At 42.1% G+C, this 72,089-nt stretch overlaps 1 protein-coding gene across 1 annotated transcript; it reads right to left on the minus strand.

Moving 5' to 3' along the window:
• Window positions 1-22,822: 22,822 nt before the first annotated feature.
• Window positions 22,823-50,014, minus strand: LOC117524929 (programmed cell death 1 ligand 1-like). Its single transcript, XM_034186743.1, has 6 exons — window positions 49,928-50,014; window positions 42,453-42,493; window positions 37,324-37,689; window positions 28,960-29,232; window positions 23,601-23,723; window positions 22,823-23,501 (listed from the first exon to the last, which is right to left on the minus strand). The coding sequence occupies exons 2-6, from the start codon at window positions 42,487-42,489 to the stop codon at window positions 23,431-23,433; spliced, it is 870 nt and encodes a 289-aa protein (XP_034042634.1). The 5' UTR covers window positions 42,490-42,493; window positions 49,928-50,014; the 3' UTR covers window positions 22,823-23,430.
• Between the last annotated feature and the right edge of the window lie 22,075 nt (window positions 50,015-72,089).

Raw genomic sequence — 72,089 nt, forward strand, 5'->3', positions numbered from 1 at the left:
GCATGTCTCATTGCTACATTCACCTCTGTATGTTTATATTGGTGTTGCAGAATAAATCAATCAATCATAAACATATTATATATTTTATTTATTTTCTATATTTTTTATATATATATTTTATTTATTTTATTTATGTGCATGTGCACATACATGTGATTTTGACAAGAATGGAAGTTAGCTTTGACTGCATGTGATGCACATGCACACTGACATCTGCGAGATGTCTTGTATATCATTCCAGAGGTGTTATCACGTTACAAAAACAGTGTTTTTCAGTACATATATGCCTACATGCAAATTTTTATGACATTATCGTGTATCATTGTTCTTTGCTGTTCTGTGCTGCTGGGGCTCTGCAGACTGGTCTTGCCAACAGTTTTGATCAAAGCAGATCAGGGCCTAAGAGATGTCGAGACCTGCATTCAGCATCTCCATTCTGTTTGAGATTATCTCACCTGTGGTTCAGGGATTAATCCCAGTACAGACATGAGAACTGGAAACAAAGGGTCTTCAAAGGTCCAGTGTGGACAGGGAGGAGGGGATCCCTGACCAACTATGTGCATGAGCTACACCTCTTTAAGAGTCTTAGTGCTTAAATGTGTGTCAACCAAAAGGTTGGACAGGTGCGAGGGGATGGCTGGGTGACTGGAGTCACCCAATGTCTCTGAAGAGTTTGTTTTCTATCGCAGTTCTTCATTTATTTTTTTATTTTTTTCCTAAGCACTTTTTTTGTCTGTAGATTTCTACAGGCAAAAGATATTCTATATTCTACCTTTATATATTAAGAATAAGAATAAAAATAAGAAAGAACTTTATTAATCCCGAATTCAGGATTAAAGTTCTTTCTTATTAAACCGCTGGTCTCTCATATGCTGCCGGTGAAATACCACTACTCTTATCATTTTTTTCACTTACCTCGTGAGGCGGGGAGGCGAGGCCACCAGGTGTGGCCTGCTCCGGGGACAGTGGCAGGTGGCGAGTACATACAGACAGTATGGTAAATTTGTGTGGAGGTGGCATTTTGGGGTGACTGTGCAAGAAGGTGCATCTAAAAAAATTGAATATTATGAAAAACTTAAATTATTATTATTTGGTCAGGTAATTCAGAAAGTGAATGTTTTATATATTATAGACTCTTTACGTATAAACAAAAATGTTTCTAGCATTTTTTTTTTTATTATTTTGAATATTATGGCCTGCAGCCCCAAAAATTGCAAATGTGTATCTTAAAATATAAGAACATTTCTCAAGATCAGTGAAAAATGTTATTTATAATACAGAAACGTCATATTTCTGAAATGTATGTTCTTTTATGCACTAAGTAGTTGCTTGTAGCTCCTTTTTCACAAATTCTTGCATCAATGTAGCGTGACATTGAGCCTGTCAGTGTGTGGCACTGCTGAGGTGTTATGGAAGCACAGGTTGCTTTGACAGCAGCCTTCACCTGTTCTGTATTGTTGGTCGTGGGGTACTACACCTTCTTGACTATTGTCAAGAGGAAGGTTGAGTAATTCCATGATTAGCAAAACAGGTACTAATGAAAGGAAAATCAGCATATCCATAAAGCTTTTCAGTAGATGGAACCACGGAGCATAAATCTTATCTGGTAGACACCCTTGTGGACTGTGGACTTGATAAAATACAGTGGACCAACACCAGCCAATGACATGACACCCCAAATCATCACTGATGAAACTTCACTCTGGACTTCAACTCTGGAACTTGGATTCTGTGCCTCTCCACTCTTCCTCCAGACTCTGGGACCTTGATTTCCAAATCCATCCATATTTTCTATTAAGTAGCTCAGTGGGATAGTTTACAGCTTCTATAATAAAAAGCATAAATCTGAGCTGAACTCATCAATTTTAGCTCTATAATAGCACTGTAATAGTTATTAAGTTGTCAATGAAAGTTTTACATTAAGTGTTATGTTTAACAGAAATAAAATGTGTGGTTCGTCCTGGTTGAAGAACAACAAAGGTTTGCACAGGAACCTGCAACTTTATTACAACAGAACAGCCTAAAGGTTTTTCACTCTGTGCCGTCTCTCTCATCTCCTCTCTCTCTGTCTCACTGCTCTCAGGCAGACATCCTTTCATATACACCTGGCGCCCGAGCGCCCTCTCTAGGTGTGGATGCTTCATCACACCTACAGACTAGGTAAGTCCCTTCAGCTGCTCCCTTGTTTACACTCGTGGTCGCCACAGCAAATCCAAGGTGAATCTGCATGACTATCAAACAATAAGTCTGTTTCCATACACCACATTAAGTTAAAGTGACCAAGTAAATCTGAAAAATTGAGCTCCGGCCAGCTTTTGTAGCAGGCACCAAATGATGTGGTTGATGGCATCATTTTTTGGCACCAGAATGACTTGCTCAACAGCCAGGTGGTATCATCCTTGCCCTATTCATTTAAAGGTGTCATATTGTGCAAAAATAATTTCATATATAGTTTCATATTTAATATTCAACATCGCCAAAGTCCCACAATTCTATGAGTGATTTAGAGATATTGTCCTGATTTGTCCTCTGAAACATATGTAACAGAAATAACCCAGACCCGCTAATTTTACCTCAGATTTTTAAATACTCCACACACACACACATACACACACACACACACACACACACACACACTGTTTCTATAGCACAAGATTACAGCTGTATCCCAAAATCACACACACACATGTACACACACAAGCCGCTCACGGTGTAGAACAGCTCTAAACTGTTCAGATGGTTCTTTAGAGTGTGTTATTATGACTCTGTTAGAGGCACATGTCTAATCTGTTTGAACCAATGAAATGTTTTAAAACTCACCAATTGTTGAAGTTGTTTTGAATTTATCTTTCCACACACCTTAGATTCAAAGCTTCAGGTCAAAGCTTTAAATATTCCAGAGTGCTTCGGCTGCAGACCTTTGCTTTGAATTATGACAACTCCTGACTTTATCTAATGTCATCAATTGATAAACTCAGTATCGTAGCTTAGTAAGTACAAAGTCGGCTTCTTGTTTTGAATTCAGCCAGCAAAACCTTTTGATTCAAAGCTTCAAAGTGCTCTTTAAGATTCCAAAGAGTGCTCCACGCTGATTTGCTTTGAATTTTGTGATGTCATGTAACGACTGCAAAAGCACCTATAATAAGACAAAAATAGCTGGAAGTTGAACCTGGTCGGAAGACAAAATCTGTGGTGGTCGCAGGCGTACCAATAAGAGTGACGCCGGCTGAATAACAGTGTTGCTAGATACAGGTGATGATTTCCATCCCAAAAGCTGTTAAAAACCCACCAAAATACACAAGAACAGACTAAAATGTCAGATTGATATTTAAATTCTCGATTGCTTAAAATAGTGTATTGTTAAAAAGCAATGCAAGTAAAGCAGACACACACCTCTGATGTGCTTGATTTGATCACTGTGGTGGACTTGACCTCACCTTGTGTTTTTGTGGTCTGTGCATGTTTTTGTTAAGTCTTTCAAATGTGCTCGTACAGTAGTGTTCAGAATAATAGTAGTGCTATGTGACTAAAAAGATTAATCCAGGTTTTGAGTATATTTCTTATTGTTACATGGGAAACAAGGTACCAGTAGATTCAGTAGATTCTCACAAATCCAACAAGAACAAGCATTCATGATATGCACACTCTTAAGGCTATGAAATTGGGCTATTAGTAAAAAAAAAAGGTAGAAAAGGGGGTGTTCACAATAATAGTAGTGTGGCATTCAGTCAGTGAGTTCGTCAATTTGTGGAACAAACAGGTGTGAATCAGGTGTCCCCTATTTAAGGATGAAGCCAACACCTGTTGAACATGCGTTTCTCTTTGAAAGCCTGAGGCAAATGGGACATTCAAGACATTGTTCAGAAGAACAGCGTAGTTTGATTAAAAAGTTGATTGGAGAGGGGAAAACTTATACGCAGGTACAAAAAGTATAGGCTGTTCACCTACAATGATCTCCAATGCTTTAAAATGGACAAAAAGAAAACAAAAAACAATAGGCTGTTCACCTACAATGATCTCCAATGCTTTAAAATGGAAAAAAAAAAAAAAAAAAACAGACGTGTGGAAGAAAACGGAAAACAACCATCAAAATGGATAGAAGAATAACCAGAATGGCAAAGGCTCACCCATTGATCAGCTCCAGGATGATCAAAGACAGTCTGGAGTTACCTGTAAGTGCTGTGACAGTTAGAAGACACTTGCAAAGTCCCTCTGTTAAATAAAAGACATGTGCAGAAGAGGTTACAATTTGCCAAAGAACAAATCAACTGGCCTAAAGAGAAATGGAGGAATATTTTGTGGACTGATGAGAGTAAAATTGTTCTTTTTGGGTCCAAGGGCCACAGAAAGTTTGTGAGATGACCCCCAAACTCTGAATTCAAGCCACAGTTTACAGTGAAGACAGTGAAGCATGATGGTACAAGCATCATGATATGGGCATGTTTATCCTACTATGGTGTTGGGCCTATATATCGCATACCAGGTATCATGGATCAGTTTGGATATGTTAAAATACTCGAAGAGCTCATGTTGCCTTATGCTGAAGAGGACATGCCCTTGAAATGGGTGTTTCAACAAGACAATGACCCCAAGCACACTAGTAAACGAGCAGAATCTTGGCTCCAAACCAACAAAATTAATGCCTCGCAGATGTGAAGAAATCATGAAAAACTGTGGTTATACAACAAAATACTAGTTTAGTGAGTCACAGGATTGCTAAAAAAGCAGTTTGAACATAATAGTTTTGAGTTTGTAGCGTCAACAGCAGATGATACTATTATTGTGAACACCCCCTTTTCTACTTTTTTACTAATAGCCCAATTTCATAGCCTTAAGAGTGTGCATATCATGAATGCTTGGTCTTGTTGGATTTGTGAGAATCTACTGAATCTACTGGTACCTTGTTTCCCATGTAACAATAAGAAATATACTCAAAACCTGGATTAATCTTTTTAGTCACATAGCACTACTATTATTCTGAACACTACTGTATATCAGTACTACAAAATTTGCAATGCGCATTGGAGTCGTCTGCTGATGGTATTATCCATGGTTTGAATTCACTGTCAATCTTCCACTCCTTTCTATAAGTTCTTTTTTTCTTTAACCCAATTTGTCATCTTACCAAGCTGCTCAGTGGACTTGGTCCTACAGAAGAAAATGTGAAAAAAGACCACATGCAGGTTGGGGAAGATGCTTCAGCTGAGACTGAGTGAGACATTTTTCTGTCTGGGTTGAAAGAAGTTTATGCACGCTTAGATTTTGTTTAAAATTAGCAATAAAGTGTATTAAAACCCTCCACCAAACACATTCCAAACCAAACCAAATTTTGTTCTCCCATCCAATTCTATTTTACCTGCAAAATAAAACTCAAAAACCACCCAAATGGGTGGGAAACCCCCCCCAGTCTGGCAACACTGGGTGTCAGTGATTCATCCACACAGAGCTGTCACATGATGAGTTTCCGACCTTCCCAAACGAAAAGAAAACGTTGTAATGAAGTGTGTAAGTACATACGGACACTGACAGATATTTGCATCCTCTGACTATGACTTCTTATTAATTATGTTTTAGTATAACTAAATTGGCAATAGGTTTAAGGGACACAAATGTAAGTTAATTTTTAGGTGTCAGCCCATCTTATTTTTGCCAGTCGTCACTTGTACAATGAATTAAAAGTCAACACATTTCTGCACATTTGAGCAACTTTTGTTGCCATCTTGTGGGCAATGGGAGTTTTAAGAGCTTCTGTACAGATCCAACTTGAAAACCAAAATTCAGGAAAAGAAGGCATTCATAAATTCTAGAAATGCATGATTTTTATGGCAGGCAGATCTTTGACTTCCCAGGGTTAATGTTTAAAATTTTAGAACACAGAAGGTTTTGCTATACAGCTGGATGGAAGGACAGCAAATTCTCTTGACAAGCATAACTTACTTGCGAATATCTTCGTTTCTCAATATTTTGAATGGGAGGCACCATAGTACCCTCTAGTGACCAGTCACCTCTGCTAAGACATACCCGTGAACAACAAAGTTCATCAAAATACAACTATTTTTAAATATATATTGTTTAAATAACTTTAAACTATTAACTTGACATGTTAGGTCATTAAAAAAAGAATAACAAAAAACTTCCAAAAGTATACAAGAGGATTTTCTTTCACCAAAACATTAAATCTAGGCTTACATCTCAGATGTCCCTTCTGGTAAATTGCAGCTGAACGTTCAGGTCTTCTTTTTAAGGACATCCTCCTCTGCTCCACTTCATCATGAAGCTGTATAACCGGTGATACAAAATGTAAAACATGCACTATGCACAATTTCTCCAATCACAGCCACAGAAGCCTATAACTTTTTTCTGGGTTGTCTAGGTGTCTTGGTGGCTTTCCTCACTGTTCTCCTTCTTGCACAGTCACTCGGTTTTTGAGAACTGACTACTCCACACAGATTTACCATAGAGTGTCATACTGTTTGTATTTCTTCATAATTCATGTAAATAAGGGTCCAAGACATATTCTGTGACTTGGAAGAAAACTGACAAAAAAAAAAAACGATTATTTACAGGTATTATACCAAAGTGTTGCATTACTTATGCAAACCATCATCTCGGCTTTTATATTTTTAATTAATTTATATTTAAGTTTAAGTTGTAGAGATTTGGTTTTAGTTTGAATTTCAGGAAGATCATTTTAGAATTTTTTTATTTATGTATTTTGTTCTTGTATTTGTTTTGTTTTTTGTTTGTTTGTTTTTTGTATTTGAAATGGCATAAACAAATTAAAATCTGTGATATACCAAGTGTTCCTATACTTTTGGAGGGCACTGTATTTCACCATGGTTATTATGTTAATGTAACAGAGGCCAGCGGATGGCGTCATTGTGCACCAGTAGTCGGTAAACCTCACTCTCCAACAGCTAAATAGGACTCTGACAACCCAGGATTTTGCTTTCTAGTTAGAGCACTGTTGCCTGTTGCCTCACAGCAAGAAGGTCATGGGATTGATTTCCACCTGTGGCCTTTCTGTGTGGAGTTTGCATGTTCTCCCCTTGTTTGCATGGGTTCCCCCCAGGTGCTCCAGCTTCCTCCCACATTTAAAGACATGCAGGTTAGGTGAACTTGAAACTTTAGTATTCTCCACGTCTTCCTCGCAAAAGAGGTCTCGATCTCAATGGGACTAACCTGGTTAAATAAAGATTAAGTTAAATAGAGTGTCTGCCTCTCAAACTGGAGATTGTGAGTTCGCCTCCCGAGGAAAGCAAGTGGTATGAGTCACAACGCAGATGAGAATGGACAGCTACTACATCAACAAAGAAATAAAAGGAAAAACTATAAAGGGGATCTGGACCATCAACAAAATTTACTCATATCTTCTCAGCCCGAATAACCCCTGTCCTCCAAATTTCATTAAAAATAAAAGACCGGCCCTTTTTGTTCTGGGATAACTTGTCTTCTAACAGACAGATAAACTGATGGTTGCTATTTCAACCTCAAACAAAACCATGAAGATAAACCAGATCTGTCCATGGTGCTGAAACTGTTTGCTTTCACAGAACAGTGGAGACAGAATCACTTTCCTCAGTCATCACACTGGACCCGGTGAATTGGGTGGAAAAAAAAACTGATTTATTTATATAGTGTTGTGGTCTTTGCTTTTTTCTCTACATTTATTGCCTCTGGAAACTATTTTCAGTTTTTATTCTACTGCTATGCACATGATTGCCAAATGTATTTGCCTGTAGTGGGATGGTCAGTTGTTGAAATGGCTCCTGGCATGCTTAGAGGATATTAAAGCCTGACTTGCATTGAATTTCCTAAATTTTAATGAAAAGAAAAGAGAGGTGGCAGCTGTTCGACCTAGTAGTCTTTGTGAGTCCTCCTCTGTCGATTTGGGACCCCTGGAAGCATATTTTATACCTGTTATTCTTAATCTTAAAATGGACAGTCAAATTGTAGCAGTGGTGAAATCTGGTTTTTATCATTTGAGGCATTTGGCAAACCTTTTCTTTCCAGGCAAATTTTGACATTGTTATTCATGCTTTTGTGTCATCTCATCTGGATTACTGCAATTTGCTCTATGAGGGAGTAACTCAGTCACTTCTCTCCCATCTGCAGTTGGTCCAGAATATTGCGGCACAGCTTTTGACAGGGCTTGGAGGAGGGAGTATATAACTTTTGTCCTGGCTGCGCTTCACTGGTTGCTGGTTCATTTTAGGGTTCATTGTAAAATTTGTATGTTTGTTTTTATGTCACTCCATGGTTTAGCTCCATCGTACCTCTCTGGGTATCTTCAGCTTTATGCACCTAGTCGGTCTCTCGAGTCGGCTGGCCAGCTGCTCCTCCAAGTGCCTAGGTCGAAAAGAAAGCTCGGGGGGGCAGGGCTTTTTCCATTGTTGCTCCCAAACTGTGTGCCTCTCTGGGTGTTAGGGTCATGTTTATAGTTCGTTTAAAAATGTATCTTTTTCCTTGGCTTTTTACACCAATTAGGCTTAGTTTCATCATTTTAATTGTATTTTAGTGTTTTTTTATGTTATTGTGTTTTAATTTGTATTATGTTTGTAGTGTACAGCACCTTGTGTCAACGCTGGCTGTTTTAAGGTGCTTTATAAATAAGATTGGTATGGTATGGTATGGCTTTGCTATTAGACACCAAGATGTTTATTGTCACTTGGATTTCTCTCAGTTCTGAAGTGTTCTTGTTGTGTCTACAGCACAGTTCCACATGAGAACTGCTGCCTGACAACAACATCAGGTCCAGATCTCAGAGACACACACACTGAACAACAAGTGTGACCACCAAAGACTCACACAACAGCATTACAAGATAAATATTTATTTATTTATTGCCTTTATTTTGGATTATCATCCTGAGACAAGCAAACAAAACAAGGCTGAAAAGGTGGTTTTCACCATTTTCACCTAAAAATAAACCAACATTTTTAAAAAGCATGACTTCAGACAAACTATCTGAATCCATTTTACTGGGAACAAAGTGATGTGAAAATGAAAACTGTAAATGTCAGAGGTGGGACAAAGTCACTGTCAAGTCATTCTCAAGTCATAAATCTGCAAGTCTCAAACCAAGTCTCAAGTCAGCTTGCAAACAATTGGTGGTCATTATGACTTGAGACTTGACTTGGGACTTGACTTGAGACTTGTAGATTATGACTTGACAGTGACTTGACAGTGACTTTGTCCCACGTCTGGTAAATGTTTGCTGTAAATGAAACATTCTTATTGACAGACAGAAGCAGCTGCAGGAACTAAACTTTGCAGATGAAAAATTCTCTTTAGTACTGGAACGGTGCTGATTTATCCAGAGGGAAGAACATTTGAAATTAAAGTATTATCACCCTGATGCAACTCAGATACATAATGCTTAATGAGTGATACATTTCCCAGCAGCTATGATTGCAGCCATAGATCAGGAAACTGACCAGCAGGTTGTGTGACCTCAACTTTTAAACATTTTTCCTCAAACTCAAAACACGTTGTCCCTTTCTGACCATCAATCATTACACCAAGTTGGGTCGAAATCTTTTTTTGTTGTTCTTGTTGTTGTTTGTTTGTTTTTTTGTGGGGTTGCAGTCAGGTGACTGATCCTTAAGCCCCGCCTTACAGAGCCTGTGATTGTTTTGAGTCATGCCATCTTCTTCTTTCAGCTGCTCCTGGTTAGGGGTCACCACAGCAGATCATTGGTCTCCATCTCATCCTGTCCTCTGTATCTTCCTCAGTCAAACCGCCCGCCTGCATTTCCTCTCTCAGCACATCTGTAAACCTCTTCTGTGGCCTCCCTCTTCTCCTTTTCCTGCCTGTTGGCTTCGTTCTCAGCATTCTTCTCCCTGTTTAACTCAGGTCCTTCCTCCACACACGTCCAAACCATCTCAACTTTACTTCTCCGACTTTGTCTCCAAATCATCCTACCTGTGCTGTCCCTCTAATATGTTCAGTCCTAATCTTGTCCATCCTCGTCACGTCCAGTGAAAGTCACAGCATCTTGACCAAAAACATGCCGAAGTCCAGTGGAGTGAGGACTTTTCACAGTCCACATGCCTCACAAATAATTTATTTTCATGAAAATTCAGTAATGTATGTCTTCTATAATATATTCCAGTTCTAAGGTCGAATTATACTAGTGTATACTAAGGTATATCTAAATATCTAAAAAAAAAGAAAAGTAGAATAGAGTATAATAGAGTAAAGTAGAGCCACTTAGGTGCCTGGTCTTGAAAACCAGGGATGGTAGGTTGAAAAGCTTTTTTATCCCATGGGAACTCTCCCTACCCACCCAAGCAGCTCAAGAAAATGGACATATAATAATATATCATAAGACATATCATAAGAAAATAGACATCATGTATCTAAGTGATATTTAAATAATAAGGGTAATAAACAACATATACAAGAAATATGGTTACTATATAGTATTATAGGAGTAAGCTTCTAAAACCTAAATATTCATACAGGAGAAGCTTGTAGTATATGTATATTAGTATGTAGACTAGTAGTAAAATTAAATTATAGCTAGTAGGCTCAGCTATAAATATGGTTATTTTATTATAGAAACAGAAGCTATGATGTAATGTGTATCTATCTAAAGTAACCTGCTAGCTTACTATAGGAAGATAAAATACATAATTTATATGCTAGCAAATGGAAACCTAAAAACTAGGTACTATATGTTGATATCTATTAAAGAACCCATTAACTGAAGAATCACTAAAAAGCTACACCATGTAAAATAAAATTGTAAATAATGAAAATAAGCTAACTATAGTTAGAAGTGCTACCGTTAATTTAGCCGTTAATAAGCCAACCGTACCTACAGTGAGGAAAATAAGTATTTGAACACCCTGCAATTTTGCGACTTCTCCACTTAGAAATCATGGAGGGGTCTGAAATTTTCATCTTAGGTGCACATCCACTGTGAGGGACATAATCTAAAAAAAAATCCGGAAATCACAATGTATGATTTTTTAATAATTTATTTGTATGTTACTGCTGCAATAAGTATTTGAACACCTGTGAAAATCAATGTTAATATTTGGTACAGTAGCCTTTGTTTGCAGTTACAGAGGTCAAGTGTTTCCTGTAGTTTTTCACCAGGTTTGCACACACTGCAGCAGGGATTTTGGTCCACTCCTCCATACAGATATTCTCTAGATCTTTCAGGTTTGGAGTTTCAGCTCCCTCCAAAGATTTTCTATTGAGTTCAGGTCTGGAGACTGGCCAGACCACTCCAGGACCTTGAAATGCTTCTTACGGAGCCCCTCCTTAGTTGCCCTGGCTGTGTCTTTGGGGTCATTGTCATGCTGGAAGACCAGCCATGACCCATCTTCAATGCTCTTACTGAGGGAAGGAGGTTGTTTGCCAAAATCTCGCAATACATGACCCTATCCATCCTCCCTTCAATACGGTGCAGTCGTTCAGTCCCCTTTGCAGAAGAGCACCCCCAGAGTATGATGTTTCCACCCCCATGCTTCACGGTTGGGATGGTTTTCTTGGGGTTGTTCTCATCCTCTAAACATGGTAAGTGGAGTTGATTCCAAAAAGCTCTATTCTGGTCTCATCTGACCACATAACCTTCTCCTATGACTCCTCTGGATCATCCAGATGGTCACTGGTGAACTTCAAACAGGCCGGGACATGTGCTGACTTGAGCAGGGGGACCTTGCTGCCCTGCAGGATTTTAAACCATGACAACATCATGTGTTACTAATGTAATCTTTGTGACTGTGGTCCCAGCTCTCTTCAGGTCATTGACCAGGACCTCCTGTGTAGTTCTGAGCTTTCTCAGAATCATCCTTACCCCACAAAGTGAGATCTTGCATGGAATCCCAGACCGAGGGAGATTGACAGTTATCTTGTTTCTTCTACTTTCTAATAAATAATCATAACAGTTGTTGTCTTCTACCAAGCTGCTTGCATGTTGTCCTGTAGTCCATCCCAGCCTTGTGCAGGTCTACAGTTTTGTCCCTGGTGTCCTCAGACAGCTCTTTGGTCTTGGCTATTGTGGACAGGTTGGAGTGTGATTGATTGAGTGTGTGACCAGGTGTCTTTTATACAGGTAACAAGTTCAAACAGGTGCAATTAATACAGGTAAAGAGTGCAGAATAAGAGGGCTTCTTAAAGAAAAATTAGCAGGTCTGTGTGAGCCAGAATTGTTGCTGGTTATTAGGTGTTCAAATACTTATTTACTTACTTACTTTACTTACTTACTTTACTTATTTGCAGCAGTAACATACAAATAAATTATTTTTAAAAATCATACATTGTGATTTCCGTTTTTTTTTTTGTTGTTGTTGTTGTTGTTGTTTTGTTTTGTTTTGCTTTTTTGGATTATGTCTCTCACAGTGGACATGCACCTAAGATGAAAATTTCAGACCCCTCCATGATTTCTAATTCAATTCAATTTATTAATTCAATTTATTAATTTATATAGCGCCAAATTAAAAGCAAGAAAAGCACAATAAAAAGGTAAAACACAGTAGAATAAAAATAAATTACAAACCAAACACAAACAGATTAAATTAGTGATAAGACAATCTAAAAAAGTGGGTCTTCAGTCTTGATTTAAAAGTCTCCACTGTGTCAGACTGCCGAATAACAGCAGGTAGATTGTTCCAAAGAGCTGGACCATGGTAGGAGAAGGCTCTATACCCCACAGACATTTTGTTCATCCTCAGAACACACAGAAGCCCTGCACCCTGTGAACGCAAGGGCCTCGCAGGTACGTAGGGCTTAACCAAGTCCGCCAGGTAGGAAGGTACCAGTCCATGAACAATTTAATAAACCAACAATAAAACTTTAAAATCCGATCTGGCAGAAACCGGTAGCCAGTGAAGGGATGCCAGAATGGGAGTAATGTGGTCAAACCTTCTACTTTGTGTCAAAAGTCTGGCAGCAGCATTCTGTACCAACTGAAGTCCTCGAATGCTAGACTGCGGCAGGCCAGAAAATAAAGCATTACAATAATCCAGTCTGGGAGAAATAAACGCATGTATCAAAGTCTCAGCATCAGCCATAGACAGGATGGGACGAATCCTCGCCACATTTCGCAGATGAAAGAAGGCAGTCCTCGTAATGTCTTTAATGTGGGAGAACTTTAATGTTCTAAGTTGGAGAACTTACAAAACCGCAGGGTGTTCAAATACTTATTTTCCCCACTGTAGCAAGCTAACAAGATAAACAAAACCGGTAACTAGTGTATAAAGTATAATAGCATAGTTAAACCCTACAGTAACAGTATTAACAAATGGTTAGTTTGGTATAACTGACAAATGGTATTAACATATCATCAAAATAATAACAAAATGGTATTAACATATCATGCATATGATAGATGGTTTTATTGTAATTGTCTTCCAGGACAAATTCAGACAATTTCTATTTTTGGCAGATTACAAGATGGATTGTTTCCAGTCACGAGAGGCTGCTTGTCTGAGACAGATTTGCATGAAAATCATATTTTTCAGACCGGCTCTTTTTCTCATATTTGTTGTGAGCTGATTAGAGAACTCCTGTGTTTGGACAGAACCAAGAAAGTCCTCAGTCTCTTTCCAAGCCTAAGAACTAAATAAATGATCTGTCAGCTCTTAGAAAGTCACAAAACAATGAATATATTCAAATATTTTATTTTAGAAATATTAACTAATGCGGAATCCAAGATTTTTACATATTTACAGGGTAAAAAACAAAACATTCTGTGGTTTGGTGCAGGAATGTTCAGCACTGCTCAAACACCCTCAGGACCTTTTTCTCTGTGGAAAAAGAAAATAAAAAACATTCAGATTTCAGGTGCTAAAATCAAAGGTCACGTGTGAGGGATGTGAACATACAACATGCTGATCTGACTATTTCCTCACCTTTTTGTTGAAGCGATTTGAAAGCACTTATGGTCAGTGCCAACTGACCAAAAATTTAAATTTCCATGCACTTCTATACCTGCTTAGTAAAGTTAAGGGTCCTGGGGGTCTGGAGCCTATCCCAGCAGTAGTTTTATTTTTAAAACCATTAAATCCAACAGCTTTAAAAAATGTTTTTGCGAAATTAACATTCTGTTTTTACACCTTTTCTGTGAAATTTTATATAAAGATTACAGTGTTTGTGATTAATTAGTCTAAATTAATCATGTTTAATTGCATGTATAATAATAATAATAATAATAATAATAATAACAATAATCAGAATTTTTTTTTTAAATATCACACCTCAAATCGTGAAATCCATACACAGGCTCTCAGAAAGTTTAAAAATGTTTGATTCATGATGTTCAGTGGGCAGATTTAAAAAAGAAAGGGTCTTGGATCCAATAAGATAGTTATAGTTATTAATATACACTAGTGAAAAAGTGGCTAATTTTAAGCTTTTTCCCAAGACAGATGAATGCACTGTCTGAGTGCTGCAGTTTATTTATAGTATGAATTGACCACATTGATGTGCTGATTTCAACAGTGTTGAAAATTGTTCAAATTTTTTCAATGTCCTGTAGTTCCAAAGTTCTGTGTTTTTCCTTGATGGGGATATGCACTCTGTGAGTGCTGCAATTTGTTTAAAGCCTAAAACCACAGTGTTGATGCAATGGAGTGCATATTCTTTTTCTATGCCTAGTAGACCCCAACCAACCAACAGACACTTACCTTTTACAGATTTAGATTAAGTCAAGGTTGATCATCTGGAGACATGAACCCAATACTATTTTCACCAAGTCTGGTGAAACTCCATATTTTTTCTCCTCATATAAACACATTAAAGCTGAAAACTAATCACGAGACAGACACATCTTGTGCATGAATGAAAAAGTAATATTTAACTTCCGGAATATCTAGACTATCAGATATGGTGAATTGACAAGCTCATGTTGTTCACCTTTTGAATGCCCCTGTCATTTCAGGATCTAGTGCAGATCCGCAATGGGATTTGGCACGTTTTGCACCAAGATGTCCTTCCAAACACAACTCCAGTTCTACCTGGAAGAAACAGGTACAACCCCTGGTCTTCCTAACAGGACTATTCCACAGAGCAACATTCCTTCCCGTTTAATTCCGAATATTGAATCGGGGCATCTTTAGAAGCATCATAGTAACTTCTTTATCCATCTTTGGTAATCTTGAACAAACTTGGTTCAAACTGGTTTTGTACTTTTTTGGACCGTGGGCTGAGGACGGCGCCCAGTGGAACAGGGTTGTACGTGGTCTCTCCCCCCCTCAAAGCTAAGAGACATTTGGGTGATATGTGAACTATAAATACTGCTGACGTACATCAATAACATCACAGTTTTATGTTGTGTTACTTTGTGTATCATAAGTTATTGATCCAATGTAAACATGGTCACCTGATGAATAGTCTACTTTGGCATTTGGTGAAGACTGAGCATGGAATGTGACCCCAGCAGGCTGTGATCTTCCATCATTGCACCAACCATGCAGAAAATCCTCCTGTTGTTTGTATTGGTTGTTGGAACGGTGTTAACCCCACATTTGTTCACTCAGAGCCTGTTTGTCAAACAGCTTGTCTCCTTTAAAAAAAGATCTCTTCAAAGCTCAGTTTTAATCCCGAAGCAATCCAAGTGACCCTCATTACACCCAGACGTGATCACAAGAACACATGAAACAGGACAAATAGCACATGTGCATCAGCATGGTGCTCTCGCTTTGTTTCTTTAACACTGGCTTAACCCTGCCCTCCTCATCCATCGTTAATACAATCGGACACATTGCAGTGTTTCATGATCTCTCTGTTTGATCTCTCCATTTGTCTCAATGAAAGCAAAATGTTTTCCTGTTTGACAATCCATTAGAACAATCAGTTCCACCCGCCACGCCAACAGGGCTGTTCCACAGGGTGCCGTTCTTCTACGATCACTCACGATACAAAAAAGTACAAAAACGGGATGAACATCTTAATCCATCTTAACTCCTAACAGGTTGTCTTATAAAGCGCAGACCTGGCAACCTGCCCGAAAATGAAAGAAAGGAGCTGCGCCCTCGGCCAGACATAATCGAGCTGTTCAACTTTGAAGAAAAACCGCAACAAACACTGCTTCAGCTTCAAATTTTTAAACCGATGGAGCACAACCAAACAAATTTCAAGTCGTAGTCACTACAAATGTCCCGTTTAAAGAATTTCTAACATGACGGAGGTTGTTAAGACTACGAATACCTGCAAGTCACCATGAACTATCAACGATTTGGAGAATCAGGATGAAATTTTTCAACAGTTCAAAAATTGGATCCCAATGTCAAATCTTGCAGATGATGACTGTAACTACTACGTATACGAAATTTGTTCAAGACTGACAAAGACTGAGCAAGAGTTTATTTTGATGCTTCAAAATGTGACCTGATCTGTTATTCAAGTTAAACGGTAAGATATCTGCAATGTGGAATAGCCCCATCAATCCCCCAAAAATAAATAAGTGAGGTCTGAGGTACACGGTTTTAGTGAGAATTTGTGCTTAATCTACCATCAACCACACTACTTCCCACTGGTAACAGCATCACCTCTGTGCTCCAGAAACCAACAGAAAATCTGGTATATAATAACAGCTACAATATTAAATTCAGATAAAGATTAAAATACTGCATTGTTGCACGTTTTGTTATGTCTGTACTGAAATTATGGCATTTTTAGGTTCATACTGACCAGCAGTCCAAACGCACGTTACATTTTAACTGTTCAGAAAAGGATAATACGTGTTGTTGCTAATGATTAATACTACAGTGATTTGTCCTCCACACATATGAAATCATATCTGTTTTTCCTGTGACACTGCTGTCAATCCTCTTTAGCTCCCAGCGTCTCTTCTCCGGTGGTCTGTCAGATCCCAACCATTAAGTACAGTGTTCCTCTGTGGGCTTGTTGTCAACAACGTGAAAAGAGCGCATGTATAATGTTTTAGGTGGTCTTTTCAAGTTTTTTTCAGCCACATCCTTCTTGGTTCCTCATCCCTCGGTCAGCAGTGGAAACCCTTTCAGTCTGGCTGCATGTTCAAAATGTTGCTGTTGTAGTTGCAGATTTAACTTCATCTGGTTGTTAGTACAACCACAAACAGTGCAAAGTGTTCCTGAGACACCCAAGGGCATTTGTAAATGCTATGGGAGCTGATCATCGTTTAGAAAAGAAAACAATAAACTTCCAAATAAACTGTTACGGGAAGGGAGGGGCCTGTCAGCTGATCGCAGCACACTGACAGCTGGATGACGGCTCAGAGCACACGATGTGTAACAGTACAAACAGAGACCAAAGCCAGGACAGGTATATAAATAATTACAACAATACTTACATATGCAATTACATAACAAATAACGAAAATGAATGACCACATAACAGAGTGACACGTTGGTCTGTGCGCTGAACGGACAGGGGGGCGTGTGTGCTCACAGCAGCTGCTGTTGTGATCTCTGCTCTTGGACATCCCAGCTGGAGAACACGTACCATGTTTTGAAGGACATGAATTTACAACATTCCTCCATGAGGCATGTGTCTCTGCCTGCTGTCCTCACATGGAAATGCATCTTTATCCTTTGTGCCGGGCTGCAGTAGCCACACACAGTGCACCTCAGCAGGCCCAGTAGATGTTTACATGATAAGAGCATATTGCTTCATGTCATTTCATGACTGTATGTCTGTGACCATGGGTCATGTACAGAGGAACAGACGGTTCATACTTGTATTGTCCACTTGATAAGAGGGATTCAACAAAATGTGGTGTTGTTTTTATGGTGTGTGTTTTTATTTTTTAAAATACGTCCATGTCCTTGTTGATTTCTGGCATTTTTCCCCACCATTTACAGGACAGTGATGGTAGCATAGTGGTAAAGTTTCTGGCTGGCAATCAGAGCTTTTGTAAATTGCAGGTTCGAATCCCATGGGTGGCATGTATTTTTCTTTTTTTTCACAGCAGCTGCGCTATGTGGTTACACATACTCCAGCTCCTCACACAGTGTCCCCGCTGCCATGGTTGTGCACAAGCATGCACAACACCGTCGCGTGCACGAAACTATCACAGCAAGATTGTTCACACCTGCCCATCAGTTCTATGTTTTCGTGGTTCGCACATACGAGCTGTTCTGCCATGATTCACTCTGATTTGTACTTATTTGTACTATATGTGAAGGGGCCCTTTGGAAGGGCATCCAGTGTAAAAATATCAATGTGGATCTGGTTGTATCTGCTGTAGCGAAAACGGGAGCACCCAGGGATTAATAAAGTTATCTATCTATCTATCTATCTATCTATCTATCTATCTATCTATCTATCTATCTATCTATCTATCTATCTATCTATCTATCTATCTATCTATCTATCTATCTATCTATCTATCTATCTGTCTGTCTGTCTGTCTGTCTGTCTGTCTGTCTGTATGGAGCACTGAACCAGGTGGTGCACGCAATGATCATGCACAGCTAGTAGAAAATCCTAAAGCTCCTGAAAATAATGTTTTTGCAATTTTTTCCAACCCTCACAGGCCCACTGATCTGAATGAATCAGTATCATCACTTTCTTATAAATGATCAGTAGTTTCATGATCTGATGTTGCAATATCCATTTCACTCTGTCAGTTTGCCACTGTGCTGTTTCTGTGTTCACTCTGTCTGTCTGCCACCAACAAATGCCAAATTAAATTAGTTCTGGAAATGCACCTGCTTATAGACAGATTACAATCCTGTGGGCTCCTGGACCCAGACCTTGGATAGAGGCCCCACCCCTCTCCCCTCTATCGCCACACCTGGACCCCTAGCACACCCATCCCGCACTCTCCCCTGCGCTCGTGATGTGCACAAATTGGATGTGGGCGGTACAGAGGTTGTGCATCAAACTGACTTTTATTATTTCATCATTCAAAGCACATGTCATGAATTCCAGCACTATTAAAGCCTAGTCTTATAAGACATCAGTAATGCCAAAAACATCATACAAACACATAATTACAGGTTACAGCTACAGTTACACCATCATCATAGGCTATAGCCTGTAGAAATATAGACTAAAACAATCCAACATCATAGTAAAGTAAAATATAACATGGAATCAGAAAGTCGTGTTCTCCCATGTTAGCACTAAAGCCCTCAGAATGCTACACATAAAAAGGCATTGGCTTCATAACAATTTATACCCAGACCTTCGATAGAGGCCCACCCCTCTCCCCTCTCTCACCACACCTGGACCCCTAGCACACCCATCCCACACTCTCCCCTGCGCTCGTGATGTACACAAATTTTATGTGAGTGGTACAGTGGTTGTGCATCAAACTGACTTTTATTATTTCGTCATTCAAAGCACATGTCATGACATCAGTAACGCCAAAAACATCATACAAACACATAATTACAGGTTACAGCTACAGTTACACCATCATCATAGACTACAGCCTGTAGATATATAGACTAAAACAATCCAACATCATAGGCTATAGCCTGTAGAAATATAGACTAAAACAATCCAATATCATAGGCTATAGCCTGTAGAAATATAGACTAAAACAATCCAACATCATAGGCTATAACCTGTAGAAATATAGACTAAAACAATCCAACATCATAGGCTATAGCCTGTAGAAATATAGACTAAAACAATCCAATATCATAGGCTATAACCTGTAGAAATATAAACTAAAACAATCCAATATCATAGGCTATAGCCTGTAGAAATATAGACTAAAACAATCCAACATCATAGGCTATAACCTGTAGAAATATAGACTAAAACAATCCAACATCATAGGCTATAGCCTGTAGAAATATAGACTAAAACAATCCAATATCATAGGCTATAGCCTGTAGAAATATAGACTAAAACAATCCAACATCATAGGCTATAACCTGTAGAAATATAGACTAAAACAATCCAACATCATAGGCTATAGCCTGTAGAAATATAGACTAAAACAATCCAACATCATAGACTATAGCCTGTAGAAATATAGAATTAAGCAATCCAACATCATAGACTATAGCCTGTAGAAATATAGACTTAAGCAATCCAACATCATAGACTATAGCCTGTAGAAATAAAGACTTAAGCAATCCAACATCATAGACTATAGCTTGTAGAAATATAGACTATAGACCTGGTAGGCCTGTTCATTAATCTAGCCTTCCACCTGCTGAATCGCAGAGTGAGAGGTTTAATTCGCAATAAAGTACGTCAGCGACCACTAATCACCACGTGCACAGACAGACTTGCTACCATGAATACTTTGAAGCCATGCTGTTGAACAGCATGTTAAGTAGCATGCAACACGCCTGTTAAAAACAGCCCCATGCCTGCATGGGATGTTTCTATGGTGACAGATGGAGCCGCTACGGTGAATCTTGGAGATCTGCTGAATAAGATGAACATTTGTGGTGGTTATACTTATGACTCAGCAAGATACTGTCACTGAATCAACAAGAAATGAGGTACACACATCAACACAGTGTGATGACATGAAGCAACACATCAAAGACAGTGGAAAATGTTTTCAATATCCCCCCCCCCAAAAAAATAAAAATTCTCATGATGATTTGACAATGTGATGCGTCGTCAGAGGGACTCGCCACGTCTCACCATTCAATGCACATTATCATGAAGGTTTCAGAAGCCTGTTTTATACTGAAAAAATATCACCTGGGTTGTGTGCTTTTGGTGTCTGAGTCACGCGAGTTTGTGTATTCACAGCAGGCAGCAGTTCACCTGCATTTCTGATGTTAATCTTTCCACATCATTTGTCTTTGATAATGTTTTTCCCCACACGCTGCGTGTTCTGTGTGTGTTTGTTATCAGTGGGTTTTCAAGAGTGATAATCTGCTGTTTTTTTGTGTTTGGACTTCTTTTTTTTTAACCTTCACATGCAGCTAAATTCACCAACAGCATTCACCAGCCGTCAGCTGTTGGCATCTCTGAAGTGTTACGAATGACGTGTACACTTAAAATATAGATTCTGATTTCTATTTACATTTTTTATCTTTGTGACTTTGTCAGCCATAGAAATTCCTTTAAAGATGTTAATTATTTAATGTTGCCAGTATGGTGTCAGAATGATTATCCAGGGTTTTCACGTATCCCATAATCCCTTACGCACCAGAGTCGCTGCAGTCAAATCAACATAGAGAATCCACATGGTGATTTGTAAATCAATTGTAAATGAATATTATACTACGAAAATGTATTTTTTATGCTTTTCGTCACATTAATAAGAGACTGCTGCATGATACCCTGAAAACTCGCTAAAACAATTATAACAAATAATCTGTGTCTGCTACGTTTAACTGCGTGGAATTTAATAAACGCAAACCAAATTTCAGACATATTATATATATTAGTCTGCAACAAAGAGGACAAACAGTGTTGTAAAGAACAATAATCAAGACGTTAAAGAGCAAACTTCACTTTCCCCCAGAACAACATGATCAAGAAGCGAGCGGAGCTCAGAGCAGCTCCCACTGAAAATAATGGAGAGACAGCCTGTGATTCTCACATGTTTACATAAAATAAATGCAACAACAATGTCTATAAACCCAGAGAATATATTCATGAGAGTTTTAGGCACAATATAAAATAGTTTTATGTTGCGATGTTAATGCTGTTGTCCGTGTGCAGCGGTTAAAGTGCAGCGTGATCAGAGCGTCTCAATGCAGTTCTCAATGTTACTGAGATCTCGCAGCGTGGCGACCTCTCCAAGGTTTTGCAGGATTTGAAACATGAAAAGGGCAGATGTCTGTTTTAAACCCTGGGTATAATGTGGGTTAGCCCAGTTTACACCCCGGGGTCTAGTTTGGGGTAGCCTAGTTTAAACCTCACCAGGCCAGATTATACAACTAAAGCTAATCAAAAAGTTAGCTTTGATAACAGTTAATCTGCTAGCTGAAAAGTTATCTCTTACAAAGCTAAACCAATAAACCCCTAAAACATTTAGCAGAAGTTACAGATAAGATAAACCGATAACTTTGAGTGCACTAGGAGCTACTGACACGACAATAAGCCAGTGCTTCTGGGTCAGATTAGCTTTCTCCCAGCAAAAGCAACCTAGTAATTGAAATAGAGAAGGAAAAATAAAGACAATTTCTCTTTACACCATAAAGACTCACCAGCATATCATGCAAGTCATCAACAGGCATACAGTTTTAACTTATGGTTAAAATTTTAACCAAACTAATTCTAGACAAGTTATTTAAATTAACGTCACATCTGGGTTTTATAAAGTGAAAATATCACTATATGTTTTACAGTGGGGAAAGAAAGTACTTGATACACCAGCGATTTGGCAAGTTCACCCACTTACAAGTTTTGGAGGAGGCTGACATTTTCAGCATATGTGCAGTTCTACTGTGAGACAGAATCTAAAAAAAATCCAGGAAATCACACTGTATGTTTTAAATAATGTATTTGCATTTCATTGCATGAAAAAGGTATTTAAGATGTGAGATGTATTTAAATGTGAGACCCTGAAAACTTGCTAATACAAATATTCCAAATAATCTGTGTCTGCTAATTTAATAAACAAATTTATTAAATATATATTACTCTGGAACAAAGAGCACAAACAGTGTTGTAAAGGACAATAAGCAGGATGTTAAAGAACAAACTTCACTTTCCCCCAGAATGACATGAACAGGAAGCGATCGCAGCTCACACAACCTGAGCTTCTGACATAAAACAAACACAATAACAACGTCTATAAACCCAGAGAATATAGTCACAAGTTTTGGGCACAATATACAAAGAGTTTAATGCTGCTGTCCGTGTGCAGCCTCATCAATGCATTTGTCCTGTCGTAAAATGTTACCCATAATGCACTGCGGCATGTGTGGTCCAAACACTAAAACCTTCAAAATTAGTCCATTACTTTAAAATGAAAACATATAGCTATTTTCACTTTATAAAACCCAGACGTTACGTTAAATAACTTGTCTGGATTTAGTTTGGTTAAAATTTTAACTATAAGTTGAAACTGTATGCCTGATGATGACTTGCATGATATGCCAACAAGTTATTACAGTGTTAATATAAATGATTTTTTTTTTCCTCTCTTGTTTCCATTCTCTTCTGTAACCAGGTCTTCTCTGTCTGCAGAAAATAGAGGTGTCTGTTTGCTAGGAAACATTTAACAGGTAGGTGCTAAAATATTTGATTTCAAGCTTCACAAATGTTTTTAACTGTTAAGGTTTATTTGCTATGCCTGCAAAAATATGTTAGAGGTTTAAACAATATTGGACCTAAATTTATCGGAAGCTAATTGGTCCGCTGATGGTTTTGAAAGTTATGTAAGATAATCCAAAAATGAAAACATTAGCTTTGATAATTAGCAGATTAGCGGAACTGTGCCCACCACTGCTCTGGACCCAACATCCTGCACACCATCTCAGTCAGGTGTGTGTTCAGCTAATGAAGTGTTTTGAATGATTAACAGGAAACACAACTCCAGAGACTCTGGTTTCCTCCCAAACATTAGGTTCTTTCTTGTTGTGCAGGTTGGTAGGCTTCATTGGCATTGGGATTCTGAAAAAAGCAGCCCAGCCCTGAAATAAATAAATAATCATATTTGTATGATTTCATTTTAAATGATCATTTTTTCCTCAATTATTGACAAGAGACACAAAGTTTGAAAATATAAATACCTGGACACCATGAAAACCACTGAGGTCTTTTTCTGACAGTCAGACAGAGGACACATAGTATTCCAACTACTAAAATAATTACAATAATGGCTATAGCCCCAGGATGTAATGGGGAGGATCCACCTGCAGATGACAGGAAAATTATTCAAACCAAGAAAGAAAGAAGTTAAAAGAACAGTGTGCTTCCACTTAATTCTATCACAGAACCACTTATTGTGGTTCTGGCAAAATGATCCAAAATAGGGCTCTATATTGTTTCTCAAAAATCAATACAACACACTGGATGCCCGATATTCATCAAGTATCATGATATTGGCACATTTATGTGCTTACATTGCATATATCAATTTCATTTAAGTGCATTCATAAGTTATAGTGTATGGTGTGAGATTGTAACCCAGTTGCTTTAATACTTTAGTTATACTGCTTAATGTGTGTCGTATTAATATTTTATTTTACACATTTTCACCTTTTCTTTGTCTTTACCCTATCTCAAATTGACATCACCACTTTCGTGTTTGTACACGTTTGATAAGATTACTACAAGCGCCTTAATCATTTTCATATTTATGGCTTCCCTCACAATAACTGATCTGATGTTAACCTCAAACACACCCAGTAATGCCCAAGCTGCTTAATAAAAAAACACTTAAGTTATGCAGATGAAGTTAAATTTTGTAAACATATTTTTATGGTTCATTAGTTAAAGTGTAGGTGACCCCAAAAAATGTGCACAAATAATCACTAAAAATGAAATAAGAAGACCAGGACCTCTTCCAAACAACCTTCAACTCACACCTCCGAAGAAGAATCTCTCGCAAGGGAGGCTGAAGACATGGCAGCAAAATGGTCCATGTTCAAGGTCTCCACTGCTGACAGGGCTGATTTGAGCTGTGACCATTTGTTGACGCTTGTTGTGGCATCAACCCAAGAACCTGCTGGTGGACACCAGCAGGAAGGGAAGCCACCAAGCTGAAGAAGGAGACCTTTTGTGTCTGGTTGGCACAGATGTCTCCGGAATTAGTGGACAGGTATCGGCAGGCCAGGAGGACTGCAGCCTCAGTGATGGATGAGGAAAAAAACTCTGTGTGGGAGGAGTTTGGAGATGCCATGGAGAATAACTTTCCCTCAGCCTCAAAGCAGTTGTAGCAAACTATCGGGGTACTCAGAAAAGGGAGGCACTTTTTAGCCCAGTCTGTGTTCACCAAGGGAAGAGCACTGCTACACTTTACAGAGGATATGTCAGGCGGTGGAAAGAACACTTTGAGTATCTCATCCACCCAGTGGTAGTCAATAAACTCCTCAGTGGTCACTGGCCAAGGGCATACAAGATTCATCCTCACATGCTGAAGTCTCTAGACATTGTTGGGATGTCATGGCTGACATGCTTATATAGTGTTGCATGGAAGTTTGGGACAGTACCTTTGGATTGGCAAACTGGGGTGGTGGTCCATAAAAGGGACCTCAGCCTCCCAAGGACAGCTCATGCCAGAGAACTAGAAGAGACTTAGACTGTTAATCAAACCTCATATTCAGAAGAGCAATGCGGGTTCCATCCTGTTCGTTGAATGATGGATCAGCTCTTTACCCTCAAAAAGGCTATTAGAAGGGTCTTGGGGGTATGACCATCCAATCTACATATGTTTTGTGGACTTGGGAAAAGGTGTACGACCAGGTCCCTCAAGGTGCTCTGTGGGGGTATTGCAAGAGCATGGGGTACAGGAACCACTGTAACATGTGAACCGGCCTCTATATGAGCAAAGCAGGAGCTGTGTTAGCATTCTCTGCATTACTTCAGACCTGCTCCAGGTGGCAAGGGCTGCCCCTTGTCATCAATCCTGTTCATGATGTTCTTGGACGGGACTTTGAGGTGCAGTCAGGATGGGACGGTGTCTAGTTTGGTGACCTCAGAGTTGCAGCTCTACTTTTTTCAGTTGATGTGGTTCTCTTGGTTTCATCAGGCAGTGACCTATGATGTGCACTGAGCAGGTTTGAAGATGAGTGTGAAGTGACTGGTATGAGAATCAGCACCTCCAAATACACTCAACAAAAATATAAACGCAACACTTTTGGTTTTGCTCCCATTTTGTATGAGATGAACTCAAAGATCTAAAACTTTTTCCACATACACAATATCACCATTTCCCTCAAATATTGTTCACAAACCAGTCTAAATCTGTGATAGTGAGCACTTCTCCTTTTGCTGAGATAATCCATCCCACCTCACAGGTGTGCCATATCAAGATGCTGATTAGACACCATGATTAGTGCACAGGTGTGCCTTAGACTGCCCACAATAAAAGGCCACTCTGAAAGGTGCAGTTTTATCACACAGCACGATGCCACAGATGTTGCAAGATTTGAGGGAGCGTGCAATTGGCATGCTGACAGCACGAATGTCAACCAGAGCTGTTGCTCGTGTATTGAATGTTCATTTCTCTACCATAAGCCGTCTCCAAAGGCGTTTCAGAGAATTTGGCAGTACATCCAACCAGCCTCACAACCGCAGACCATGTGTAACCACACCAGCCCAGGACCTCCACATCCAGCATGTTCACCTCCAAGATCGTCTGAGACCAGCCACTCGGACAGCTGCTGAAACAATCGGTTTGCATAATCAAAGAATTTCTGCACAAACTGTCAGAAACCGTCTCAGGGAAGCTCATCTGCATGCTCATCGTCCTCATCAGGGTCTCGACCTGACTCCAGTTCGTCCTCGTAACCGACTTGAGTGGGCAAATGCTCACATTCGCTGGCGTTTGGCACGTTGGAGAGGTGTTCTCTTCACGGATGAATCCCGGTTCACACTGTCCAGGGCAGATGGCAGACAGCGTGTGTGGCGTCGTGTGGGTGAGCAGTTTTCTGATGTCAATGTTGTGGATCGAGTGGCCCATGGTGGCGGTGGGGTTATGGTATGGGCAGGCATCTGTTATGGATGAAGAACACAGGTGCATTTTATTGATGGCATTTTGAATGCACAGAGATACCGTGACGAGATCCTGACGCCCATTGTTGTGCCATACATCCAAGAACATCACCTCATGTTGCAGCAGGATAATGCACGGCCCCATGTTGCAAGGATCTGTACACAATTCTTGGAAGCTGAAAATGTCCCAGTTCTTGCATGGCCGGCACCATTGAGCATGTTTGGGATGCTCTGGACCGGCATATACGACAGCGTGTACCAGTTCCTGCCAATATCCAGCAACTTCGCACAGCCATTGAAGAGGAGTGGACCAACATTCCACAGGCCACAATTGACAACCTGATCAACTCTATGCGAAGGAGATGTGTTGCACTGCATGAGGCAAATGGTGGTCACACCAGATACTGACTGGTATCCCCCCCCCAATAAAACAAAACTGCACCTTTCAGAGTGGCCTTTTATTGTGGGCAGTCTAAGGCACACCTGTGCACTAATCATGGTGTCTAATCAGCATCTTGATGTGGCACACCTGTGAGGTGGGATGGATTATCTCAGCAAAGGAGTAGACTGGTTTGTGAACAATATTTGAGGGAAATGGTGATATTGTGTATGTGGAAAAAGTTTTAGATCTTTGAGTTCATCTCATACAAAATGGGAGCAAAACCAAAAGTGTTGCATTTATATTTTTGTTGAGTGTATGAGACCATGGTCTTCTGCTAGAAAAGAGTGGATTTTCTCCTCTGGGTCAGGGGAGAGTTACTGCCCCAGGTGGAGTTTGGGTATCTGGGGTCATAAATTTTGGGAAGTGGCCGAAATTCTAAAGTCACGGATACAAGCACCAGAAATGAGATTCCTCCGTTGGGAATCTGGGCTTACATTCCTGGACAGGGTGAGAAGCTCGAATATCTGTGAGGGACTCAGAGTAGAACTGCTGCTTCTTCACATCGAAATGAGCCAGGCATCTGGAGGTGAAGTCCTCTGACAAATGTTTGACTTGTTGTTATTCATTATGTTAATGACACATTGGCTCTGGTGTTAAACAGAAGTTAATTAGGAGTTTTTTAAAAGTGGAAATGGTGAGAAAATGTTTCATAAAAGTAGTACAGTGCATCCGGAAAGTATTCACAGCGCTTCACTTTTTCCACATTTTGTTATGTTACAGCCTTATTCCAAAATAGAATAAATTCATTTTTTACTCAAAATGCTACTCACAATTCCCCATAATGACAATGTGAAAAAGTTTTTTTTATTTTTTTTGCAAATTTATTAAAAAACTAAGAAATCACATACATAAGTATGTATACTTACATACATAAGTACATAAGTATGTATACTTACATACATAAGTACATAAGTATTCACAGCCTTTGCCATGAAGCTTAAAGCTCAGGTGCATCCTGTTTCCACTGATCATCCTTGAGATGTTTCTCCTGCAGTAAATTCAGCTGATTAGACATGATTTGGAAAGACACACACCTGTCTACATATAACGTCCCACAGTTGACAGAACATATCAGAGGAATTGTCTGTATAACTCTGAGACAGGACTGTCTCAAGGCACAAATATGGGGAAGGGTACAAAAACATTTCTGCTGCTTTGAACTCAATTTCAGTTTAATTCAATTTGTTTAGTTAGGAGGCATTGATGTGTAAAGCGCTTTGAGCATCTGATGCAGATGGGAAAGCGTGATATACATAAATGCAGTCCATTTACTATTTACCATTTATGTGATTATTGACACACGTTTCTTGTAAGATACTCATAACTTGAAATACGTCCATTAATGCTCTACATTAATTGGATGAACAACAACAAAAAAAAAACACTTCTTTCATGTTGTCATTATGGGGTGTTGTGAGGAGCATTTTGAGGGAAAAAATGAATTTCATCCATTTTGGAATAAGGTTGTAACATAACAAAATGTGGAAAAAGTGAAGCGCTGTGAATACTTTCTGGATGAACTATTATTATTATTATTATTATTATTATTATTATTATTATTATTATTATTATTATTATTATTATTATTATTATTTACCTGTCAAAATTGTTGGAGGAGATATCAGATTCTGACGCCAAACACATTATATTGAAAGTGCTGACTGTGCTGAAGCAGACCACAGCGGGAGCGTTTTAACATCGTGCTGCTATCAAGTGACTACCCATAACAATTAAACATAATAATAATAATAATAATAATAATAATAATAATAATAATAATAATAAAATGAGACAATTACTGCGCTGTTATATCACTAATACAAAAAATAAAATTTACTCTACATAATACTGTTTGTGTGAGAGAATACTAAAATCAAAATTGTCTTGTTCACAAAATCTTTCTGCCCTGGCAGGGGTTCTGAGTGTAATAGTGTAGAGAAACACTGTGGTTGTGTTGAGCAATTTGAAATGAAGTTGTTGTTGCCTCTCACTTATAATTTTTGTTGCTGTGCGAGTCTCCTTGGAAGTTGGGTTGAAAACGTCGCAGGTCACAGACTGAATCCCATTGATGCTGACTGTGCTGCTGATGTCGAGTGTGCCATTTTCTGCTGGGACAGAACTGATGCCTTGTTCTGGCAGTGAAAAAGAATGCTTGCTGTCAGTGGTGGTCCATGTGATTTGTGGTTTTGGGTAACCTCCCTTTGTGCTGCAGGTTGCCATTTTCTCTGATTCGTTTATTTGGATGTTTGGTTCCTCGAAACGTGCTGTAAATGTTTCAAAATTACAGTGTGTTTAGAAGCTTTTTACACAAACGTATGCACAAAGAAAAATACACATTTTGGACAATACTGCACAAGCAAAGTTTAGTTATTTTAGTTATCTTTTGCTGGATATTATTGGATACCTGAATTCTACCCTACAGTCTCAAAACATGCCTTTGCGTTGAAATCTCATGCATAGATTAAAAAAATGCTTGTTTTTGGCCTTTTTTCACTTGTTTTCTATTTTATGGCTTGAGGCAGCCAAGTGCTTAGTGCGCTTGGTTTCAGTGCAGAAGGTTCTGGTTCAAACCCCACCCCATGTAATGTGGAGTTGCATCAGTAAGGGCATCTGGCATAAAACCTGTGCCAATTCAACATGCAGATCCACTTTTGATTTACTGTGGTGACCCTCAGTGCAAACAAGGGAGCAGCCAAAGGGACTTACTTTTACTTGTAAAGTACATGCTGCACATTATTTAACGTCCATGTTAGCAACACAACATCAAGGTATTCATGATGTCTGTCCGCTCACATGTAGTAATAATTAGTGGCCGCTGATGTATTTTATTGTTAGCTGTCCCGCTTGCTCGGCAAGGCAGCAGGTGCATTTCTGGAAAACGTCTTACTTGGAATTTCTCCCCGTTTCTCACCGTGTGACGTATAGACAGAGTGAAGCAAATGCTGCTACACCCGATAATGAAGCTTCTGAGCGTTCGTTTCAAAGTGATGGCTCGGATTTACAGAGGATGTACAGAGAGGAAATGACACACTTCACCCCGAAACTCTTAATTTTTTTGAGAGTCTGTCAGATTTTGGATCTTAACGAGTGCTGACTCTGCTGTCTGTGTCACAGGATGTTATTTTACTGCCACCGTGAAAGGGCACGTGGAGCATCTCTACGACGCTATCGTTACAGGCTGCCTAAACATACAGATGTATTTCTTAAATTCGAAAAAGTTGGAATACGTTATTTTCATGAGATAATGGACTAACGTGCCAGAATCATGAGAGAACTTTGTGAGGAGCTGCCGTGGGAGTACAACAAAATAAGAGAGCTGATCGAAGGAGAGAGCCACTTTTGGAAGTGGCCAGCAGATTGAAGCAGCAGTGGCTCATGTGGAGTGAGATGGACAGCTGGGATTATCCTTCTTCTTATTATTATTATTTTTCTTCTTCTTCTTCTTCTTCTTCTAAATCAGGACCACAATGGGAAAACAACTCATGCTGGCGGGCATGGTCATCCCCCATGCACAGAGGTGGCTAAATCACAGCGGAACCGTGAAGGACATCTGACCACTGGAGGATGGTGTGGACCTGGACATGGTTCTCTAGCTGGCGATCATGCACCAGCCATGCACGGCGGTACCAGTCAGGACCTCTTTGATGGAGTGGACCTGGATGTTGTGGTCCAGCTGGTGATAGCTCGCCATCCATGCGTGATGGTGCCATTTGGGACCTCTTGGATGGAGTGGACTTAAACATTATTCTTCATCTGGTGTGATCCATGAGTGATGACTTCTTTGATGGTGCAAACTTTACATATTTATTCTGGGAAATCATTCTACAAGTGGGTAAGTGCCCTGTTCAGTTTTTTTTTCCTTTTGTATTGTTTTCTCCTCAGTGGACCTGGTAGGCTTTGTTATTTTGACAGAGATTGTCAGATTTTAGATCTCGATGTATGCGGAGTCTGTTTTCTGTATCGGAGCAGCACGCTGTTTTAATCCCATTATAGCTACAGCCATGAACTCTCCATTGTTTTCAGGCTGTATGATTACACACATGTACTGTATTTCTTAGATTTTTCACAGTTCTGTTGATGACAACACTTATGAGCATGCACAAAGCTGAGCCTCTAGCAGAGACTGTTACTTAACTGGCTGCATTTGACTAATGGACGTGCACATGCACTAAGTCTTCTCACAGGAGAGTGGCTGCTGCTTTTACCGTGACTGCATCAAAATTAACAGTTATCACTTAAAACAAGTCATCATAACACGGCATCACACTTCTGTAAACTTTGAAACTAATCTACTTCTCCGTTCATAACGTTAGCAGCTACATTACATTCAAGCATGCGCACTGGGTTGTTTCCTTAAGGCTATGTAAACACTTGTGGACACACTCAGAAAAACAAGTACTCACAAGTACTTTATTTTTGGCAGTCTCTGTAGCTGTTTGTTGTGAATGCCGTATACTTTGAGTCCAAGTCTCTACATCCAAAACGATTAAAGGGAATAATGTGATTATTAACTATCAGACGACAAAGTAAAACCTCTTAAATCATTCTAAAGTCAGTTTTAAGCAGAAACGAGGCAACAATCGGTTAGTTGCTTGAAATGACGGAGGCGCAGTGAACGCAGCAGCCAGCTGCTCATCCGCCTGCAGGTCTCTGATCACTTTCTCTGTCTTTTATGATGAAATAATGCTGAATTTATGTCGAAATAATTGTTGTACAAAAGCTTCAGATGTCTGTCGCTGAGATAGATGATGACTGGAGTGCAGTTTGAAACAGAAATGAGGTGATAATCGGTGAACCGCGTCTGACGCATAAAAATGACGCTTGTACAGTGAAGGCAGGGCGGAATGATTTTTAGGGGTGACTGTTCAGTCGAAGAAACCAGTTCATCATCGGATGGTCACTAACAACCTAAATCTAAGCTGTTATGATTTCTGTGCAACATGTCATTTAGCATTTAACATCATATTTAAATTTCTGTTTTGGTCTGAATTAAATCGTTTCTGGGCAGCACAGTGGCTTAGTGATTAGCACTGTTGCCTCACAGCGAGAAGGTCATGGCTTCAATTCCCACCTGTGGCCTTTCTGTGTGGAGTTTGCATGTTCTCCCCGTGTTTGCGTGGGCTTCCTCCGGGTGCTCCGGTTTCCTCCCACATCCAAAGACATGCGGGTTAAGTGGATTGGAAGCTTTAAATTGTCCGTAGGTGTGCGTGTGGGTGTGACTGGGTTTGTTTGTCTGTTTGTGGCCCTGCGACAGACTGGCATCCTGTCCTGGGTGTACCCCGCCTCACGTTCTATGACTGCTGGGATAGGCTCCAGCCCCCCGCGACCCTTAATTGGACTAAGTGGTTGAAGATGTGTGTGTGTAAATCGTTTCTCCATTTGAAACAGTTTTGCACACAAATGTTCGAGTCACAGAAATCCATATTCAATTTCCCATTGAAGAAAGATTTGAATATGTAGATTGTTTAATTTATATTACAGCATCGTAAATACTGTTGCAGTAAAGAGCCTCATCATGATTTAAAGCCACTGTAGATGTCAGGGCTGTTGACAGGGTCAATGTCCAAATATTTATGGAAACAAAAAGTCAAAAAGAACATAGAGCACTCGTAGACTGCAAACTTCCGCCAAGTCTAGTTTCCAATTCTGCAAATTTTTACCTTGGAAAACATTTTCAAGCTCAAAGTCCTGTTAGAAGGTGTTTTTCATAAGCTAAAATAAAAGAAAAAATATAGATCAAAATAGTGGAACAGATAACTGTAACAACTGTTCATTTCTGGAAACAAGCACAAAAATTGTCACACATACTCCTTAGACATTACTCTTTTGAAAAAAAATGATAGGCCACTTGAAATTTCAATAGGCAGGTAGAGATCAATTGAAGAATTACAATCTATGCCTTCTCCAAGTCAACAAAACACATGTAGACTGGATGGGCATGCACGTGCATTGGAGTGAGGAACATTTTGTGGGTGATTAAGCATGTGTCCTGCTTAGTTATCATAGTACAAGGGAGCAAATGTCACATGTCATAGAATACAGTGGCATTGTTTGACCTTTACTTTGCAAACCAAGCACCATCAAAACTATTCCATTTATTAATTCAATTAGTTCAACCAATAATTTGCACCACTTTTTTTTTTAACAAAATTGGAGCAACTTTAACTTTTGACCCCTGTACAACCTGAAATTGACCTTTGTCCCCATTCTTGCTGTTAGCTATAGCCAAGCTTGCTAGTTTGCTATAGCATTCTGTCATAGTCCAAATTATACCTTTTTGGAATATTTATTCAGACAAATAATGTGGTATACAGTGAGGAAAATAAGTATTTGATACACTGTCGATTCTGCAAGTTTTCCCCACCTACAACAAATGGAGAGGTCTGTAATTTTTATCGCAGATACATTTCATCTGTGAGAGATGGAATAAAAAAAATCCAGGAAATCACATCATAATTTTTAAAACATTAATTTACATTTTATTGCATGAAATAAGTATTTGATCACCTACCGACCAGCAAGAATTCTGGCTCTCACAGACCTGTTATTTTTCTTTAAGAAGCCCTCTTATTCTGCACTCTTTACCTGTATTAATTGCACCTGTTTGAACTTGTTACCTGTATAAAAGACACCTGTTCACACACTCAATCAGTCACACTCCAACCTGTCCACCATAGCCAAGACAAAAGAGCTGTCTAAGGACACCAGGGACAAAACTGTAGACCTGCACAAGGCTGGGATGGACTACAGGACAACAGGCAAGCAGCTTGGTAGAAGACGTTATGATTATTTATTAGAAAGTGGAAGAAACACAAGATGACTGTCAATCTCCCTCGGTCTGGGATTCCATGCAAGATCTCACTTTGTGGGGTAAGGATGATTGTGAGAAAGCTCAGAACTACACAGGAGGACCTGGTCACTGACCTGAAGAGAGCTGGGACTGCAGTCACAAAGATTACATTAGTAACACATGATGCTGTCATGGTTTAAAATCCTGCAGGGCAGCAAGGTCCCCCTGCTCAAGTCAGCACATGTCCAGGCCCGTTTGACGTTCACCAGTGACCATCTGGATGATCCAGAGGAGGCATGGGAGAAGGACATGTGGTCAGATGAGACCAAAATAGAGCTTTTTGGAATCAACTCCACTTACCATGTTTAGAGGATGAGAACAACCCCAAGAAAACCATCCCAACCGTGAAGCACGGGGGTGGAAACATACTCATCATACTTTTTTTTGCCTCCTTACTCTCGGCCGAGACGGTCACATTTTTCTCTTCTCCCTCCCTCCTTATCTTTCCTGCTTCTGTGGCGTGTTGTCTGTGAGGCTGCCAGCTTTGCTCTTCTGGAAACAGCAAAAATGGATCTGTTAAAGTGGTCTCTGATGGACAGTTGGCTGCACTTCAAGGCCGCTGTGATAAAAACCTCCTGGAAGAAGAACAACGCTCATGCCTCACTCCCTCGTCTCCCCTCGCCCTCAGCTTCTCCAGCTCTGACGTTGACTGTGGACAGTGGACTGTTCAGGGCTGGGCCCCTCCTCCCTCCAGAATGGACGAACAAGGCCGTTGATGACGCCTAAAGGCGGCCTCCGGAGTGTTCTGTCTGATAACTGGACTCTTACAAATCTCGGTCGTCGTCTCTCGTCCTGTTGTTGTGTGTGATCATTGTTCATTGTGCTGATGGGTTTTTTCCCTGCATTGCTGTTACATGATTCAATGCAGCAACAATGAAGGTTTTTCTTTCCCAAGTTTTACCTTGTGTGTGCTTTTTATATGTGTTCATGTACCGGGCCGACTTATGTGTGTTGTGTGTTATGTGTGTGTCGTCTGTCGTCATGAGGCCGGTCATGGTTTGCTCAGTCCTGCTGTTGACCTAAGGCAGGATATACATCTGGAGCTGGTCCCTTGGCGCCTAAAGGTGACTTCTGCTCCTAACTGGCAATTAGGATGGGTTAAATGCAGTAAACACATTTCATTGTGCAGGGAACATGTTCCTTTGTGCATATGACAATAAAATTATTTTGAATCCTTGAATACTCTTGGGGTGCTCTTCTGCAAAGGGGACAGGATGACTGCACCGTACTGAAGGGAGGATGGATGGGGTCATGTACTGTGAGATTTTGGCAAACAACCTCCTTCCCTCAGTAAGAGCATTGAAGATGGGTTATGGCTGGGTCTTCCAGCATGACAATGACCCCAAACACACAGCCAGGGCAACTAAGGAGGGGCTCCGTAAGAAGCATTTCAAGGTCCTGGAGTGTCCGAGCCAGTATCCAGACCTGAACTCAACAGAAAATGTTTGGAGGGAGCTGAAACTCAAAACCTGAAAGATTTGGAGAAGATCTGTATGGAGGAGTGGACCAAAATCACTGCTGCAGTGTGTGCAAACCTGATCAAGAACTACAGGAAATGTTTGACCTCTGTAATTGCAAACAAAGGTTTCTGTAACAAATGTTCTGTTTTTGTTTTGTATCAAATACTTATTTGATACAATAAAATGTAAAGTAATTATTTAAAAACCATATAATGTGATTTTCTGGATTTGTTTTTAATTCTGTCTCTCACAGTTGAAGTGTACCTACGATAAACATTACAGACCTCTCCATTCTTTGTAGGTCAGAAAACTTGCAAAATCAGCAGTGTATCAAATACTTATTTTCCCCACTGTTCTCAATATGATTGGCGCATCTTTTAGTTTTGACAGCCGTGTAATTCTTCAGTTGACCCCTACCTGGCTGCCTATTAAAAATTCAACTGGCCAATCTTTTTTAAAGAGTAATGTCTAAGGAGTAAGCACATGCTGAATTTGGTGCTTGTTTCACCATTTGAATGATTCCTCTGTCAATATTCTGTTATCTGCTACGGCTTTTCAATGTTAAAATCAAATGTCCACTAAATCCACAATATGGCTCAGATGCAGATCAAACTTAGTCTATTCATTGAGAGTGTAAGTTTACACCTCACTGTCACAAATAAGATTGAAGCAGTTTTGATTGAGATATAATGCAAAATGTATACCGAATGGGCTTTTCGATATTAAATTCAAATGTCCACAAAATCCACAAACTGGATCAGATCCGGATCAAACTTAATCAGTGATAAAGGATACCATCCTACATAATACCCTCAGATATGAAAGACACTTGATCTTTTTTGACAAAAGTATGAATTTTTGAAAATTCATTCATTGTTAATGATATGGATTTTTCTAATTTTCCAAGGTTTTTCTTGACTTTGACATTTTCCCTATGATTTTGAAAATTGAATCAATTCTTGCCTATCACGATATGAATCTTCAGTAAAAATTTCATAAAGATATATGAAAAATTGTGGGCTCCAGGCTGTTCACAAACAAACAGACAAATGAAAATTGTCACCCTGAGGGTGATGGGTATCTTACCAAAAGGTGAACAAGGGAGACTATCATGAGGAATGACCACCATGAAGAGAGACTGACGGGCGAGGCCATTCACTGTATTCATGCCAAACACAATTTGCGACCAGCAAGGATTTTTGTGTGTGTGTGTGTGTGTGTGTGTGTGTGTGTGTGTGTGTGTGTGTGTGTGTGTGTGTGTGTGTGTGTGTGTGTGTGTGTGTGTGTGTGTGTGTGTGAAATTTCAGCATTTGACTTATCTGTGACCTTGACCTTTGACCCGTTTGTGTGCTGAAAGATATCTCCATCGGAGTTCTATATGTGTGCGTACAAGAGTCTCCAATGACAATTTACATGCTTTTTCACACCGTTAAAAAAAATCTAATTTTTTCAAGGTTTTTTCATGACATCATCAAATAACAATTTAAAACTTTTGATATATTCTAGATCCTCACATCAAGCCCTTTAATTTGGTGTATTACAAGATATGTTTGACTCAAATCTGAAATTTGACCTAATTTAGGTCACATTTGACTTCAAGGTCAGCACTGAAGGTCAAGGTTGATCGCTTATCGCAGGTAATGGCTTATGGTCAAGGCCAATCACTATGTTCATGCCAAAGTTGGAGTCAAAATTTCAAAAATTGCGACGAGGAAAGTTATTTTATTGAAGTTAGTGTTTGACCTTCCTGTGACCGTGAACTTTGACCTTGATCCTTTTGTCTGCTGAAAGGTATCTTGCTAGGACTGCTATATGTGAAGCTGCAAGAGTCTGCTATGTAAACTGTGTGTCGCAGAGCGAGTTAAAGGTGAAAAATTACAAAAGCAAAATGTTCATACTGACAAACATATCTAACAAAAACTTAATTTTTGGCAAGATACTAAAAACAAAAACAAACATATACTGAGTAACATATCTTGCAAAACTTTGTTTGGGCAAGATAACACAATATGTTATGTTTAAGATAACACAATAATGCATCTTACCTGCTACATACACAGTCACCTGGCACATTCCTATTTTTGGTTGGAGATTTGCTTTAAAAATAACTTCAAGTGATGTGTTGTCGTCATCGAGTTTCAGTGGATTAATGCGAAGGGAAAAGTTTCCATGCTTTAACTGTTCAGGAAATATTTCAACCCGTTCCTTAAATTTGTCTTTGTCTTTCGTAATTACTCCGTTATTGTAGAATACCAAAACAGAGGATTGTCCTTGCCAGTATATCTTCGTATGGTTAGGCTTAAATTCTTCTGTGAGGTCATAATGACATCTCCAGAGCAGGTCCTTGTCTCTGGTTCCGTTGCAAGCTGTGGTTCCAGATGATCTTGGCAGTTGCAGAACCAGAAGACAAACTACAGAGAACAACAAGCATAAGATCACAATGAAGGACAGAAAAACAAGCCATCTTTGTCTAAGGAGGTCAGTCAATAACTGACTGGGACAATTTTAATCAACTTATGTCATGAGTGGTCACATTTTACACCTTAAAGCGAGTTAATATACTGTACCATAAGTATTTGGACAGCCACCGTTTTGTTGTTTCCTCTGTGTACCATCTCATTGGAGATTAAATGATTTTATCAATATGTGCTTATAGGTTGGACTTTTCACTTCCATAAAGCATTTAGGAAATACAGTGTTTTAAATACACAAATCCTGTATTATTAACAATTATTGTCAATATAAATCAACACTTTGACTGCCAGTTTTGTTGAGAAAAGTCAGGAGATGGATACATGAACATGTCCATGTCACTGAATATGCCTTGTGGATTTCATTTTCATCGTCACATGTAGAAATGAGGCCACATCAGGGCAAATGGGGAAAAAAGGCAAAACTCTGAGGCACAGTCGGGAGGGACAAACATTGGGACAGCCATGTATGAATGCCCAGATTGTGTGCCACAGCCGCCTCGAATGATTCACTCACATTTGGGGTGCAGTAGCTCCCGACTCCAGGTCGACTGCGGCTCGAACACAGTATGAATACCCAGAGTACAGGTCGAATGCAGCCAGAACACAGCACGGCACCCCACAATGCTGGCAGAATGCAGTAGGAATATGCAGAATGCACCTGTATGTGTGTGGTCTGATCGCCACCGAGGTCTGGGTGGAAGGCAAGCAAGGGGAGGGGCATGGCAGAGCGAGCACTGTGGTCCACTCAGTAGTGAGACCTGCCGTGTCTCACTGACATCCAACCCATGGACTGGTTACATGTCAACCAGGGTCCCCTGACTATTGCATCACTGTAGTGCGTGTTATGCATGTGATCAGATTATTACAAAGATTATTACAGACATCAGATCACTGGCGTGCACAACCACAGCCATTACAACTGGTAATAGCCACCAGTCCACGGTGCATTGCAGTACACTCATGATCAGGGGACCTTGCATTACATGGAAACCAGAGGAGCAGTAAGGCCGGTCTAGACATTAATGCATCAGGGCCCACACTCACCCCCCTGCACGCGCCCCCCTCTCTCTCTCTGTCTCTCTCTCTCGCTCTCTCTTACCAACCAGGAAATCAGCTGTTTAGCAGACAGCAAGATGTGCTGTCCAGATGGACTCATGCATGCACATACAGCTAAGTGATTATTTGATCCAGCCTCACACACGTGCAGCAGAGCGATCAGCTGTTATGAGCACACACACAAACACACACACACATGCAGCTGAGCGATCATTTGATCCAGTCTCACGCACACACAGCATTTCAATCAGATGAGAGGTCCTTACGCAGGATCCGTGGAGTGATCAGGTGATCAGTGCTCACGCACGCGCAGCGGTTCAATCAGATGAGAGACCCCCATGCATTTCCTCTCTCTCAAAGTAGCCTATATTAACATTTTTATTGAATATGGCTGCATGCAGTATCTGACACTTTCACACTGCAGTTCATAAAAATAAATTGGTCAGTCGAACAACCTGTCTCTCTCCCTCTCACACAGTCACTCAGTCACACACACACACACACACAGACAGTCATGCACATACAGACACACATGCATGCATAGACACAGACACACACACACACACACATTAATTAATATTGTTTAACTTTGTGTGGAAAAAAATGCCAAGAACGTTAGGTAGTAAAAATAAATAATGAATTGAAAAAAATCACAGTTTGATCATAAAATTAAAAAAAAAAAGAAAGCTGTGTTGAGTGTGACAACTCTTGTTCATGCATACTTAATAGTTCATATAATTTCCTGCTACACGGAATATCAATTCTAAGGCTGTTCTGTTATTCATTCATACACTTAAGAATATTCATGTTCTGAGTTTATATTAAAAAAACTTGTTCTGTGAAATAGTTCCTTTACTATTGTGATCAAAAACATTGACTTTCAATTCTGAGGCTGTTCTGTAAATATTCATTCATACACTTAGGAATATTCATGTTCTGAGTTCATAAAAAAAAAACTTGTTCTGCAAATAGTTCTCTTACTGTTGTGATCAAAAACATTGATTTGAATCTCAATTTTGAGGCTGTTCTGTAAATAGTTTTCAAATAAACATTAAATATAGCAATTTCTGATCAATCCATATCAATTTCAGACTTAAAAAAATGGACTGATTTAATCCCCAGCCATTTCAGGTTAAACCACGCCCACCCTCAAACGCGATTAGACTGCTTTGAATGCTGTTTTGATGCCATCAGAACATTTCGAATCCAGTAAGACTTTGATCAGACTGCACTTTGACCGCCATTCAAGCTTTCCCCACTTTGAATGCACCTTGACAGTGAAGAGCATGTGCTCTACATTCCAGCTGGCCGCGCAAATGTGTCTGACTGTTTGGAATGCAATCACATAGCTGCTGGAGGATTTTCGAGTGCACCCCGACTCAAATACCCATTCGGGTGGCATTTGGCTAGTGTGATGGGGATAGGATGGTGCAAGAAAGTTAGTGAGGAAAGCCAGCAAAACACCCCATTTTCAAGGCTTGTTAAAGTGTGATAGAGAGAGGAAGTGACTGACAAATGCAATTTGTCACTCCATCTTGTATCTGTATAGGCTCTCAGTTGTCCAGGTGGTTTCCATAGTAGAGAAGCTTGAATCTTCGACTGGACTGGGTTGCTTGACGCGAGGACGTTTCGCTTCAAATCGCAGAAGCTTCCTCAGCTGAAATTCTTGCTCTGGTGGTCTGACTTCTGTCTTGACTCTTGTAGAGAAGAATAATCAAGAAGTCACAAAAGCTGGAGTTTTAAACCTAAACAGACCCCTCCTACCGAGAGGCAGACTGCTGTAGGCTGGTGACTAAACAATAGCTCTAATTAGCACCTATTGTGCTCTAGTTAACACCCTCCTAATGACAGTGCAGCTGTCCCTCTCCTGATGGCTCCCTTGACGACTCTGCTGATGACGTGAATGACTCATTACCATGAACAAAAGACTGAAACTGCTTTGACCTGAGTAACCCATTGTAAACAGGGGATAAAGCGTGTCTCAGACCCCCTCCCCGGTTAAGGCTGGGTTTCAAACGTTTCACAAAGAATGCCTCCTTGACCCCTCTCTCAAACCATTTCTTCTCTCTGGCTAATATTTTAACTTCCTTGTCCTCAACCACACGTTTGAGGACAGGAGTCCTCAACCACACGTTTGAGAACAAGGAAGTTAAAATATTAGTCCAGTCGAAGATTCAAGCTTCTCTACTACTACTAAGTCCATCTTGTAGCTATTTCGCAGTGGAGGAGCAGGGAGATTTGGAAAACATGTGGGGCAGTTGGGGGCAGTACGGTGGCTTAGTGGTTCAATGGTCATCGGTTCAATTCCCACCTGTGGCCTTTCTGTGTGGAGTTTGCATGTTCTCCCCGTGTTTGCGTGGGTTTCCTCTGGGTGCTCCAGTTTCCTCCCACATCCAAAGGCATGCAGGTTAGGTGAATTGGAATCTTTAAATTGTCCGTAGGTGTGCGAGTGGGTGTGTATGTGTTTGTTTGTCTGTTTGTGGCCCTGTGACAGACTGGTGTCCTGTCCTGGTTGTATCCCGCCTCACACTCTATGACTGCTGGGATAGACTCCAGCCCCCTGTGACCCTTGATTGGACTAAGTGGTTGAAGATGAGTGTGTGTGTGTCGTGCAGCTGACTTCCAGGAGAAAGGTTGATGACTCCTGGTTTTGATCATGTTTCTCTTAAACACCTTGAGATTACTTACATTATGATGTAGCACTGTATACATAAAATGAAGTTAGGGTTTCTCAGTCTATGACAACATCCAAATACAGCCTTCAATGAGGATCATGTTAAAAGGTTAGCTAAAGTCATGTTTGTTTGATTTTTTTTTTTTTTTGCATTGTGTCAAAACACACCATTCATCTGATGAGAGCGACAGCAGGCCAGATCTGGGAAAATGTGCTGGTGCCACACATTGCTGCATCCACCAAACTGTGGAAGCACATGACTGACATCCAGCCCATTACCACCTCCACTGGTGCATTATACCAAATGCATCAGTGCTGTTTATAAAAGTCTGCTGTTGCAAAATAAATATTTTAACAGTGTTCTTGGGTATGTGGATATCCATATGGCTGGTTCCTACATTGTGGAATGTTTGAATGGACTGGGTGTTGGGTAGGGTTGTGGAAAACAATGACGGGTCCTGTTGTTGGCAAGGAAAGGTTTATTGACCTTGACTTCTTTGATGTCTTTCTCTCTGAACCAACACAGTCAAGTCAGCCAGAGGAGAAACTGACTAGTTTCACTCATAGGTTTCACTCAGCTCACACCATTCAGTATCCTTGCACCGCCGTCGGGGTCCCTGATGTGTTGCAAGGGTGCTGGCACAGAGGGCAACCCCCACAGAATAAACATGCCAAATCAAAGCAAATTTTCTTTTTTTTTCAAAATTTGTACACCTGTGAGTTCTGTCATATTCCATGAAGCAGATTTACTTGTTGAGATGTGAATGTGCAGTTTTTCGTGACTTCCTCCTTGCGTCACTGCGTGTCTACACACCACAAACTTTGTGTGTGTGTGTAAATCAGATGATGCTAAGACAAACAATGGAAATGACATTAGTCATATCTCACATTCACAGCTATGTGATGTTACTGCAACTCGGACAGGTTAAACAACAATTCAGTCAAAGGTGTGTGTAAAGACACCTCTTACCATAGAAAAGTAAAAGCCATCCAAGAAGAGGCTTCATAATTCTAGAAAACAGAGACAAAAGAATATTAGTGATCTTTGATACATTTCTGGTAAAAGCTGTTTTTGTGCATTAAAGGAAAGAAGAATCATCTTGTGGCACATCTTGTGCACATTTGCAAAAATTTACATAAATGGGAGAAACAAAAATCCACACAATGTGCCTCCTATAACAGCTTTGCTTATTCATATTTGGTGAACCCAGGTCACACTAACTCCAAAAAGACTATTTTGAAAAACATGTCAAGATCTTGAGGTTATACTAAATTTGATTTCCCTCTGTGTTCTTAATTTTGGACACTAATTCCGTCACATTTTCCAGCTGGAGTAATATTTTTGAATCATATCATGAAGGTGACTAATTAAAATGATAAAGTCACACTTACATTTCAATTTCAATTTATTTTCATTTATATAGCGCCAAATCACAACAGAGTTGCCTCAAGGCGCTTCACACAAGTAAGGTCTAACCTTACTAACGTCCAGAGCAGCAGTGGTAAGGAAAAACTCCCTCTGAGGAAGAAACCTCAAGCAGACCAAACTCAAAGGGGTGACCCTCTGCTTGGCCCATGGTACAGGCACAAATTACAGAACAATTCACAAAACAAATATACAAGAAATGCAGTTGGTGCACAGGACAGGAGGGTCTCCAGCACAAATACCACACCCATCTCTGGATGGAGCTGCACCTTAAACAGAGAGAAAAACAGAATCAGGCATCAGAAAGACAAGAAATACAGTATAATTTGCCAGCATTAAACAAAAAGAAAAACAGGATACAAAGTTGATAGCCTGCCACTAGCCCTAAACTTCACTAAAAGACCCAGAATTTAGGTAAAGTTGAGGCTGTGGCACGCTCCGTTTCCTAATAAAATGAATTAAAAGAGTAAAAAGCGCAGAACTATACTATGCCAGTATGCTAGCCATTCGAAAGGGAAAATAAGTGTGTCTTAAATCTGCATTTGAAAGTCTCCACATAATCTGACTGTTTTATTGATGCGGAGAGATCACTCCACAGAACAGGGGCACGATAAGAGAACGCGCTATAACCCGCAGACTTCTTATTCACCCTAGTGACACAAAGTAATCCTGCACCCTGAGAAAGCAAAGCCTGGGCCGGTACGTAAGGTTTAATTAGGTCAGCTAGGTAGGGAGGTGCCAGTCCACGAACAATTTTATAGACTAGTAGCAGAACCTTAAAATCTGATCTCACTGGGACAGGAAGCCAGTGAAGAGAAGCCAAAATGGGTGTAATGTGGTCAAACTTTCTGCTTCGTGTCAAAGGTCTGGCTGCAGCATTTTGAACCAATTGGAAAGCCCTAATGCTGAACTGCGGTAAACCAGAAAATAGAACATTCCAGTAGTCCAATCTAGAAGAGATAAACACATGAATCAGAGTCTCAGCATCAGCTATAGACAGAATGGGATGAATCTTCGCTATATTTCGCAGGTGGAAAAAGCAGTCCTTGTAATATTTCTAATATGGAGGTCAAAGGACAATGTAGGAAAAAAAATTACCCCAATGTTCCTCACTTTGTCAGTGTGATGTATGACACACGAGCCTAGGGTAAGTGTTAACTGGTCAAATTGATGCCGATGTCTCACTGGACCAGTTCAGTCATAGTTGAGGAGTTGATGCATCACTGTAGTGATATATAAGGTTGTTGTTCCACTAAATATGGCAGCAAAACTGTAAACTTAATAAGTGAGTGATCAGGGTATTTCCACTAATGTGCGTCGAGTCCCGAATACATTGCCAAAATCCTAATGCATCCACAATTTCCATAAATGATTTGCAGAGGGGATCAGAAGGCTTATTATATGAACGTGAAAGTCACCAATGATCAGAATGTTATCTGCACTACTTGACAGGTTAGAGATGAACACACTGAATTCAGAATATGGGCCAGGAGGTCTATATACAGTGACAAAGTAATAGGGATTATTTTTATTCTTCTGTCCTTGGCAATGCATAATATCCTGAGCAGAGTGGAGAATCAGATGCTCAAACGAGTTATATTTGTGACCCCCAACAGCTAATAAGCTAAACCTAGATTTATAAATAAGAGCAACACCCACGCGTCTTGCTTCGCATGATGAGGGATGTGACTAAATGTGTATGCTGGTGGGCAGGCCTCATTTAAGGGGAGGACAGCTGTAGGTTTAAGGCAGGCTTCACATAACTCAATCATAGCTAGTAAGATAGTAGATAGTAATCTTATGTTAATGAGACCCAGACTAAGGACCTCAGTGGGGTTGACAGTTAAACTGTTTAGGTTTAGGAGTGGTTCCAGAGTAGCATATATAAGATGCCTAGAAGTAGGTTTAGGTTTGAGACATTGCACATGCGTTGTAGGTAGCAGACACAAAATCTTTAATATTGCTGGAACAACCATTGGGCCATCCTCAATTTCAACATCATCCAATGTAGTAATGGGTATTAAGTTTGCAAAGCCCTCTATGATTTTTATGGACACGTCTACGGAAGCAGGCCACAGCCTTAACTTTTTGAATTTCCCTCCCTGGTAGATAAACTGCACTATCACCATAGTGGATGTTCTACACTAATTTCCCCACTAAACTAATGTATTCCACATCCACATTTGTCATAGGCCTTGCAGGGTCTCTAATCACCTGCTCCGTGGCCTGCTGTAAATTCCTAATGTTACCCTCCCTGTAGAGCTCTATCTATGTTCGCAGAAAAGATAGCAGTGCCTTCCCCAGTAGGGTGGAGGCCGTCCAGCATCAGCAAGCCATGGTGGCCCCAGAACGAAGGCCAATTATCAATAAAGGTAAAGCCTTGCTGTGTGCAAAATTGTGCCAGCCACCTATTTAACGATGTCAGCCTGCTAAACAACTCATCAGTACCCTGGGAGGGGACCAGAGACTATTATTCGATGCAGACACATCTTTCTAGCAAGGTCACAAGTCCTCTCTATGTCCATTTTTATGACCTCTGAGTGCTTCATCCTGACATCATTGGTGCGACGTGAATAACTATACTCAACAAAAATATAAACGCAACACTTTTGGTTTTGCTCCCATTTTGTATGAGATGAACTCAAAGATCTAAAACTTTTTCCACATACACAATATCACCATTTCCCTCAAATATTGTTCACAAACCAGTCGAAATCTGTGATAGTGAGCACTTCTCCTTTGCTGAGATAATCCATCCCACCTCACAGGTGTGCCATACCAAGATGCTGATTAGACACCATGATTAGTGCACAGGTGTGCCTTAGACTGCCCACAATAAAAGGCCACTCTGAAAGGTGCAGTTTTGTTTTATTGGGGGGGGGATACCAGTCAGTATCTGGTGTGACCACCATATGCCTCATGCAGTGCAACCCATCTCCTTCGCATCATCCGTGAAGAGAACACCTCACCAACGTGCCAAACGGCAGCGAATGTGAGCATTTGCCCACTCAAATCGGTTATGACGACGAACTGGAGTCAGGTCGAGACCCCGATGAGGACGGCGAGCATGCAGATGAGCTTCCCTGAGACGGTTTCTGACAGTTTGTGCAGAAATTCTTTGGTTATGCAAACCGATTGTTCCAGCAGCTGTCCGAGTGGCTGGTCTCAGACGATCTTGGAGGTGAACATGCTGGATGTGGAGGTCCTGGGCTGGTGTGGTTACACATGGTCTGCGGTTGTGAGGCTGGTTGGATGTAGTGCCAAATTCTCTGAAACGCCTTTGGAGACGGCTTATGGTAGAGAAATGAACATTCAATACACGAGCAACAGCTCTGGTTGACATTCCTGCTGTCAGCATGCCAATTGCACGCTCCCTCAAATCTTGAGACATCTGTGGCATTGTGCTGTGTGATAAAACTGCATCTTTCAGAGTGGCCTTTTATTGTGGACAGTCTAAGGCGCACTTGTGCACTAATCATGGTGTCTAATCAGCATCTTGATATGGCACACCTGTGAGGTGGGATGGATTATCTCAGCAAAGGAGAAGTGCTCACTATCACAGATTTAGACTGGTTTGTGAACAATATTTGAGAGAAATGGTGATATTGTATATGTGGAAAAAGTTTTAGATCTTTGAGTTCATCGCATACAAAATGGGAGCAAAACCAAAAGTGTTGCGTTTATATTTTTGTTGAGTGTATGTGACTATATCTCATGTCGTGTTCCGTAGTCTGTCTTTCCTCCTGCAGCATCAGTACCTTAAGGTGGGATGCAATGTCAGGAGCTCTGGCCCCAGGAATACATTCAACATCAGCCGACGTCTGTAACCTGACTTTGCAGGTGATGGAATCCCCTATCACTGAGGTCCAGCATTTCGGCCTGGAGACAGGAGTGGACATCACTCGTGGGCTCAGAGAATTCACATCAAGCAAATCCAAGGGGGAGAACCGAATTACAGTTCACAGTGGCGAGTTTGATCAGGGTACCACAACCGGGCACCAAGCCCTACGGGGCTTCCTCTGCCTAGCCACAGTCAGAAAGCTGTCCTCAACAGCCAGCGTTTCTAGGCTGATGCTAATGCACATGCTAGCCGGCCCAATACTAACCTCATCTGGAGTGCCTGTAACAAGCGGATCTAATTTACAGACACGGCTCTCTAAGAGAGCCACCCTATCTTCCAACATCACGCAGGATTTACGGAGGGTGTAAAGTAGGTAGTGTACTTTGTGCACTAAGAAATTCAAGAGTATAGCCAAACAAGCATGAGCTAACCAATAATGAATAAGCTAACCACTCCTAAGGCTCACACAGGATTCACACAGATGTAAACTAGAAGCACTTGGAGAGTGCAAACCTCCGCCAAGGCCATGGAGTCACTGATGCCATAACATCAACATGCCGTGGAATCATTGAACCTAAAAAGTCTAACAATGATGTTTGCTCATATAGTAAAAAAAGTTTAATCTGCTGTGACTGGATAGCATGTATCCTTAGCGCTTGGCATCACAGTTTATTGCAACTTGCACCTTTCCCAGAAGCTACTGTCATCTGAGCACTGATATTGATATTGCATGTGCTTATAGACAAAAACAAATAAGAGACAAAATTCAATTTATTATTCAACTAAACTGCAAATATATGAATTTTTTAACATTTATGAAACACTTCTCTAAATAAATAACAGTAAATTCTGAAATAGAACTATTTTTTAAGTGTTGCATGTGCTACACAAGGCCATAGGGTCATTGGGCCTCATGTATCAACGTGAGTACGGTGATATTTGAGCGTATATGGGGTGTACGCCAAAATGGCTGCGCTACATAAAAATGAAACTGATCAACATGATAAACAGTGCCATTATACAAATCAATGCATATGTTACATAAATAACACTTTCCTGATTATACTACATAATAATCAATACAAATCCCGCTTTTGCGGGATTGCTGGTCTATCGAGCACGATCCGTGACCACAGCGCTGACCGCAAAGAAAGCGCTGCTCGCCTTTTTCTCCAGACTTCGAGCCTGGAGCCAGAGCAGCGCTGAGCTTAACTTTATGTGGTGTGATTGTTTTAGACAATGAAACTGATAATTACAACTGTAGTGTTGTCATTCCCTTCGCTTGTGCTGCAACCAGGTTTTGTTTTCTCCATTCGTTTGTCACAATAAAATAAATAAAGAAATACATTTTAAGAATAAAGAAATCTGAAAAATTAGGCGTGTCTTATTAATTGAGCGAGCAAATATCCACATGACAAGAATTATTGACATGTGAAAAGAGAATACAGTGGTCCCTCGCTATAACACGGTTCACCTTTCGCGGCCTCGCCGTTTCGCAGAGTTTTTAGTCCAATTTTGCATGCCTTTTTTTTTACAGTGTTCTGTGTTCTGCGTGTCTGTTTATAAGAATCTTCTCGCCCAGAAGAAAAAAGAGCACCAACAACTACTCATAACTGTGTTTGTCACACGGAAACAGACACCTGCGGCGAGGTGTGAGTGGAAAAAGGCGCGGCGTCAGGACGCAGAGGCGCGATCTGTGAAATACTGGTCAGTCACTATTAATAATTTCTTATGTGTCCGACCTCATACGTTGATCGTTAAAATTAAATTTGTTAGTTCTAAAAGCCATCATAATTATTTATAGGAAAACGTTCTATTTTTATTTCTCAAACAAATGTTTGGGCCTGAAAACAGTTTGGGTCTTATTTTTCTACTAAGGTTTGAACTTTGAGAGTGTTTACACACGAGAGAAAAGTGAGAAATTGTTCATGCCTGATTGAGAAAGTGTATAAAGTGGTTTTACAGGGGTTTTACAGCTTTGAAACGTCTATAATAATTGTAAAAAATAACGCTGACTACGTCGCGGTTTCGCGTATTACGGGCTATTTTTAGAACGTAACTCCCGTGATAAACGAGGGACCACTATAACACTTTTTTGATTATACTACAAAACAATTGATACGACAGCCGCTTTTGACGCTCTATTGGCACGCGTCGTGATTGGTGGAGTTCTTTTTCTTTGCCGTCTTCCTGGCTTCCATGTCGTAAAATGAGGGTGTGTCTGAAGCGGAGTCTGAATATTTATGGGCGTGTTTATTATAATTACGATTGTTTTCACCCGCCGCATTTATCAAGGTCACGTCAGGCGTATGCCGGAACTGGACAGGTGCGCACTGCTTGATACATGTCACGGCAACTTTGGTGTACTTCAAATTTACACCGTAAATTTACGCCACAAGTGCGCAACTTTGATACATGAGGCCCATTGACCCTAAAGAGATTCTGTCCTTGGCACAGTGATCTATTCAACAATTCAGTGTTACAACCAAAACTATGATACATACACTTTTTCTTTCCTTTACATTTGACATCCTTGACCATGAAAACATACCACTAGAACTTGGAATCACTTTTATGTCTTTATTAGTTCAAAGGTTATTGTATAAAAACGATTTTTCGGTAATGGCGGTTTTCTTCTGGATCTAGCTCCATAACATTTGAAGCTACATCAAATCTGATGACACCTTACTGAATCAGTACAGATTCAGCTACAATTTGGTGTTAGTTGTGCATCTCTAGCTTCATTTGTCACCTCACACTGATACATTTTCCCTATATTTTTGCATATTCTGGATCATCAGATCCGGAATCCGGATCCGATCATCACCAAATTTTGTTGTTTGATAGAACATTTGACTATGTTACAACCGGTGATCCGGATCGTGATCCGGATCACCACTAAAATTGAATCACTTGTTCCTCTTGTCATTTCCAACCACTCCACAAAATTCTATCAAAATCAGTTCAAAGCTTTTTGAGTTATGCTGAAAAACAACAAACAAACATAACCTCCTTGGCGGAGGTAATAAATGAATTAAAATTCACAGCAGTTACACTGAAAAAGTAGCAGAAGTATTAGACTTGAGGAACAGTAAAAAAAATAAAAAGTTACATAGTTACTTACATGGTTGAACCATTCTACTTACATAGTTGAATCATTAAGTCTTGACAGTCTTACCTGTGTTGAGACAGTGGACTGTCTTCCTGCTCGATGTCAACACCTTTGAATAAAGTCCTGCAATGAAGCCTGTCAGCAGAAAAAGGAGCAGCTCCGACTTTTATGGCTGTTGCTCACTGACGGTGAGTTTGTGCAATTGTTGGAGGCGTGCTGAAGAGTAGGATTTTTTTTTTTATTTATTATTTTTAGTGAAGGTATGAAAATATCCCTGTCACAGCTAAGACAGGTCATTTAATTTTATTATACTGAACTGATGAATGCTAAAGTATATTCATTTTAGAACATATGGGTGATTTATGTCACACAGTTTTACAGACTTTAACCCTCAGACCATAAAGTAGAATAGAAAGGTGCCTCATTGCAAACACATCCATTCCATAAAAAGGCAACTCACACATTTCATATTAAGCACACATACCCTCATAAATATAACATTTCATTCACTGCACCCAATTGGACATCACTCCTGCAAACACATGCACACCGACAACCAAAAAAACAAAACGCGCACAATCTCACTGCAGCAGGAAAAAAATAAATAGTGTAAAATAATGTAGATAATGTTTTGTGTATCAGGATAATCTGCTTCATCAGAAAATTTAGCTTCATTTAATACTGGAATTGCTTTTGTAAAGAAGCTGTTCCTGAACCTACTAGTCAGTCGTTCTCGCTAAGCACCCCTTCACACATAGTACGAATAAGTACAAATCAGGGCGAATTACGGTGGAACAGCTTGTATGAGCGAACCATGAAAACATCGAGCTGACGGGCAGGTGTGCACGATCCTGCTGCAACAGTATCGTTCAGCAACGGTGTCATGCGAACAGGAACACAGTGCAAGCAACTGGGACATGGTGTACCACATCACGCCAATGATGTGGAGAAAAATAAAATAAAAAGCAGCTGTATAGTTAGTGAATATCACTGGATTGATACAAATAATACATAAAAGGGGAGGCAATACAGAACCCTGTGCTTAAATAACCCTGGTTAAATAAAAAATAAATGCCACTCACAGGATTCAAATCTGTAAGCTGTGATTACCAGACAGAAACTTTACCACTGAGCTACCATCGCTGTCCTGTAAAAGGTGTGGGAAAATGCTTGAAATCAAGAAGGACTTTGACGTATTAAAAAAACACACACCATATAAAAACACTATGTTTTACTGAATTCCACTTATCAAGCAGACAATACAAGTATGAGCCATCTGTTCCTCTGTAGATGACCCATGGTCACAGACTTGTAGTCAGTCAGGTGATATGACTTTCATATCACCCGCTGCATGTTATGCTTTGACGGTCCGTTTCACCTGGGGCAGCCTGTCAATATGAACAGCGCGCACGTGCTCGCTGCAGCCGGGCACAACAGCGATATATGTTTTTATGTATGTCCACGTGAGGACAGCAAGCAGACACACAAACGTCACAGTGGACAGTTGTTAGTTCATGTCCGTGCTGGGACGTCCAGATCCACAGATCTCCACAGCTGCTCCTGTCAGCAGCCACACCTCCTGTCAGTTGGGTGCACACACTAATGTGTCGCTGTGTTTCTGTGTTATGTGAGCTGTCAGTGAGTCTGTGGCCAGCAGCTGACAGGCACCTCGCTGTGCTGTGTCTGCTCTGACCTGCCTGTCTGGCCCCCATATGATCAAATCTGTACATACATATCAGCATTTTATGCAAGTGTGCTCCCCCCCACCCCCGGCACACCACATATGTCGGGAGGAGTGAGGGGGGTGCGACACACGTGCACACGTGCAAGACATGCACCACATGTGTTGTGTTTTGCAACTCCACAGTCATGGGGCACTTAGACAAATTTCACATCTTGCTCGACAGTGATCGTCGGCTGACTGTTAGCATGAATGGCCACATATTTTCTAAGTGCCAAACGAGCGGTGTTAGATGTGCGTGCGTGTTACTTGGAATTTGGCCAACACCTGCTGCGAGAGGTATCGAATGGGCTCTCACAGGGCACACTCTGTTTTTCAGCCGCTGGTGCACGCAAATACGAGGTCTGTCCAAAAAGTATCGTACCTTTTTATTTTTTGCAAAAACCATATGGATTTGAATCACGTGTGATTGCATCAGCCAAGCTTGAACCTTCGTGCGCATGCATGAGTTTTTTCACGCCTGTCAGTTGCGTCATTCGCCTGTGAGCAGGCTTTGTGTGAGCAGTGGTCCACTCCTCTCGTCTGATTTTTATTGCGAATAAATGTCTGAACGATTTGGAGCTTTGCTGCATCAAATTTTTCCAGAAACTGTGAGAGACCTCCAGGTGGACACCGTTCGGAAAATTTAGATGGCTTTCAGCAACGATTTTATGGGGATTACACAGATTAAGGAGTGCTCCAGCCGGTGTAAAGACCGCCCACAGCGTCTGAGAGTGCGGCGCACTCCGAGCGCCGATCGACAGGCTCAAACCCCGCTTAAACAACCAGATCATTTCCAACGTGAAGGCTTTGTTGATCCGGGACGTCGTCTAACATTCACAAAAAAGGCAGAAGGCGTGGACATCAACACTTTTTCGGCACATTCTACTGTTACAGGAGTTTTTTTCACGTCCGTGTTGGTCTCACAGGATGGCTTTCAGGTGGCTTTCAGACGGCTTCCGGTTGCTTTTCAGTCGTGTGAGTATCTGAGAAATTGTGCATGAGCTGGACATGCCCCAACATGTCCTGTGAGGCTTCATCACGGCGGTGCTTTGCACCATGCGGCTCTGCCATGACGCGCGGAGTTCCTCCGCACGTCTGTCTCAATGTGCTGAAAAAGTGCTGATGTCCATGTCTTCCGCAATTCCTGTGCTAGTCAGATGACATACCGGATCAAGACAGCGTCCAGTTTAGAAATGAACAGCACATTCCACTGTTACAGGAGTTTTTGTAATGGAAAGAGGAGCGGAGGAACTCCGCGCGTCGCGGCGGAGCCGCATGGCACAAAGCAAAGCCGTGATGAAGCCTCACAGGACATGTTGGGGCATGTCCAGCTCATGCAAATTTCTCGGATACTCACATGACTGAAAAGCAACCGGAAGCCGTCTGAGCCATCTGAAAGCCATCCTGTGAGACCAACACGGAGGTGGTTTTGTCCCACGCCATGAGCAGCATGGTGGCGCAATCCTCCGCTTCTCTTTCCATGAAAAAAAATCCTGTAACAGTAGAATGTGCCAAAAAAGTGTTGATATCCACGCCTTCTGCCATTTTTGTGAAAGTTAGACGATGTGCCGGATCAACAAAGCCTTCACATTGGAAATGATCTGGTTGTTTGAGCGGGGTTTGAGCCTGTCGATCGGCGCTCGGAGCGCGCCACGCTCTCAGACGCTGTGGGCAGTCTTTAAACCGGCTGGAGCACTCCTTAATCTGTGTAATCCCCATAAAATCGTCGCTGAAAGCATCTAAATTTTCCAAATGGTGTCCACCTGGAGGTCTCTCACAGTTTCTGGAAAAATTTGAAGCAGCAAAGCTCCAAATCGTTCAGACATTTATTCACAATAAAAATCCGACGAGAGGGGTGGACCACTGCTCACTCAAAGCCTGCTCACAGGCGAATGACGCAACCGACAGGCGAGAAAAAACTCACACATGCGCACGAAGGTTCAAGCTTGGCTGATACAATCACACATGATTCAAATCCATATGGTTTTTGCAAAAAATAAAAAGGTCCGATACTTTTTGGACAGACCTTGTAGTTGTAGCAACAGGTGTACGAGGCGTTGGAGACAGCTACGATTTTACACGTATTGCATACGATTCCTGCTTCATGCGCACTTCAAATGCAGTTCGACCACATTCGTACTATGTGTGAAGGGGCCCTAAAGCTAGGTATGGAAACCATGCAGGGCAGGTGGTCTCCAGGAGCAGAGTGCGTGACCTCTGGTTGACACTTTCACTTTGAGCTGTTAGCTGTCGTGCACACACTGTGGAACAGATGTTCAATCAATGCACTAATGGTTTTCACACTCTGCGCTCACATTATTTCATTAGGAAGCATTCTGCACCGTAATAAATGGAGGTACAACTCTGTGTATGTTGTATGTTGGCTGGTTTTCTCAAGCTGCTCTCGCCAGGCTACATTTGGCACTGATGTCACTGATGTCATTTCAAATACCAAAAGTAAATCAGGCTTCTCAATATAAAAATTTCAAAAATTATCTTCCTTAGACTCAAACTGAAAGTAAATCTCTACAACTTGATATAAATTAATTCAAAATATAAAAGCCAAGATGATGGGTTGCATAAGTAATTAACCCCTTTGGTATAATACTTGTAAATGATCAGTTTAATTGCCAGTTTTCTTCAGACAAGTCAGGGGATGGATACATGAACATTTCCAAGTCACTGAATATGTCTTGAACTTTATTTACATCACTTATGAAGAAATACAAACAGTATGGCACTTCTTTACACTTCTCTTCTTTTTAATAAAATCCTCCTCTATTTTCATTCCTCTTTCTCATAATGTGTTACTATTTCCTGGAAGTAGTAACAACACAATGATCACTCAGATCACTGCAGAAGACACCAAAGGTGAGAATTTATGAGGAACATTTGTTAGAATTATATTTGTTACAATTAATTTGTTGGTGGTTGGTTGACCAGCTGACTAAGATTAATAGAATCACAGAAAAAAATAAAATTCACCAGAAACTGCATTTTGCCAGTCCCAATTCAAATCTCCAACCAATAAGAGTTCAGTATAATTTAATTTGGACAATAGATGCATCTTTAAACACCAAACCCTGTTGAGACCCAATCAGAAGTGAGATGTGCCAGACCCACACAGTAATGCAGTAATGGTTTCTGTGCTCACACTGTTTCAGTAGAAAGCTGAATTGCTCTCATTTTTGTGGTCATGGGCGTACTGGTCTTAAAACAAGGTGTAGTTTGGCACTGTGCAAGATCATTCCTATTGTGAAAGCATTCCTGTCATAGACTGCAAAAAGAGTGATGAAAGGTGTTACGACAGTTCAAAGAGTTCATTAAATACGGCACACGTACCCTCTGCAGGGTAAAATTTTCATGTCTCATTGTACCAGCAATGGCTACATGCCCATAACTCATGAGGTGACTTAAACTTTGCACCTTGACCACTGCTTTTGATTGTGACATCCTGCCATGTTAATGCAGGTATGAGTATAAGTAAATAAGTAAGTGGGCAGACAGGCTCCAAAAGCAAACATGGCACATGTTATCCACCACCCACATAAAGATGGCAAGATAGGGCCCTTTAACACAGAGTAGCATGGACTGCATCTTTAACATGCTTCTCCATCTCATGCAGATGGTTAACATTCTTTACAATGATGCCTTGCACACACCCACCCACCCACCCACACACACACACACACGCACACACACGCACACACACACGCCTTCCGGATAATTAAAAGTTTCCAAGCCACATAGCTACAAAAAGCATTTTGTCGAGATGCAGCCTGCTATGGGACGACATTTTGCCAAATATTAGTGCGGCTGTGTGTGTGTGTGTGTATATATATATATATATATATATATATATATATATATATATATATATATATATATATATATATACACACACACACACACACATATATATATATATATATATATATATATATATATATATATATATATATACACACACACACACACACACACACACACACACACACACACACACAGTATAGGTTTGTATATATAGTTATGACCTTACATGGATTAGAGAAGTCAAACTGGTTCACCCACTTCTTGTTTTTTTTTAAGTCAATAACCCTGGCAAAAGAACAATAAAAAATAATAATAAAAATAAAAATAAATCCCAAAATTACCATTAAAGAGAGTAAGAGAGGAATATAAAGATCTCATTGTTTATCCTGATTTGATTTTGATTATTTTGATTGTTACTCATCTTCGACTTGCTGATTCTTTCTGTTACTGTTCAGCCTTTAGGAGTCTTTCCATTGTAAAGCAAAGCAAATGCTACAAACTGTTCAGCCTTGTGCAGGAATGACCAAGAAGAATTCATGCTATGATCATTTCCTTAAAGCACAGGTGTGGTCAGTGTATTTGAATGGATCTGTTTCCACACACTGAGCCTTCTATCCGCCCGGCTGTCATCATGAATATGTGCACATGCAGGGGGCGTTGTTCTCACTCTGTCTGTCCATCTGTCCATGTTTGAACAAGGTTATTTTAAGATTTTTAGATAATTGCAGCCAAACGTAGTGAAATCATCAGTAATTTGATTTTGAGAAAAATCAGTTCATTGTCAAGGTCACAGCACAAGGGCAAAAGTTGGGCCAAACACTTCTATACAGTATAGGAGCTATTGAGAATGTTTTGAAGATCTTATGCACTCACGACGTCACCGGGCAGAGGTGTCTGGTGGTGTGACATCTTTGTAAGAGGCTGAAGTCTTAAGGCCCTGGTGTTTCTTATCTTACGGTTTGGTTGTCAGACTTGGATGCTAACCACTGACTTGTGGCAACAACTTGATGTCTTTGGTGCTCTCTTCAGAAGACTCTTGGATACAGTGGCGGCGCCAAGGGGGGGGCTTGGGGGGGCTTAAGCCCCCCAATAATGGGCCAAGCCCCCTCTCAGCCCCCCCAATAATTCTGCCAATATTGTGAATAGCGACTGACAAGAGGGCAAAACAGCTGGACATTGATGCTATCATTGATAAATCTGCTGCCAACCACCAGAACAGGCGCATAGTTTTGAAGTAACGTGTTCTTTGGCTGTTTGCCTTACACGTAACTTGGGCTAGATTGTATACAAACTTCATAAAGAATGACTTTTTTGTCTACTGTTTACAACTAAGTTTCTCAGTCTATATCTTTTACTTACTTTTATCGAATGGCTATGACCTCTGTGTTAAATTGGCAATAAATCTTTGATATAGACCAGGGGTGGCCAAGTTCGGTCCTCGAGAGCCACATTCTTGACACTCTTAGTTGTCTCCCTGCTCCAACACACCTGAATCCAATGAAAGGCTCATTAAAAGTCTGTTAACGAGTCTTTCATTGGATTCAGGTGTGTTGGAGCAGGGAGACAACTAAGAGTGTCAGGAAGGTAGCTCTCGAGGACCGAACTTGGCCACCCGTGATATAGACGATTTGTGTAAGGTTGATTCCATGCATTGTCTTGAGCACCATTTCAATGAATTCAGTTTGTATACCTATGTGCAAGTTTACTGAACTTGTAATCATTCTAAGTGATGTGTGTGTGCATTGAGACCACATTTTAGAGGAGCACGGGTGACTAAAACATATACCTTGGTTTTTATAAAGCAATTTACTATATATTGTTCATTTCAACAACATTTTGTGGAGCCCCTCCAACTTTTACCCCAGCTCCCCCTCAGCTCCCCCAACAAAAACTTCCTGGCAGCGCCACTGCTTGGATAGAACTGGAATGACCTTGCGTTAAACAACTTACTTCATGAGACTCAGATGCTGGGTATCAGTTGCATTGTGAAGGAACGCCAACCTGGCACATTTCTTGAGGTATGATCCAGCCTTACTCTTGAGGACCCCAGAGACTGGAGAAGGCCAATGGAATGCCCAGATTTCACTTTAATGTGGCATTTGGATCTTTACTTGTCTGCCAGGGTGGCTGCCATTCAAGATACGGGGCAGTTCCACAGCTGCAATGGTTGTGTCAATGGGCCTCATGTATCAAAGTTGCGCACTTGTGGTGTAAATTTCCGGTGTAAATTTGAAGTACACCAAAGTTGCCGTGACATGTATCAAGCAGTGCGCACCTGCCCATTTCCGGCGTACGCCTGACGTGACCTTGATAAATGCAGCGGGTGAAAACAATCGTAATTATAATAAACACGCCCATAAATATTCAGACTCCGCTTCAGACACACCCTCATTTTACGACATGGAAGCCAGGAAGACGGCAAAGAAAAAGAACTCCACCAATCACGATGCGTGCCAATAGAGCGTCAAAAGCGGCTGTTGTATCAATTGTTTTGTAGTATATAATCAATAAAGTGTTATAGTGGTCCCTCATTTATCGCGGGAGTTACATTCTAAAAAATAGCCCGTAATACGCGAAACTGCAACGTAGTCAGCGTTAATTTTTTTACAATTATTATAGACGTTTCAAAGCTGTAAAACCCCTGTAAAACCACTTTATACACTTTCTCAATCAGGCATGAACAATTTCTCACTTTTCTCTCGTGTGTAAACACTCTCAAAGTTCAAACCTTAGTAGAAAAATAAGACCAACCTGTTTTCAGGCCCAAACATTTGTTTGAGAAATAAAAATAGAACGTTTTCCTATAAATAATTATGATGACTTTTAGAACTAACAAATTTAATTTTAACGATCAACGTATGAGGTCGGACACATAAGAAATTATTAATAGTGACTGACCAGTATGTCACAGATCGCGCCTCTGCGTCCTGACGCCGCGCGTTTTTCCACTCACACCTGGCTGCAGGTGTTTGTTTCCGTGTGACAAACACAGTTATGAGTAGTTGTTGGTGCTCTTTTTTCTTCTGGGCGAGAAGATTCTTATAAACAGACATGCAGAACACTGTAAAACAAAAAAAAAGGCATGCAAAATTAGACTAAAACTCCGCAAAACGGCGAGGCCGCGATAGCGAGGGACCACTGTATTCTCTTTCACATGTCAATAATTCTTGACATGTGGATATTTGCTCGCTCAATTAATAAGACACGCCTAATCTGTCAGATTTCTTTATTCTTAAAATGTATTTCTTTATTTATTTTATTGTAACAAACGAATGGAGAAAACAAAACCTGATTGCAGCACAGGCGAAGGGAATGACAACACTACAGTTGTAATTATCAGTTTCATTGTCTAAAACGATCACACCACATAAAGTTAAGCTCAGCGCTGCTCTGGCTCCAGGCTCGAAGTCTGGAGAAAAAGGCGAGCAGCGCTTTCTTTGTGGTCAGCGCTGTGGTCACGGATCGTGCTCGATAGACCAGCAATCCCGCAAAAGCGGGATTTGTATTGATTATTATGTAGTATAATCAGTAAAGTGTTATTTATGTAACATATGCATTGATTTGTATAATGGCACTGTTTATCATGTTGATCAGTTTCATTTTTATGTGGATTCCAGCGCTGGTTCATTTTGGTGTATAATTTACGCCACTTCTCGACCTGGTGTATATTTTCAGCACAGCGTACGCCAACGACCACATTGATAAATGCCAAGTAGCGCAGCCGTTTTGGCTTACACCCCATATACGCTCAAATATCGCCGTACGCACGTTGATACATGAGGCCCAATGTGTGGCACCAGCACATGCTCCCACACGTCACTTATTTTGAGAAAAATGCTTAACAACAGACCAGTAACTATTATTAAAATGCTGGAGAAGACCAAGGAGATGCTCACGCTTCACCTGACTGTGCCAGATGGATGACTACTTTGAGAGGTGGGGATGGACCAGTTGTCTGCCTGGGTGATTGCCATCCAGAACCCAAGGTGGTTCTGTAGTGTTGTGGATATGGTGACATATGAGGTATGACACAATTACAAGCTGCCTCAAGGTGCATCATGCAGTAAGGTCTAACCTTACCAACCCCTAGAGCAAGCACACAGGCAACAGCAGCAAGGAAAACTCCCTCTGATGATATTGAAGAACAAACCTCAAGCAGACCAGACTCAGAGGGGTGACCCTCTGCTTAGGCCATTCTAAGAGTTATAAGAGTTTTACAAAACTGAAAAAAAGATTCATTAAAGTCCACATTATTGTCTAGTGTTGTTGTTTGTAGCAGCGCCTCTCTGAGACATTAAAACTTGATTCCTTCAGGACAGCTTTGGAATGTTACTTTGATCTTTGTAAAACACCACAGTAACAAGATTCATGCTTTCAACACTGGCCCCATTTACATGCACATAAAAATCTAGTTGCTAACTGATAACGACATTATCTGATTATGAGAAATCAGATTAACACACCTGGATTTCTCCCCAATACTCCGATTTTTTCAATACGAATCATATTTATTTCATTCTTTTACACCTGTGCATGTGTCAAAGCAGTTGTCACTCACATTTTAAAATTTTGACAGGATGCCCAAGCGTCCTTGAACAGCCCTGTGTGTTTATTGGCGATCTATGCGGTTTATAGACAAATATATTAAAGTTGAGCGGAGTTTCCTAAAATAATGACATCATATTTTGGGTGCGATGACATCAACTCCACGATCCTCCTCCCTGAGAGAGAGAGAGAGCTCTCTTTTTTCAGTCTATGCTTTTTCTTCATGAGGTGTCCTTTGTTTGTTCTCCTCTTCCAAAGAAATCGAACTAATAAAGTGAACCCATGTAAACCCAGTTTTTCCAATTATCGGAATACTGAAGTGCATGTAAACAGGAGAGATCAGATTATACCTGATTACAGTTATCAGATTATTATGGTCATGTAAACGTGGCTACTGATTGTCCTGGTATGTATTTGCATTGAACACGCCCTATGACTGATGGGATAGGCTCCATCCCCGCCACCACCCGTAACCCTTAATTGGAGTAAGCGGGCACAGAAAATTAATAAATGCATGTCAAATTCAAGCATAAATGCACATAAAATAACAAATATTACCGGTGAAGCAATAAAAATTCACCGAATGGGTATTGTTATGGTTCATCCAGAATATTTGCACGTAACACCAACATACCTTTATGTGTTGAAGCAGCAGGTTAGAAGATGTTTCTATGGAGCCCCTGTGCACACTGCATACGTATTAAAATGGATGTGGATCTCAGTCAGATGACCTTCACTGTGTCAAATGTTGATTAACAGGTTTGTCGTGGAATGAGTGACGGTGGTGAGTGTGTTTGTTGTTATGTAACAGCTGACATGTGTCTGCTCCAACAATATGTGCTGATAATAAGGAAACATTTTGACATGTTTTTAGGGCGTAGCAAAAAACATGCAGGAACGCATAGTTACACAACTGCATTCATTAAATGGCAGCACAGTTGCTTAGTGGTTAGCACTGTTGCCTCACAGCACGAAGGTTATGGGTTCAATTCCCACCTGTTTCCTCTGCATGCTTTGGTTTTCTCCAACATTTGAAGACATGCAGGTTGAGGAGAATTGGAAACTTTATAATTGTCCAGGTCTCCCTTGCAAAAGAGGTCTCGATCTCAATGGGACTAACCTGGTTAAATTAAACAAACAAAAGAATTCATTACTGAGCACGTGTCACAGAATTCCACAAAAAGGGTTTGCCCCAACAAAGATGCTTTTTTGGAATTTGTGACTGATGGTTGTAAAACCTGCATGGTGAGCCTCACAGGGCTGGAACACACAGCCACCTTCATACAAGACATGTTCTAACCACAGAGATAAAACTGAAATGTGTGAATTTTGAACCTGGTGGCAGACGGGCATCTTGTCCAGGGTGTACGCTGCCTCACACCCTATGACTGCTGGGATAGGTTTCATAATTAATTGGACACTTATTTGGAGCAAGAAAATGGATGGATGGATAAATTGCCTCACTTATACCCTGACAATAATTAGCATCTGCAAAGATTTTGGACACTCTCACTCACTCATCTTCAACCGCTTCCTCTAATTAAGGGTCATGGGGGGATGGAGTCTATCCCAGCAGTCATAGAGCGAGGCGGGGTACACCCTGGACAGGATGCCAGTCTGTCTCAGGGCCAGTGTTGCCACAGTTACTTTGAAAAAGTAATCCAATTACTGATTACTGATTACTCCTTGAAAAAGTAACTTAGTTACTTTACTGATTACTCAATTGTAAAAGTAACTAAGTTAGATTACTAGTTACTTTTTTAGTTAACCCTTTCCCAGCTGCCGACAACAACCCTCTTCCACCTCAACATGACAATGATACCTGTTTTGCCAAAACTCACTTTATAGTCACCCTTTCTTGACTTCAATGAAAATAAATACTTGTTTTATAAAAAGTAAAATAAAGACCTCTTTCTTGACCTCATATTTAACTGTTGACAGCACTGTAACAGTAAAACTTGCAATTTCGAACCTACATTGTTTATAAATGTAACTATTAAATTCATTCTAACATTTTTCTAACATTTAAATTCTCTCTAAATATTTTACTTGTCAAAATTAATATTATTTTAAGTAGTATTAGTAGTTGTAGTAAAAAAAAGGCTTCAAAACTGGACCTTTAATCTAGGGGTGTTGTGGGGGGGCACATCCCTCCCCCACGCCCCCATTCCATCTGGATTCGCCCCTGCTTTGGCGTTTGAGCACAAAGAATGGATAACATTTATTTATGCAGAAAACGTGACCAGATTTACAGGTAAGAAAGTTTTATTGTGTTTTCACATCATGTGGTCCTCAGAAAGAGAGTTTAGGTGCATTTGAGTGGAAAATAGTGTTAGTTGTTGACGCGTCGCGGAGGATCAGCTGTTTTTAACGTGCAGATACAGAGCGGCTCAGCTCAGAATTCTAAATAAAGGAGGAAAAAAAAGTATAAAAATGTCTTTGTAAAGCTCAGTGCAGGTGTGCTGATCACCGCCCTTTAAGAGGAGACGACGAGTCGAGCAGCTGCAAAAAACCGTGGATGAAAAGCTCACAGCTCACTTAAAGTGGGCAGTTCAGTCGAACCCCGACCTCCTGCCCACAGACCAAGTTTAATGCTGCTATCGACCCACAATGAAAAATAATAGTAACGCACAGTGACATGGAGAAGTAACTTTAATCTGATTACTGATTTGGAAAGATTAACGCGTTAGATTACTCGTTACTAAAAAAAAGTGGTCAGATTAGAGTAACGCGTTACTAAGTAACTAACTAACGCGTTACCGGCATCACTGCTCAGGGCCACATAAAGACAAACAAACACACTCGCACCCGCACAATTTAAAGTTTCCAATCCACCTAACCTGCATGTCTTTGGATGTGGGAGAAAGCCGGAGCACCCTGAGGGAACCCACACAAACATGGGGAGAACATGCAAACTCCACACAGAAAGGTCACAGGTGGGATTCGAACCCATGACCTTCTAGCTGTGAGGCAACAGTGCAAACCACTAAGCCACGTGCTGCCCATGTTGAGCAGGTCTTCGGACAGAAATATAAATGGGTTAAAGATTCCGGAATTCACTACTTGTATGTGCTTCCATGGAGCAGTACCTCCATGGAAGCACTCCAGACTGGACAAAGTCTGCATGATTTCACCTATCAATCTTCTATGAAGACCCAGAACAGCCGGCATAAAGCCTGTGTCTCTGCTATGTTGTGGGCTTCATCATGTTCACAACAGTTGAAGGATGAAGTCATGGAGTTTGGGTGGATCCATGTGTGATGAAAGACGCCTGTACCGGCTGGTTTTATTTTTTATTTATTCCACATAAGCGGCGCGGTGTGGTCCCACGGGTACCAGCTGGTTTTATTTTTTATTTATTACATAAAAGCGGCGCATTGTGGTCCCACGGGTACCGGCTGGGTTTATTTTTTATTTATTCCACATAAGCGGCGCGATGTGGTCCCACTACCACCTGGTTTTATTTTTTATTTATTCCACATAAGTGGCGTGATGTGGTCCCACGGGTACCGGCTGGTTTTATTTTTTTATTTATTCCACATAAGCGGCACGATGTGGTCCCTCGTGTACCGGCTGGTTTTATTTATTTATTTATTTATTCCACATAAGCGGCGTGATGTGGTCCCACGGGTACCGGCTGGTTTTATTTTTTATTTATTCCACATAAGCGGCGTGATGTGGTCTCACGTGTTGTGTGGCCGCTGAAGAGGAGGTACTGCTGGCCCACCACCAGAGGGTGCCCTGCCTGAAGTGCGGGCTTCAGGCACAAGAGGGCGCTGGAGCAACCGTGAGTGGCAGCTGGCATTTATCACCAGCACCAGCTGTCACTCATCATCACCACAACCACATCTCCATAAAAGCCGGGCAGCATCCTCACCTCACTGCCGAGAAATCGTCTACCAATCAGGTAAACACTCAGCCGTAGTTTTGTGCCGTACAATCGTTCTGAACATTTGCAGGCGTTCCTGTTGACTGGTCAGCAGCTGGAAGCTGGGAGGAGACGACGCTCTTCGCTCCTCGGATAAGTAGTCTTTCAGGCGCTGCACGTTATTGTTCCTGCGTGACTGTGCTTAAGAGGTGGAGGTGTTACCCACCCTTTCTGACTGTTTGCTGGGTGTTCACGCACCCACCATCACCTGTCTGTTCTTCCTGTCAGCAGTACCCGATCTGACAGCCGGAGGCAGTGGCCACCTGGAGACCCAGCACTTGGTGGCTCCGGGGTGCTTCAGATCCGGTGGCAGTGGAAAACGTGTGGGATCCGGCTCTTCTCTGGACAGGCGTCTTCTATCCTCGAGCCTGCCCACAGGTCACCGTGAATTATTGACTGTTAATCTAAATTGTGTTGTCTGTTGTTCTGTTGTGCACATTCACAACATTAAATTGTTATATTTTGGCTATTTCCATTGTCCGTTCATTTACGCCCCCTGTTGTGGGTCTGTGTACCTACACTTTCACAAGAGGATTTCTCGGCCAGCGTCATGGATCCCGAGGGGCGTCAACCATCGAGTGAATCACCAATGGAAACACAGGGTGCACATGCGTCGGCAGGAGGCGTGTTAGGTGAACTGCAGCAAATCTTAACTGCCTTCACTGCTCGGTTGGACTTGGTAACCGAGCAGAATGTTATACTTAACCGGAGGATGGAGGCTCTCACCGCCCAGGTGGAAGCGTGCACTCAGGGTGCTGCTGCAGCACCTCCTCCTGCTGACCGAGCACTGAATACAGACATTCCAGTGGTGATTCAACAAACCCTCCCCCCCCCATCCCCTGAAGCATACATAAGCCCTCCGGAACCGTACGGAGGTTGTGTCGAGACGTGAGCAGACTTCTTAATGCAGTGTTCGCTCGTCTTTGCACAGCATCCCGTTATGTACGCGTCAGATGCCATCTGGGTGGCTTATGTTATTAATTTGCTTCAAGGAGAGGCACGCGCCTGGGCTACGGCGCTCTGGGAGCAAAATTCACGGCTCCTAATGACATATACTGGGTTTGTTAGGGAGTTTAAACAGGTGTTTGATCATCCCAATAGAGGCGAGACCGCTTCGACCGTGCTGCTGTCAGTGAGACAGGGACGTCGGAGTGCAGCCAAGTATGCAGTCGACTTCCGCATTGCGGCTGCGAGGTCCGGCTGGAATAACGTTGCACTCCGCGCCACCTTCGTAAACGGACTGTCTCCGGTCCTGAAGGAGCACCGGCTGGCTAAGGATGAGCCACGGGATTTTGACGGGCTTGTCGACCTGGTCATACGGTTAGACAACCGTTTAGAAGAACACCATTGGGAGCGGGGCGAAGGGCGTGGCCAGGCACGAGCCGTCCCTCTTCCTTCCGGGTCCGAAAGGGTGCCGCCGTCCCCACGCTCCACAGTCGGAGAGCTCTGTGGGGCAACAGCTCCCCCTGCTGACGAAGCTATGGACACGAGCAGGGCTAAAGTAAAATCACATGACAGACAATGGAGGCTGGCTCACAGAGAATGTTTTTTCTGTGGCTCGAATGAGCACATACAAAGAACGCCCGCCCTTAGAGACTGGGTTAAGGGTGGGCCATAACATTCACGCGGGGAAAGCCCGTAGATCCGCATGCATCCCAGTGACGATCCTGAGTGGGGATCTTACTCTTCACGCTCCAGCACTGGTGGACACGGGGTCTGAAGGGAATCTGCTGGACAGCAGATGGGCCAGGGAGGTAGGGCTCCCTCTAGTGGCTCTACCGTCACCATTGAAGGTACGGGCACTAGATGGCACCCTTCTCCCATTAATCACACACCAGATACCACCTGTGACTTTGGTGGTGTCTGGGAATCACAGGGAGGAGATTGTGTTCTATGTAACACCTTCTACCTCCCGAGTTATTTTGGGATTTCCATGGATGATTAAGCACAATCCCCGGATTGATTGGCCATCTGGGGTAGTGATGCAGTGGAGCGACACCTGCCACCGGGAATGTTTAGGATCCTCGGTTCCACCCGGTGTGACAGCTAATGAGGAGGTTAAAGTCCCCCCCAATCTGTCGGCGGTGCCTGAGGAGTACCATGATCTTGCTGACGTCTTCAGCAAAGATCTGGCACTCACTCTTCCCCCACACCGTCCGTATGATTGTGCCATTGATTTGATCCCGGGCGCTGAGTACCTGTCCAGCAGGTTGTACAATCTCTCTTGTCCTGAGCACGAATCAATGGAGACCTACATCCAGGACTCTGCCGGGTTGATCCGGAACTCCACCTCCCCGATGGGTGCAGGTTTCTTTTTCATGGGCAAAAAGGATGGCAGACTCCGTCCATGCATTTACTACAGAGGGCTGAACGAAGTCACGGTTCGCAATCGATACCCGCTGCCTCTGCTAGATTCTGTGTTCACGCCCTTGCATGGAGCCCAAATCTTCACCAAACTAGATCTTAAGAATGCGTATCACCTGGTTCGGATCCGGAAGGGAGACGAGTGGAAGACGGCATTTAACACCCCATTAGGTCACTTTGAGTACCTGGTCATGCCGTTCGGCCTCACCAATGCGCCCGCGACGTTCCAAGCGTTGGTTAATGACGTCTTGCAGGACTTCCTGCACCAGTTCGTCTTCGTATACCTGGACGATATCCTCATCTTCTCCCCGGATCCTGAGACTCATGTGCAGCATGTATGTCAGGTCCTGCAGCGGTTGTTGGAGAACCGGCTGTTTGTGAAGGGCGAGAAGTGAAAGTTCCACTGCACTTCTTTGTCCTTCCTGGGGTTCATAATCTCCTCCAACTCCGTCGCCCCTGATCCGGCCAAGGTTGCGGCGGTGAGGGATTGGCCCCAACCGACAAGCCGTAGGAAATTGCAGCAGTTCCTCGGTTTTGCAAATTTCTACCGGAGGTTCATAAAGGGCTATAGCCAGGTAGTTAGCCCCCTGACGGCCCTAACCTCCACTAAAGTCCCCTTCACCTGGTCGGATCAGTGCGAAGCCGCGTTTAAGGAGTTGAAACGTCGGGTTTCGACTGCACCCGTTCTGGTGCAGCCCGATCCCAATCGCCAGTTTGTACTCAAAGTGGATGCCTCTTACTCAGGGATAGGAGCCGTGCTGTCCCAGAGCAGGGAGTCCGATAAGGTTCTCCATCCTTGTGCCTATTTTTCCCGTAGGTTGACCCCGGCAGAGCGGAACTATGACGTCGGCAATCGGGAACTCCTAGCGGTGAAAGAGGCTCTTGAGAAGTGGAGACACCTGATGGAGGGAGCGACGGTACCCTTCACGGTTTTCACGGACCATCGGAACCTGGAGTACATTCGTACCGCCAAGCGTCTGAACCCCAGGCAAGCCCGCTGGTCACTGTTCTTCGGGCGTTTTGACTTCCGGATCACCTGCCGCCCCGGGACCAAGAACCAGCGATCTGACGCCCTGTCCCGGGTCCACGAAGAGGAAGTCAAGGTCAAGCTGTCAGATCCACCGGAATCCATCATCCCCGAGTCCACTATCGTGGCCGCCCTCACCTGGGACGTGGAGAAGACCGTCCGGGAGGCCCTGGCACGTAACCTGGACCCTGGGACCAGCCCAAAGAACAGACTTTACGTCCCACCAGAAGCCAGAGCTGCAGTCCTGGACTTCTGTCACGGGTCCAAGCTCTCCTGTCATCCAGGGGTGCGAAGAACCGTGGCAGTGGTCCGGCAGCACTTGTGGTGGGCGTCTATGGAAGCCGACGTCCGGGAGTATGTCCAGGCCTGCACCACCTGTGCCAGGGGAAAAGCTGACCACCAACGGGCACAGGGACTCCTCCAGCCGTTACCTGTGCCTCACCGCCCCTGGTCCCACATCGGCCTGGACTTCATCACGGGCCTCCCGCCGTCCCAGGTCATGACCACCATCTTCACGATAGTGGACCGGTTCTCCAAGGCAGCCCACTTCGTGGCCCTCCCGAAGCTGCCGACGGCCCAGGAGACCGCATACCTCCTGGTCCACCATGTCGTACGTCTGCATGGGATTCCATCCGACGTCGTCTCTGACCGTGGTCCCCAGTTCTCCTCGCAAGTCTGGAGGAGTTTCTGTAGGGAACTGGGGGCCACCGTGAGCCTCTCGTCCGGGTACCATGCCCAGACGAACGGACAGGCAGAGCGGGCCAACCAGGAATTCAAGCAGGCCCTTAGCTGCGTGACCTCAGCGCACCCGATGGCCTGGAGCAACCATCTGGCCTGGATCGAGTACGCACACAACAGCCAAGTTTTATCTGCCACCGGCCTCTCCCCGTTCGAAGTATGTTTGGGGTACCAGCCCCCATTGTTTCCGCTTGTGGAGGGAGAGGTCGGGGTGCCCTCGGTCCAGGCCCATCTGAGGAGATGCCATCGGGTGTGGCGCTCTGCCCGCTCTGCCCTGCTCAAAGCCCGGATGAGGGCCAAGGCCCATGCAGACCGCCGGCGATCCCCGGCCCCTGCATACCACCCCGGGCAGGAGGTTTGGTTGTCAATGAAGGACATTCCATTACAGGTGGAGTCTCAAAAACTAAAAGACCGATACATCGGCCCCTTCTCCATCCAAGGTCCTCAGCCCGACCGCAGTGAAGCTGAAGCTGCCAGCTGGAATTCACCCAGTTTTCCACATCTCCCGGATCAAGCCGTGCCACACCTCTTCCCTCTGCACTCCCGGACCGGCGCCGCCTCCTGTCCGGATCATCGATGGGAAGCTGGCCTGGACAGTGCGCAGGCTCCTGGACATCCGTCGACGGGGCCGGGGTTTCCAGTATCTGGTGGACTGGGAGGGTTATGGGCCCGAAGAGCGCTCCTGGGTGAAGAGGAGCTTCATCCTGGACCCGGCCCTCCTGGCCGATTTCTACCGCCGGCATCCGGACAAACATGGTCGGGTGCCAGGAGGCGCCCATTGAGAGGGGGGTCCTGTTGTGTGGGCTGCTGAAGAGGAGGTATGTGGTCCCACGGGTACCGGCTGGTTTTTTTATTTATTCCACATAAGTGGCGTGATGTGGTCCCATGGGTACCGGCTGGTTTTATTTTTTATTTATTCCACATAAGTGGCGTGATGTGGTCCCACGTGTTGTGTGGGCCGCTGTAGAGGAGGTACTGCTGGCCCACCACCAGAGGGCGCCCTGCCTGAAGTGCGGGCTTCAGGCACGAGAGGGCGCCGGAGCAACCAGGAGTGGCAGCTGGCATTCATCACCAGCACCAGCTGTCACTCATCATCACCACAACCACATCTCCATAAAAGCCGGGCAGCATCCTCACCTCACTGCTGAGAAATCGTCTGCCAATCAGGTAAACACTCAGCTGTAGTTTTGTGCCGTACAATCGTTCTGAACATTTGCAGGCGTTCCTGTTGACTGGTCAGCAGCTGGAAGCTGGGAGGAGACGACGCTCTTCGCTCCTCGGATAAGTAGTCTTTCAGGCGCTGCACGTTATTGTTCCTGCGTGACTGTGCTTAAGAGGTGGAGGTGTTACCCACCCTTTCTGACTGTTTGCTGGGTGTTCACGCACCCACCATCACCTATCTGTTCTTCCTGCCAGCAGTACCCGATCTGACAGCCGGAGGCAGTGGCCACCTGGGGACCCAGCACTTGGTGGCTCCGGGATGCTTCAGATCCGGTGGCAGTGAAAAACGTGTGGGATCCGGCTCTTCTCTGGACGGGCGTCTTCTATCCTCGAGCCTGCCCACACGTCACCGTGAATTATTGACTGTTAATCTAAATTGTGTTGTCTGTTGTTCTGTTGTGCACATTCACAACATTAAATTGTTATATTTTGGCTATTTCCATTGTCTGTTCATTTACGCCCCCTGTTGTGGGTCCATGTACCCACACTTTCACAACAGCACGGGTACCGGCTGGTTTTATTTTTTTATTTATTCCACATAAGCAGCGCGATGTGGTCCCACTACCGGCTGGTTTTATTTTTTATTTATTCCACATAAGTGGCGTGATGTGGTCCCACGGGTACCGGGTGGTTTTATTTATTTATTTATTCCACATAAGCGGCGTGATGTGGTCCCACGGGTACCGGCTGGTTTTTTTATTTATTCTACATAAGCGGCGCGATGTGGTCCCACGGTACCGGCTGGTTTTATTTTTTTATTTATTCCACATAAGCGGCGCGATACGGTCCCACGGGTACCGGCTGGTTTTTTTATTTATTCCACATAAGCGGCGCGATACGGTCCCACGGGTACCGGCTGGTTTTTTTATTTATTCCACATAAGCGGCGTGATGTGGTCCCACGGGTACCGGCTGGTTTTTTTATTTATTCCACATAAGCAGCGTGATGTGGTCCCACGGGTACCGGCTGGTTTTTTTATTTATTCCACATAAGCGACGCGATGTGGTCCCACGGTACCGGCTGGTTTTATTTTTTTATTTATTCCACATAAGCGGCACGATGTGGTCCCACGGGTACCGGCTGGTTTTATTTTTTTATTTATTCCACATAAGCGGCGCGATGTGGTCCCACTACCGGCTGGTTTTATTTTTTAATTATTCCACATAAGCGGCGCGATACCGTCCCACGGGTACCGGCTGGTTTTATTTTTTATTTATTCCACATAAGCGGCGCGGTGTGGTCCAACAGGTACCAGCTGTTTTTTTTTTTTTTTTTATTCCACATAAGTGGTGCAATGTGGTGCACCTTGCACTGTTCCTGCTCGAAAGACACTGATGCGTACACAAGCTCTCGCACTGGGATTGTGCATGCCTGCCCGTCGGTGCGATGTTTCGCAGTGCACGAATTCAAACTGCTTTGCCCTGTTTCTCTCTACTTGTCCAAACTTCTTATGATGTGTGAAGGGGCCTTTAAAGTTGGACTTTTTAGCATCGAGTCTTATGGGAAAGCTTTAAAAAGGAATAGTTTGCACCATATGTCATGCTTAGTTATCACGTTACAAGGCAACATATGTCATATGACCAATATGTCCACATATTAGATAGATAGACAGATAAACTTTATTACAGACTCAAGGTCCAGATAAAAGAAACAAAACACCATACACACAACTATAAATAAATAAAACAGGGACACTAAATGCCCTTGAATAAAAGACACATACCAGTGTTTCCAAATCTGTGACGTATACCGTGTGGCACTGTAAGAAATATTAATCAGTTTAAGAACAATCTTATCAGAATTATTTAAACAAGAGGTGAACCTAAACGTCATCGTTCTTAAAATGGCTTGAAGAGTGTGAACGTACGATGTGGGAACGAAGCTGCTGCCCGAGTTCTAGGGAAGCAACAGGAAACGGTATGGCAGGGCTGGACACAACCCCTGGCGTTTGGGGCCCTGAGCGTTGCACTTCAGGTGCTGATGTGTGTGTGGGCTCATGGATGTCTATGGCTGCTGAGGAGGTGGGCTCTGCCACTCTCAGGTCCACGCTATTGCGCCGGTATAGGGTACCTTCGACATCCACCAGGTAGGAGCATGGTGCAACCTGTCAAAGAGAGGTTCCCAGTCTCCAGCGACCAGATGCATCACTTGGCATGGGCTTCATTCTAATCGACTCACCAATCTCCAGCTCAGGTCTTTCAAGTCTTTCGCGGTGCGGTCATAAAAGTGCTTTGCAATCTGACGACAATGGCGCAACTTCTCTGTGACGCCCAATGTCACACTTGACTCGAGAAGTTTGTTTGTTACAGGAATGGAGGTTTTGAGCCTCCTGGATATGAGGCGTTGTGCGGGACTGCTGTCCATGTTCTCTGTAGGTGTGTTTCTCCAGTGCAAGATGGCTTTCCAGGGGTCTGCCCCATCTTGTGCTGCTCTGCGAAGAAGGTTTTTTGCTATTTTAACCGCTGATTCAGCCTTCCCATTTGCTTTTGGGTGTCTCGGTGAGGAGGTCACATGGTCAAACTCCCACTCGAGGGCAAATCGCTTGAACAGGGAGCCAAACTGCGGGCCATTGTCTGTGATGACTTTGTCTGGCTGGCCATGATGAGCAAATTGGGACTTACAGCGTTTGATGACTGTGTCTGCCGACAGGTCTGGAAGGAGCTCAATCTCCCAAAAATCTGAATAATGGTCGACGATGAGCAGGTAGTCCTTTTGTCTGTGGGTAAACAAGTCCATGCTGACGATTTGCCATGGCCATGCGGGTAGCTCATGTGAGAGCATGGATTCTTTCTGCTGTTTGTGATCATATTCATTGCAGATTGAGCATGTACTAACATAGTCCTTGATTTCTGCCTGCATATTGGGCCAG

The sequence above is a fragment of the Thalassophryne amazonica genome, chromosome 14, assembly GCF_902500255.1.
Source record: "Thalassophryne amazonica chromosome 14, fThaAma1.1, whole genome shotgun sequence".
Classification (NCBI taxonomy): Eukaryota; Metazoa; Chordata; class Actinopteri; order Batrachoidiformes; family Batrachoididae; genus Thalassophryne; species Thalassophryne amazonica.

Excerpts from the sequence above, each read along its gene's own strand:
- LOC117524929 (XM_034186743.1), bottom strand. The coding sequence starts at position 42,489 with ATGAAGCCTCTTCTTGGATGGCTTTTACTTTTCTATG. Across the intron at positions 37,690-42,452 it reads ATGGCTTTTACTTTTCTATG|TTTGTCTTCTGGTTCTGCAA; the intron begins GTAAGAGGTGTC and ends TGTTCTCTGTAG. Across the intron at positions 23,724-28,959 it reads CACAGCAACAAAAATTATAA|GTGGATCCTCCCCATTACAT; the intron begins GTGAGAGGCAAC and ends TGTCATCTGCAG.